The sequence below is a fragment of the Prinia subflava genome, chromosome 14, assembly GCF_021018805.1.
Source record: "Prinia subflava isolate CZ2003 ecotype Zambia chromosome 14, Cam_Psub_1.2, whole genome shotgun sequence".
NCBI lineage: Eukaryota > Metazoa > Chordata > Aves > Passeriformes > Cisticolidae > Prinia > Prinia subflava.
In genome coordinates, this window is record NC_086260.1 from 4,285,882 (window position 1) to 4,357,970 (window position 72,089).

The following is a 72,089-nucleotide window of genomic DNA, read 5'->3' on the forward strand; positions in this document are numbered from 1 at the left end:
GAATTCTGGAAGCACTGCTGCACAATCCCATGTTTTGGTGGGAAAAAAACAGTAGCATTAAAAAGGAAAACAACAGGTTACATTGCTGTGCTGCAGAACAGAACCTGGGGAAGGGCATGGATTATAAACCAAACACAAGTCAGCAATTTAATGCTGTCATGAAAGAGACAAACCTCACTCTGGGAGGTGTAGACAGGAGGAAAGCTTGTAAAACATGCCAGTAACCTCAGTGCTCTGTCCCACGTGGGCAAGGCCTTGGGAGGAACGTGGCCCCTTCTGGAGACCTCGTCACAGGAAGGTGACACTCCAGCAAAAGCCATGACCACAGGCTGAAGAACGGGATCTAAATGTAAGTACTGATAAAAACTGAGGGGACATGTGACATTCCTTCACCTGCTGTGAGGGTTGTTGCAAAGGGATGGGAAACTCAGCTTTGCATGAGCATTTTAGAAAGGATAAGAGTTATGGGTTAAATCTACAGTGAAGGAGAAGTTAGGATAGACATCATGAGAAGTTTATGTATTTGTTACCAGGATTGAAAAGCACTGGACTGCCTGGAAAGGGCATGTGCCTGAGTGTCTTCACAGGTCTTCAAGGACAGCTTGTCTGAGCATTGGCAAGACAATCCTGCATTGAGCTACACAAGGAGAAGACAGTGAAAACATTCAGCTGGCATTGTTGCAATAATCCAAGATATCCAGCTCCTAGACAGCAGTAAAGAACTGTTTCAATGCAGACATTACCTTCTGCATTGTTACACCTGTACACTCCTGTAAAAATCCTGTAACTCTGGTTGGCTACACTTCTATGAGATCGTCACATTCCTGTCTCACCTATACCACTACATACTGTGATACAGCAGCAATTATTCAGGTTATTTTCTATCTCATCATAACAACTCTGTCCCAGTTTTTACTGTAATGCCCAAGAAACTTTCAATTATTTGTCCAAAAGTCTCCTGTAGCAGGGATGGATCCCTCCAGGTCAAGGGACACAAGGGGCCTGTTCCAGCTGCCTTTCCAAATGCACCAAACTGAGCCTATAAAATGTCAAATCACCCTGTAATACACTATACACCCATGTTTTGAAAACCTTTTGAATTTAAGATCCTGTCCACCCAAATGACAGGGCAAAGCAGAAGGATCTTTAAAGACAGCACACACAGAGGTCATGGAGAACGTGGCCCATGATGGGCAAAACACCACAGAGCATGGGAGGATTTCCTGCTACAGGCCAGGACTTACAGAGGCACATAGTAGTGTGTTACATACCTTTCATTTTACTACAAGCTTAGTTACTACTTGTATGGCACATAGCTTGTATGTTACTACAAACTCATTGTCAACTCTGAATTTTGACTGGTAGGAGAGACAATGGCCCAGGCCACCACTGCATTCAGAGACCCAGCTTGGATGGGGCTTTCATGGCTCCAGGGCTACTGACAGGGTCCCTCTGCCTTCCTCGTCCCAGCACCACACTCATCCTCAAATCCATTTCACACTGGAGCTTCATCCTCTTTTCCCAGCACTGTCCCAGTTGTCACTTTTTCACACAGACACAGACAACAAAAGATGTGCACACTGTCTCTTTTTCTTACTGCTTGGTGGAAATATGAACCATTCTTAATTTCACTTGTTTGGGCTTTCTCCATGGTATTGGTGACCTCTATACTAACCTGCCTTTGCAACCCTTTTCAAGGTTTTATTCCATCCTCCAGCCTAAACACATTCCCAGACTTTCACTGACCTACAGTGGCACTGAGCAGAAAAGTGAAATAATGCCCAGTATCTCCTGTTGCAGGACACAGAATTATTGAAAAGTTATCTGGAGTGTCTACAAGGCAGAGTGATGAGGAGTAAAATCCTGTCTTTGTACTGCTCTGGGTCTCTGCAGCATATAGATCATTTGTCAGTGCCAGTTTGAGGTAGTCTCTCTAAACAGCCTGTTTTGCATTTGAAGCACTCACAGGACATGATGGTTCGGCTAAAAAACCATGCATTTTACATGAAATCACCAGGATAATTTGGCTGTATATCGTGTTCCCACAACTTAATATTCTACCTACAGATGCATGATCAAGAAGAGATTCCTTAACTTTGACAGGGCACATCACATTATACTCACTTTATTATTGGAAATGATCACCCCAGGGTGCAAAAGGGAGCAAAGACATAGTTCCATCATACCTTTTTTTTTTTTTTAATAAACCACATTTACTGCAGTGTGGGGTATTCCAAAGCTACAGAGCGCCACTTGCCAGTGGACAAGGGGCTATATTTTACCTGGATTGTGCAAGAAAGAAGTAAGTCCTTAATTTAATGCTGAACTGTGTAAAATTCACGCTGGAAAATTCAACTTTTAGGCACACAGTTCATATCCTCCAGTAAAAAGTAATTTCAGGTAGTGAAATTAAATATTTTAAATGCTGTACTCATAGATGTAACCAAAAACTCTCCTTGCTATGGCTGCACATCCTCCCTTGTACTCAGGACAGGATCCAGTACTGGATCCCCGACCTTAACATTAAGGAAACTTAAACAGTTTTGATGAACCAACAATGAGATTTTTTCCCTCTGCTTTGATGGTTATTACAACCAATTGAAGTTTCCTTTTCTCCAACTCTGCGAAGACTTGACTGCAGTCCCAGTTGAGCAGACCAGAAAAATATACTCTTGAATCTCAACAAGCATTTGATACAGTACATTTATCTGGGAACTGATTGATACCACATCTATTTTGGCATTATGATTTTTATTTTTAATCTTGCATTTAAATACCCTATTTCACAACCTGGAAGGAAAGTGAACATGGGATGGCCCATAGATATTTAGTAGCTATAAAATAAAATCTATAAAATGAAAGTGAAATGAATTATCAAACCATAAACTAAAGTTCGGTGTTTAAAATGGGCCAGGGCTTTAAAAATTCAATTACAGCTTTAACAGAAACAAGTTTACTCAATATTTTAATAACCTTCTCTCCTAATGTTTTTTCTTTGCAAAGCCTGGCATTACTGAGGATGTATGGCAAGGTTGCCTTTCCTCTAACTACTTTAAGATTGATTAGGAAACAGAAATATTGATGCATTTATCCAAAATAACTTAATTAAATGAAGCAAAAAATAGTGCACAGGAAAATGTCTCAGTAGAAAACTGGAGCTGATCAAGATTATTAAAGGTTATATTTAATATTCCTGGACTGACAACATTAAGACCACTAATTGAATATCAGTAATGGAGAATACAAAGAGTAAGAAAGTTATTTAATGTTTTCTTAACTCACTAGTGGGTTATTTCATGTTCAGTAACTTCTGCAAGTTTACAAGCTACCAACACTCAGGGGTCCTGCAGGGCATGTCAGGACAGCAGGTGAAGAGAACATCCCAGAGCACAAATCTGCATTACCTTTGTTGAAGCTCAAATACAAAGGTATAAAACCCGATGGAGAGGCAGGTCTGTGTTTTCTCGGTGTTGTCAAACTGGTACTGTCATGTTTTGGGGGATACATTCAGCAATGGGCTCTCTCCAAGCCCCACTGGCTGTTCCTGGAGGCTGAGCCCAGGCTCAATCCTGGCTCCTGCTGGCTTCAAAGAGAGTTGAAATGACAAAACCTCTGTAGGACAAGACCTCAGGGGCTGTTATCCCAAGCCACAGCAGTTTTCAGGTCTGTGGTTTTTGAAGGGTTTTCTTATCTGTTTTACTTTCTTTGGGAAAGGCATTAGGATTTTGACAAAACCTCTAGAAAAACAGTGAGGATGTGCCAGATGAACTGGAGAACTCTCACTCTAGTTTAGTTTGGAAACCACCCATATCTTCATTTTAAACAGTGGCTTCTGAAAAGTAGAGTAGCACCAGATCCAAGTTACAATCAGAGAGGTTCAGACTGCTCAGTGTGGAGCCCAGATGATTTTATTAGGACCCACCAGAAACTCCACAGCCTGACAAATCCAGCTGAAGAACCAGAGCCACTGATCAATTTAAAACACTGCAGATGCAGCGTGGAAAAATAGGTGTTTCTAGGAGAATAAAGACCTGCAGTTGAAAAGACATGATTCTCAAAGCTGCATCCAAAAAGAATGGAAAAAAGGACCTTAAAATACTACCCCTAGAGTTTCCTCCCCTGTGGTTGCAATTGTTTCTGAAGTACCCTGCTTAAAATAGGTTTTCAAACCATGCAAGACTAATCATTGCAATTTGGAGAGGTAAGTAGGCACTTAGCATGCAGTTCACAATTAGCTAAAGATGGTAGAAGAATCTCAGTCAGGTTGGCACAGGAGATTAAAAAAAAAAAGAAAGAAAACATTTTTTTCTAGCAAGAATGACATGTGATAGGAGAATAGAGGAAGATAATTGTCATAACAAAGAGAATATGTTATTATTTATTGGCCACACTTAAGCACTGGAATCCTGGATTATAGTATCTGGTGACAAATGCTGCTTGAAATTTTGTAAATATCACTTAAAAAGTATGATAAATGAGTAATTCTGCACCTACTCCACAACCAACCCTTTCAAAATTCAGTTCTGGGAAGCAGAGTGACTTTTTTTGTCCTATATGAAAAGATTAAATGCCTGAGCACCCTAAAATCTTGTTCTCTTTAGGCTTCACCTTACTACTATTACCATGAGAGCAATGTTGCTGGTGACTAAGGCAAAAGAATTTTTAAAACCAGATAACAAACTGAACTTTTTAGTGCCTCCAAGGTGTGGCACAGCCCACCCAGGGGGTCCCCTGCCCCCTTGTGCTGCTGTCCAGCCCACCCAGCCTTGTGCTGTTCCCAGCAGGGACCACTCAGCCCAGGGGCACTGGAGGGAAGGGCTGAGCTGCCCTTCACCCTCCTGAATGGGATGGGTCACAGCACTCAGCTCCCCACGGGCTGAGACCCTTTCTCTGCCAAAGTGACAGCTGTAAATAGATATTTAGTGTCTAATTTCTATATCCTTCAGTATCTTATATTTAGCCAAAACCATGACACATTTATCTGATTTGTTGCTATTAATTTCCTGATTCTCTTTCTATTTTCTTCCTCCTCTCACAGATTCACTGGGTTATGAACTGCAGTAATAACATATCCAAACCAAATTTTTCCTATTTGAAAAGCTTCTAATATTTATTTATTTTTTCATCACTCCACCAGTACTGGGATGCTGATTGCCCTCTTCCTTCCCTACCCTCCCCAGCTCTAGAAGTGCATGCAAACAACAACGTGGGGGGGGTGGGGAAGAAAAATCCCCAAAACCCTCAGCAGTTAAGTTGGCTGGTGCTGGCAGCAAGACAAATCTGGCACCACACAGCAGGCAGGCAGAGAGTGCAGTGCTCATCCTTTCTGTTTGCAGAGTGTGGGGATGCTGGACACCAACACCCGGCGAGGGATCCGGCCAAAAGCTGCTCTCCTCGGAGCCTGAACCCCGCTGCTCTCTGCCCCGGGTGGGAGACACAGGTAAAAACAGAGAATTGCTTGAGCTGCCTGCGTTCAGTGGCAATAGAGAGCAGCCAGGAGGAGAAGCCCAGGCTGCCTAATCTCATTCCTAGCAGCAAGCCACAGTGCAGGGGCTGTGCACGCAATGCCCTCAGGTACCGGCACTTGGTAGGGATTCTTTGCATTACAGCAAATAAATTGGTGCAAGAGGCAGTAAAGGTTTTTCTTTTTTTTTTTTTTTTTTAAGGGGGTACAGTTTGTTCAAGTTACCTTTATAAATATTTATTACTATTTATATAATTATAGCTCTCTGAGAGCAGGCTTTACAGCAACTTTGAGCCACAATAAACAGGCAGCCTGGATGCCTCCTCCTCAGGCTGACCGTCCCTATTCTATGTGTTATATGTTTATCTATTACCACCATGCTTCGAGCTTATAATTTATTTCATAATGTAATTTATAGTTACATTAAAAAAGCATCCCTCTGCAAACAGCAGCCATGTAATATTGATAAAGCATTTAGGGACAGAACATAAATTCAACGGCTCAGATATTATGCAGTATCAATAATCTGCAGGGAAAAAAGTGTCTGTGTAAGTATGCACAATTTATTATGGCAGGAACCTAAACAGAGAACATCTTTCTCTGTCAAACTTTCTTTAAGAGAACTTGACATCCCTGAATTCTTTTCCCTCCCACAGATGTCAGAGGACAAGACAGACAAGGTAAAAATCAAAGCAGCTGAAAGTTTTGAACATGACAAGCAAAATATTTCTTGGCTGAAAAAAGGTAAGTTGCTTTGAGTTATTAGTTACTGGTTTGTGTTCAGACATTTCTTTTTTTCTCAGAAAAAAAAAATTGGATTGAATATGGCCTGAAATTTCTACCATAAAAATTCTTTCCTTGACTTTTGTGCAATATGCTCATACAATTTCTTTTGGTACAGAAAGGCCTAAATTACCAAATTGTAAAGCAACCTGAAAATCATTTTTCTAATGTCCTTGAATTCCTGGGAAAGTTTTATTTGACCTGAACTACAAGAATGGATGATGATCTTACTTCTGATTAAAAACTTTTAGTAACTAAAACTATTACTGAATTGGATTAATATTATTAACTATTATTAATAATTATTCTCTCAAACCTGAGTAAAGATCAAGCCTGAATCTTTGGATTTGGCAGTGTTTTATCTTTGAATAAAGTAACATCAGTTGTCAGCGCTTTGGATGTAGAGAAACACAGACCCTCAAATGTAGAGAGGTCATAAAAGACAATTATGGGGACCTTTTAGGTTTAAAAGGCTGAAAAAGAAAGGATGTTAAGTAAGTAATTTGCAACAAATACCAGTATTTCAAATACTACATTCAATTTGTTAAGCTACTTTTTTCAAAAAAAAAGAAAAAATTGGAAAGATTTCCCTGTTGTTTGTAACCATAAAGAAGGAAGGTTTTTAGGATATATTTCTTGCTGAAAAAAAAATGATTTGCCAAGTTAGAACACAGCCTATTACATCTTTATGCAAATTTATTGGTCATAGAAGAATCCCCTTTATTATTTTTATTACAGACAAGTAGGATTTGAATTAAACAGAAGTTCCAAGAGTAGGCTTTCAAGACGCACAAGATTGAAATTACATGTCCATGGCTGGGTGCTAATTACGGTTTTTAATGAGAACAGTTGTATTCTAATCCTAAAAAAAATAACTTGGGAAGACTCAACAAGTGACCTCATGTTTTGAAAGCACCAACTATGGGGGTATTGAGCAAAAAGCACATTTATAGCCACTGCTATGTCATCTATAAGATGTGCATCACTATTTTAAGCTCGCACCATTAGTTGTACGTTAGATCTTTTATTTGCAAAGGAGTTTGCAGCAAAGCAGGCCTGAATTAATGTCCCTGCCTCGCATCCTTCCACATGGATGCAGCATTTGCACAAAATGGAAAGCCCTGGAGCAGGGGGAGCAGACCTGGCCTGGCTGGACACCCAAAGTCCTCTGCTTGCACGGGCTCAGTTCACTCAGCCACAACTCAGCAAGCAGAAACTTTGTAGTTGGAGTGTCCCAGAGAGGGATGAAGCTGAGTGAGCAAACACCAAACAGCCAACTGGACTGAGTGTTTATTCCATCACTAGAGAGTAGAACACGAGAGATTTGCAACTTTACACAGGGATATAAAAGTCCAGAGGACTTTAGCATGTCTCTGAGCAGGGTAAGACTGATGGCAGGGCCCTCAGAGTCCCATCTTGTTATTTGGCCTCTGGTCCAGACCTGCAGCAGGAGCCAGGTACATCCCTCAGAGCTGCAGGCTACCTGAGCTCATTTCGCTTAGGGACCCTTCACAAGGGATTATTTCTCCCGTTCCAAAGGAGACCCCATGCAGAATTTCAGGATGATTAGCAATGTTTAAATTGTTCTTTGCTTGGAGGAGCTACAGCCTCTCAGAAAGAGCCAAGGGCTGACTATTGGCTCTTCTTTCCAAAGTGCCACAGAGCAGAATTGGGCCTTGAAGATCTTCTACAGCAGCTGAGTCAATAACTGAATGTGTCTCATGAGGGAAGCAAATTTTCCTTGAAATAAGAATATGGAAATTATTTTGTCTTAAATTGAAGTTTGTTTTTTTTTAAAAAAAAATGTTGTTGTTTCTGTGCTTTAAGCACTTCTGTGGTATGCACTGGGATTTTAGAATATGGTGAAACAAATTGTCTGGAGCAGAAGCTTAACTTCTATGTTTAAATGTTTTAAAAATACCTCATGTATAGATTTCAGGCATTCCAATAAACAAAGAATTGTGGAGAACAGACTTGTACTGTTTCCATCAGGCACAGTAAGAAGACTATATGTTCTTTTAGCATCCAGTGTTAAAGAAAAGTTATTTTTATTCATGGCTTTGTATTGATTATTTGTTCCTTCTAAAAGAAACAATCATGAACCACATAGTATCAGAAATAAACAACTAGGCTGTGGTTTTAGTGCCTTTCCTAGACTTCAGTTTTTCCTAATGCTTTGCAAAGTAAAAGCTCGTGGACTGGTTGTACGGTGGGTCAGCAGCAAAATAAGGTATCTATAAATTTTTGTTTTCTTTCAGCATTAGAAACTTTAATCAGGGCAGGAGGGGGTTGATCTGGCTGCCAATTATTTATCTCCTACTTTTCTTGGAAGAAGATAATTTACTTCTGTCTAGAACCCTCTAAGAGCAGAAATCAAAGCCTCATTCTGAGGGAGAACTTCCCAAAGCGGAAGAGAAACCAAAACAGCCTTGTCAAAAGTATTACAGAAAAACAGCAGTCTGGGCATCTAGGGTTGTATCTGATCAGCAGGAAGAGAACAAACAGTTGAGATCATGGCTCTCTCTAAATAAGTCATTTTTACTCACTGATGTGCCCTCTCACCCCTGCCACGGGTGCACAAGGAAACTGATGGCAGTTAAAGATGACACAGGACAAAAATGTTGCACAAGTCAGCACAGTCTGGGACAGACACATGTACATAATCATGGCCTTGGTCTGTATTTTTTTAAAAGGACAATGACAAAAAAATTCTTTTTTGCTTGTAGTACAAGCCTTTTTCTGGTGAAGGGTCCTCTACAGCACCTGCAGAATGTAGAACTATAATGAAATAGTAAACAAAATGCAAACAGGGGAGAAGAGTGTCAAATGTGTTTTCTAGGTTAGCTTACACTTAAAAAAGTCCCAAAAAATCTCTGTCTCTTAAGGCTTTTAGCACTGGGGTCTAGATGTGGATAACATAAAAGACTCCCAGGGCTGAAAGTAAGAACAAGGATGGTGAAATGTTTACAGTCCTATTCCAAGATGTCTCAGGATAAGGAATGTATACAACCAGCAATGTTTCCTGATAGTATGGAATAATCTCCAGGACTATTTATTTCTAAAGATCACACAACAGATGAGAAACCCTGCACTTGGGGGGTATGCATCAGACCATCACATGCAAATCAACCAGAATCTGTATGAATGAGCATGGGGAAAAGGCAGTTCTGCTTGTCTGACCTCAACACTGACATGAACCAACCCAAGGAAAGCCTGGGACATAGCAGCAAAACCAGACAATGACCCCTGTTTTGTGTAGGAGTGGAGACAGTTATTGGTGCTTGCTTCCTCCCATGGGAAGAAGATGGGGGCTGCTGGAAATGGGAGTTAGTTTTGGATGGAGATGTAGAGATCCCCATGTCACCCCTTACAAAACATCAGGGCAGAGTGACACGGGTTCATCTGCCATGAAAAACTGGAGCAGGAATCCTCAGTGCATGTGCTATCCCCATTTATGCACATTTTGCCCTGACATGCACAAAATAACATAAAGGACAGTGCCTAGAATGTGACATGTAAAAATACAGAACAGCCAATATAACTTGAAGATAATATTCGAGAAATGTCCCCTGCAGGGCCTTGCATCCCCACTTGCTTCATGCACTCATGAGATGGAGAGTGAGTGACAGGAAAAGTGGGAAGTGTTTTGAAATTAAAAAAAAAAAGAAAGAAAGAAAGAAAGAAAAAGGGATATTTAAATTAGATGTTAGGAAGAAATTCTTCCCTGAGAGAATGAGAGGCCCTGGCACAGGTTTCCCAGAGCAGCTGTGGCTGCCCCATCCCTGGAAGTATCCAAGGCTAGGCTGGACAGGGCTTGGAGCAGCCTGGGACAGTGAAATGTGTCCCTGCCCATGGCAGAGGATGGAACTGGATGACCTTAAGAGGTCCCTTCCAACCCAAACCATCCCATGACTCTGTGATTCGATGAGGAACAAGCAGATCATCACACCCCAAACAAGAATCCTGTAAGATCTGGCAGCTACACAAGAGATGCCCTTAGAGAGGCAGCACTCAAGGATGAGCAGCACTCCAGGAGCTGACTCTGGGATGGTCCCACCTTGCCCAGCACAGCCACAGCCCTGCCCCTTCCACATGGACCAGTGGCTCCTTCCACCGTGGCAGTGATTTAGTGCCAGATTAGCAGCCATCTGGTGGGAAAGGAGGGAGGTCAAAGCAGAGCTAAGCCCACACCAGCCTCAGCATGTGGCTTTTGGAGCTCCTTAGAAACAAATCTCTTCGTATCCCTCAGTGATTGCAGCCATATGGATAGGTGGGAGCAGGCGGGAGCTTATCTGATGGACATAAAGCTATAAAAGGTGACACTGATTTTGCACAGGGACCACAGTTCACTATTTCTGTATCCCTTGCAAATGCAAGGGGAAAAAAAAAGTTTGAGGGCCTCACACTGCCCTCCCATGGTTTCATCCCAAACTGGCCACGGCAGCCCAGGAACGCAGATCCAAGTCACACAGAAATGAAATTTCATTTCAGGATATTTTCACACAAAGCCCTCCTGTTTTATGCTGCCCAGCTGTGTACACAAATGCCCTCCATATATAACTTCCAGTGAAAAGTTAATGAAATGGCTTCCTTGCTCTCTTGCCAAAAATATAACTGAAAGTCTAATCTCAAGACTTTCTCCAAAATAGCCCCTTTTTGCACTAAAATTCTCATAAATCAGAAACATTTTTGTCTAAAATAAGCCTGTTTTCATTGTCTTGCAAATAGTAAAAAGTCTAGCCCCAATTTCTTTAATCCACTGCTCCAGCCAGCAGATTTTCACTGTAGGGTAAAATTCAGCCCAGTACTGAGGGTCAGTGCAAGGTCAGCACTTAAACCATAAAATAGGGCTTAAGTGGTAAATAGAGCCTCTGTTCAGGATTATATTTCACCCCTTAAAAGGACTACAGTTCATATGAAAAGAGAGATTTACCCATATTGTAGACCTGGCTGTAGTGACATTATTGAAATAATAACTTACTCCAGTATTAATCCCATTGGGTGAGACTGGGCCACATTTCTTTGTGACACATCCCAACACAGGAGCAGACTATCCCTGACTTTGCCAAAACTTCCCACAGCCTGGTCCTGGGATAAGAGGAAAACCTAAAATTTCCCATAGCCTGGTCCTGGGATACGAGGAAAACCTTCCTATATGGCAGCACTCAAAAATGCCTTTTTCCAAGAACACTCCTCTCCCATTTACCCAGGGGCTTGAAGAGATTTTTACAAACATTAATAAAGTGAGAAGAACACAATGCCACAAGGCAGGTATTGCAGAAGGAGAATTGTCCTGGAGACATTCAGGGAATCTCCCAGTTCTTACAACCTTTCCAGTTCCATCCCTGGTTTGAGGGGATGGAGTAAAAGTACAAGGCTTGTACTTTTCCTGAGACTATTCTCAGCAGAGTGTTTTGATCTGACTTGCATCCCTTCATTTAGGGAGTTAAATGACATATTTAGAATTTCTTCCTAAAATTTCACAAGCCAGTGAATGCAATTTTATATACAAGCTTGGACTCTTGTTTCCTGAATTTTGCTGACTTGGGTCCAGAAGCTTTTTTCACTCTCTTCTTTCAGCCTGAATTAAGTCATTGCATTGAAAAGCTTTACAGAAGACTGATAGCAAAGAAAGACTTCTCAGTTCCATGAAACAGAAAATGCCAAATGCTTCTCAGATGAATGTTCTAATCCAAGCAGACTGTTTCCAGATAAGAACACCACACACACACACAAAAAAAGAGAGCATTTAAAAACTGATGACAAGGATCCCAGGGGGCTCAAATTCCTGGAAGATGCCTTGTCAGCTTCAGGACTATGACCAAATGAATTAATGAAGACAACCCTTCCTTTAAGTTGTAAACCAGCAGATTTAAAGACTCTTCCAATGGAGAAGGAGTATATGAAATCTGCAATGGTCCCAGCTCACCACTCCTAATTACAATGTTATAAACTGAGGGGTCATTGACCTTTGAGCTGGAAGATCCCTGAAGATGTAAGACCTTGGATGTACAGTAAAGACAGGGATACTTCTCTGGGTGATACTGTTAAAGGTTTAAAGTCATGCTCCTGTGTGTGGATATCTGTTATAAAACATACGTGGATGTTTATTTAGGTTTGATTGCCTGAAGTAAATTTGTTCTACAAAGGAAAAGTTTATTTCATTCAACTGCCAGTGCTGGGGAAGAGCTGAATGTAACGTTTCATTCACTGCTGGAAGTTTTCCAGACCAATTCTCTTCTTCGCTATACTTGGGCAAAATATTCAGAATTTTGCCCATCATCGTGTCAATAGAACAAAACACGAAATAACACTACAGACACTCTTTAGTTGTTGAGTATCTCGGCAACATAAACATTGAAGCAGAACTCACATGTCCAAGGGCCTCCATAGCACTTCCTACTTAAGATGGCAAACTGGTGCATGGAAAATCTTAGCCTAAGGGTCAGTGTCAAAGAGATGAATAATTCCATTAAAGAAACAGAGCTGCACTGGCTTGCAAAAAAATCTGATTTGTCCCAGTATGTTTAAGAATAGATACCACTAATCATCTCATGGCATCACTGCAGCAGGAGGAACAAAGCCATGGCTCTTTTTACCACCTCAGTTCATAGAGAGAAGGGTCAAATGCCAAACTGGTCTGCTAGATCTGAGGCAGTGCAAACCCATCACAACAAAAACTATGCAGGCCTGATTTACTTTGAGTTAGAGGGCAGAATAATCATGGGTTATTCCCAGCCAGTCTTCAGGAAGTGTTTTATAGGCCTGGGAGATTACACACTGGTATGTGGAGCCAAACTGACAGTCACAGTCACACAGAGGTGTAGCAAAATCCTTGTTATTGGAGCAGTTCAATGAAATATTCAGATTAAATATAATTAGGTTATGAAAAAAAATAGACTTAGCCTCATCTAAGTGAAGATTTCCAATCATTCTGTAAAATACAACTTCCTCCAAGTGCTCAAGACAAAGTGCTGTGCAGATGGGCTAAATACTGGGCAGGCTGGTGGTCTATTGCTTTTCAAAGATATTACAGGAAAAAAGATCAGAAGTGAAATTAGTTTAAACATTTCTTGTTAGCTGAGATTCAACAGAATTATTTTCCATCTATTTTTTAAATAAGCATTTAGAACTAAATCCAAATGGAAAGGGACATTAAAAGTGACTGCTCTAAATGACCTGTAATAAAATCCTGGACACAAACTCCTTCTCAGAACAGCTTGGTGATCAGATCTGGGACTTCAAATCTGGGCTCAGAGAGCATGAACATATGAGGGTGCTCAGATTCACTCCTTCCAGAAGAACATTCTCATTCCCAGCTTTCAGATACTCTGTGTGATATCATAGTTTGAAGATTCCCAAGTGGCTCTGCTGAGTGACCCCTTCAAGCTCATCGTTCCAGAGAGGGAAGGGCAGGAGGTGGGCTCTAACTCCTGTCAGGGGGAGTATTCAGCTACCAGTAAAAAGCAGAAAATCTTTGAGATTCAACACCCCATCCAACTTTTAATTCCTTGTTTTCTCACCTATCCCTTCACCTTATTGGTCCCTGTTGCCTGACCTCTGTGTGCACTGTATAGAAGGTTGAACCTGGGATCTGCTGCTTGCTGGGCAGAAGGGCACATGCAAAAATGAGGGGCTGAAGCTCTCAGTGTCAGCTCAGTTCCTTAATAACTCCTACTACTCCTACGATTCATCTCTTTGAAGAGAATTGCACAAGGCCTCTTTACCCCCTAAGTGATATTTCAGTGTTGCAGAGATCTTTGTTATCCCCCTAAACTAAATTAATTTTTATTTTATAGGAGTCAAACAGTCTCTCAGGGTCTCTTGATTATATAGTCTCGTTCTAATTTCAGTCTTTAATCTGAATAAACACATTAGAAAAACACAGACACAATTAACTTAATCATAAATTCAGATGGATTGTTTATTATCTGTCTACTTAATGTGCTTATGATTGCAGCAGTTAAACATGATAATGTTGTCTTCTCTCACATATAAATGAATATACACAGCACAGAAACATGCCCAGGAAGAAAAACTTCTCCCTGAATACATCAGTGGGCTCCAGATATAGAGAAGTAGATGCACCACTCACTGCTGTGCTCTACAGAAAAACAAACATTGCCATGATATTGTTGAGACATGAGAGAACTGATTACTGACAGATTCTGTTCTTCTTGCTGAGATAAGTCTACAAACAGCTTCAAATGAAAGAAGATGCTACTGCAGCAGAGATGTAGCTAGGAACACTCTTTGCTTATATCACTGCACCTGCAATTTAAAGTAAATGTGGATTTTGGAAAAAAAAGACCACTCGAGCTCTTCAGAGTAAGATACAGGCCAAATTAGTATCTCCCTACTGAAGAAAGCTCAGACATCAGATTTAGAGAACTTCCTGCTTTATGATCTTCATAAATATAATTGTCTTAAATAGAAGTTAAATCCTTTTGGCACCAAAAATTGTGTTTAGTTACATGCCCATGGCAACTAAAACTTGTGCCAAAATGCTTTCATGTATCCCCAAATGCTTGGATGACAGAATTTAAGTGAAATATGATTCTTCCCGTTCCTACAGCTTATTAATATAATAATATAATTATTTCAAGCATGCATCCAAGTTAAGTTGGTGATTATTACTCAGACTTCTCTGTCACTAGACTAGTTTTGTAATAACCACACAGTATACCACGATAAAGTTCTATTTGCCCTCAGAATATTCACTTTTTAACTAAATTTAAAACCACTGCACTTTTCTCCCCCAAACAAGAACCACTGAAAAGTATCCACTATGAAAGTTCACGGGCAAAGGGGAAGAAGAGGGAGGATAAAAGAATGGAAACTCAAAAGTCAACTCAAGTCTCTTCAGTTTCACTTTCTCAATCGTTTCTCTCATCTATAAATACTAAAACCCCAAATCTCCTTATTAAGAGAAAAAGAAATTGTAGGTTAATTTTGAAGCTCTGAAGTCCATGCTTATATTCCAGGACTGGGTAAAACAATATAAGAGATGAGATTAGGGGAAGAAAGCCAAAAGAATCATAGGAAAAAGCAATTATGGCACCTGGTAGTCATTCTGGCTAGATGACGTGGTGACCAAATTTATTGTCAGCAGATATTTTAAGTGCTTACTATTTAAAAAAATACTATTACTATTATAAAACAAGGCATATAAAATTTAGCACAAAGTATTTGAACTATATCCAGTTCAGTCCCAGCTAAGCAATCTTTTTTCTTTTCCTAGTTTATTTATGATTTAAATAAATAAATAGCCCGTGAGCTTTAGGAAGATATTCACTTCACTCACACTCTTGGTCCCCAACTTTATGATCAGCCCTGTTCCATCAGGAATGGTAAACACTGAGCAAAGAAATTCCAAATAGCAGTGAAAGCTTCCCCAGCTCTGGCTTGGAGGGAATCACCAATTCTTGTAGAAGGATAGTACAGTCCCCATGACTTGAAAATTTTTCATGAAAAATAAATAAAATATAAAAACTCAGCAGTGGTTTTTACAGTATGACACAGCAGTATTACTTGCATTAGGCCAATTTACCACTTATGATAGCAGTAATAGCACTAAAAGCCAATAAAAGCGGTCTGTTCGTTCAGAGATTGGCTTTTATGGCTTATTCTAAATATTATCAAGTGAATCAAAAGCTGTCATTATAGTGTCTAAAAAGCCTTCGTACCTTGTAAGCAAACAGTGTGACTTTGACAAATAATCATTAATATGCCTGTGTGAGACCAGGGCTAAAAGAGAAAGAAAAAGGAAAACCTAATATTTCACTTTACATAAATCATTAAGATCATTACAGTTAAATTTCACACAGAATAAAACAGATTTATATGTAAAATGCCATCGTTTTCCCAGGTTGGGTTTTTTATCTCTGTACATTTTCCTAAAACAAGAACTTGTCAGAACACTGAGAAATGGATGATTTGACTACAATGATGCATCCCCATCAGCTCTGGGAAAACAAATGGAGCACGTGTCTAGGCTGTGTCTTTTGGGCCACATCTAACCTAATCTTCCCTTGACTCTCACCCTGCCTGCCAAAAATTTCTTCATATTCTCCTGCTGATGAACCTTACAGGGGTGGTCTCTCAAGGTCACACCTCCCACGGCCAGACATCCCTGCTGGCTGGCTCCATAATGTCCTCATTTCCTTTTGGATCCCCTTGGGCAGGCATTGCCTGGGCTGACTAGGGACAGGGAGGAAGATGGACGAGGTGGAAACACAGCAGGAGCTTCAGGACACCACATGGGGTGGGACATCTCGGGTGGGACATCTCAGTTGGGAAGGGTGAGCACAGCATCACAAAGGAGTGTAGGTATTGGAAAAGCTGGGCATGGATTGTACAAGAGTTTGAAGATGTAGTCCAGACTTTTCCCAATTAAAGAAAAACTGTTACACACAAAGGAATTAAACTAATAACTATTGTTAATAAAACTACAGTAAAATCCTAGCTGTGCTCACACCACCTGCCCCCTTCTGCTCACAGAATAATTTTTTTGTTCAATGCCAGCAAGAGCATTTGGGAGCCTTGGTTATGTTGAGCATCACATGAGGAGCCTACCCTTAGGTCTGTGGGGCACAGCACCTCCTCAGCCTCCCTTGGGCCCCCAAGTCACCCTCAGTGACCTCTCAGCCACTCTGGCAGACATCCAGGCTGTGGGCACCAGATCGTGGCCAAGAGCCGGGGACAAACTGAGAGCCCTGGGCCACCTCTCAAGTGGCCTTGACTACAAGGCTTGGGCAGCTGGCTCAAGCATTCCTGCCCCCACAGGTAGTGCTGTGCCTCTGGGAGGTTTTTTTGCCCCCTCTATTTACAGTTTTGGGGGCCCCCAGGGATGGCCAGCTGGCACTGGCTGCGTTATGTGATCCACTGCCCAGCTGCACGGAGCACGGGGACAAGCAGGAACATGTGGTGCTGCTCTGCCAGGGGAATTATCCCCCCAGCACGGCCCTTCAACAGCCACGTGTGTTTTGCAGGCAATTTATGAGAGCAGAAAACCAACAGACCTCCCATTTCAAGCTTCTAATTTCATTGGCTGGTTTTTTTTTTCTCCCCATGAAGAACTTTCCAGAAACACTACATTAGAGTGAGTTAGAAAGATCCCAGATAAAAACTGGTACTCAAGGTTTTGCCTAAGGTGTCCTGAGCCATGGTGGGAAGCCTATTAGGATTTACTACCTGCTTGTGTTTATACAAGAAGGGGTGTATTATATTCTTTAAATCTACACCAAGTAGAGCTGCTTCACTTAAAAAAAACTACCCATTGAATAATGGGTATTATCATTTCAACAAAAAAAAGTAAAAAAAGAAACCAGGTAAGAGCTGCTTATCTACTTAGAGTCATAGAATGTTTTGGGACTGAAGTGACCTTAAAAAGACTGTCTTGTTCCCACCACCCTGCCATGTGCACAACCTTACAAGGATAAAAGGACTTGATCCATCTGAACCTCATCCTTCAGGCAGAGTCCAGCAACTACCAAAGTCTCTCCCAGACCCAAAACACAAATTAAACATCTGCTTTTCTATGCCCAGGCTTAGGTGGTTGAACAGAGGGTCAACCATGAAGACCTAGAGAACAGAAGCTGCTCATTGAAATTAATAATGTCAATGTTCCTCTCCCAGCATTTTGCAGTGCTGATTTCAGTCTCCAGCATTCCCATAAAATGGGAGAAAAAGATTTTGCCACTCAAAGATTTGAGTGGTTTTTTCTGTTTGTTTTTCAGGCCATGGGTCTCTAGTGCATGTACTCATCACACAGTTTTCCTGCATTATTTTTCCCAATACATCAATCCCCCCACACTTTAGCCCCACCTTCCTTTCTGTCACACTCAAGTTCTCTGTTACTGCTGAAGAAAATCAGAGCACAGGACACTGCAGGTTGCTGTGCAACCCCAAACTACCCATGCACATGCTGACAAAATGAAAACATCCGATACAATCCTTTAGGCCAAGATTTCAAGAGCAAAGTCACCAAAATTACTCATGGGCCTGAAGTTAGGCTTGTGCTTAGGCCTGTTGCTGAATCTGCTTCTGATAGAAGATGAAGAATGCCTTGGTTTTGATTAGAGGCCACATCTTGGCTATAGTGTTGCCCTGTGTCTAATTGTTGGGTTAGTCAAGAAACTCTATCCTTCCACTTGAGACCACCTGGAGAAACACATTCCCCACCCACCCCCCTAAACTTCTCCCAGGAGCCCAAAACTTGGCATTAATATAATACATATTTTCCATTTTCCCTCCACTAATGAGATGCATTGATATTTTTACCTGCTTGTACTGTATTTTTGTTAATGGGAAATGTTTCAAACACCGTGGGGTAATGGGATATGGGATTATATATTTATTAATCTCCAGAGCACTGTGTAGACCATACCAATAAGTTACAAGCAAACTGGCAGCACAGGGTTTGTGTTCTGGCAGGGAAACTCTCCCAAGCCTTGCCTGTTAGGCTGCATTTGGCTCTGCTTTAAAACTTTATGCTGACCTGGAGCTGCTTGGGTCAACTGTGATGCAAACAGGCTGCACTGACCCCTCTGCTCTGTGTCACAGCTCTCTGACCTGGAGGCCAAGGAGATGCACTCTGAGCAGCTGATCATTATGGGCTGTAACATAATATAGAACACCCTTGCTATATGCAGAGGAAACAGTAAGAAAAAGTTAGTTGTGGTGTGCTTCCATTGACAGAAAAAAAAAAGGTCCTTCCACCCTTGGAGGTTGTGTTAGTATGCAGCGATGTCTAAATCCATCTGAATGTGAGTTTACACCAAATGCTGCAGTCAAATACGCCCTCCACCTTCTCTCCTGCCCCAGTAGGTCAGCCTGGAGTTCTCAGTTTGGTGGCTTTTTACAGAATTAAAGACATTTTTTGCACGACTGAAAGACTGTCACTTGAAGGTGAAGCCTGATTCACCTCCCAACGGAAAATTAGGGAAACTTTGATGGATTTGCCCTCTAATATTCAAGTTTGTGTGCATCAAAAAAAGGAAATAAAAACTAATGAAAAGAGACATTTCCTCTAGGATCAAAGCTGAATTCTTCCAAGAATGGATTCCCAGACTTTACTCAGAAAAAAACCCAGTTGTGAGGTCAAATGATTGACAAAGCCCAGCTCTGCTCAGGCACCTTGTTTTCCCTTATGAGGTAAAAAAACCCAAAAAACCAAAAAAACAAAAAAACCTGACAAATTTTTACTTTTCATTGAGGGTCTCAAATAATTTTCAGCACTTAACCACTAAAGCAGCCTATTTGCTCCATGAAGGTGATTAATAGGAGTGGAGGTGAAGCAATTACTTGGAAGTGTGATTGCTTTAGGTATATGTAATACTTAGATATTCTAAATATCCAGCTTTATGGGTAGCTGAGACCCTTGGCTGCAGTTTCCAGTGCCCAGCACCTCTTAATGAAGATGAACCCTGAAGATGAACTCTGCATATAGCCAAGAAATAAACAGAAATAATTTTAGCACCCAAAATTAATAGCTGTAGATGAGGTAAAAATCACAAAGGACTGACATTGACTTTAATGAGAGAAATGAGCCCTTAATAAAAATGCCAGTACTGAATTGTTAGAATCTGGCTTTCCCTGATTCTCACTCATTTTCTGTTATTTGTTTTATCACTTTTGGGGGGGAAAAAAAAAAGAAAAAAAAAAAAAAAAAAAAAAAGTGGCTACACATAATTTTTGTGCCTGTGATAACCTTGTTTGTTCAACACCAGCCTGTTCAAAATATTGTATTTCATTTTATCAGCTCTGAACTGAAGCCACAGAACTGTTTTGAAACTACACTTTTGTTCCAGAATATAAACATTTTTGAGGCAGATGCTCACAGCTTTGTACACAAATTTTAAGATGTTTACTCCAGGACTGGTCACTCTGATCTCCTCCTCCCATCAGTGTCCCCACTGGAATGCAGGTTTTGTTAAAAATTAGATCTGAATCCTGTAAGAACCTCCCAACCCTGGATTCCCTTGGACTGCCAGGGAGGAGACAGCAGTCACCATTAGCCAGGCACAACACTGGAGTTGTTGGCATGGCTCTTGCCTTGGAATATATGTAAATTGACACTACAGTTATGTAAGCAGCTGATTTTAAACTGCTTTCTTCATCTACATTGCCCAGAACGTACATTATAAAATCCTTATTTTCACTATGGTGAAGACTGCCTAAACTCCAGCTGGATAAAGACTCTATTTGCTTTGTCTAAACAGTGCAAGTTCTCCCATATTCAATGACTACTGGAATTATTGTGTGATCTTTTCAGCTTCTAATGCATATTAATTTGTAATATACAAAACCCTTCAATAAATAATTGTGCAGACTGAATAAAAAAGCAATTTAAACTTTTTCCCCCCCTAACTGGAGACACTTTTTACAAATAGTTCTTTTAAGTAGTCTTAATAGTATCTCTTTAATATTGCCATTAAAATTCACCAGAGTTCAAGAGCAGAGCAAATTTACATCTGTTAAAATAATGGAATTGACACTGATATTACATCATTGCTATTTTAAATAATCATTCTTCATAATTCTAACCTACTTGCTTTAAGTTGCAAATAAAGGGCTTGTTCCTACTTTCATCAGTCGATGGCAAAACTCCCCTTGGCTTTCAGGGAGCAGCACCTAGATTTAGACACAGGGCTGATGTGTTGGGGTTTGACTGCACTCACTAATGCAGCAAAGAATAAATCCCTCTGAAAGAAAAATTACTGGTGAGGGTTCTGTGAGCTCCAGACAGAGGGGATAATTGTACTGGGCTAGTGTGTTCCCAAAAATCACAGAGCTCCACAGACTACTCTGATTTCCAAGGTAGTTACAGTTCTTTTGCTTATTTTCGCAAGAATGTTTTTTGCCATTTTAGTGCAATTTTGTGGTTTTCCTTCCTTAAAATTTTGGGAGAGATTGTTTGAAAAGAAGCATAATGACAACCCTCACAAATTCACTCTCTCTTGGGAGAACATTAGAACTTTCACTGAAATTACGTAAGTGCTCTATGAACAATTCAAACTGAACCTAAAGGAATTAAAAATATACACCATACACAGCTGGAAGGCCACCTAGAAGGTGAATCAACTCTTTCCCTGATGGCAGCAGAAAATGAAGCAAGGATTTTTAAGAAATATTGAGGATAAATGCTATAGCTGACAGTATTTAAAATTGGAGGAAAAAATAGATTTTTCATTATCCATTTAGCACTCAAATGAACACAGTTTTGTACCTGACTTTACCTGAGCTGCTTTTGTGCTCTTCAGAAAAAATAAATCTGTGTCCACATTGCAGCTCATCATCTGTAAAATCACCATAATTCAGCTGTCTGTGTAGACCTCAAGTTTTCAGGGACAGAAACGTTTCACCTGTCTCTGCACTGAGCACTAAGTGTGACAGATTTCTGGCCATGGCAGAAATCACCAGTCACTCCAGCAACTTTGTGCTAATGCACCACTGAAATATGCTGAACATTTACAGGACAATAACCACCAGCTGAGTCCTAACCATAATTTTGCACTGCAGTAACGGGGCTGTTACATGTTATCTGGGAGCCAGAGAACTTTATTAGCCCTGTCATAAAAGCTAAGGCAGAATCAACCCCTTGTCCTAGCACCACTGACACTGCCTATTATAAATAAGATATCCATCAAGCATGCTTAGATCCTAACTGAAATGGCAATTGCCTTGGGTGTCTTTAAGGGTAATTTGATTTAAAAGAAAACCACACGGGAGAACAAAATGTGACCCTTTACTGGGAAGAAAAGCATAAGTAAGCAGCACCATCAAGACCAGGAGGAAACAAATTATTCCAGAAATATCAAGTTTTGAAGAATCTGCAGTGCTGACTTCTTTACTCCACTTGGAATTCCTTATCCATTATATAACTTTCCATTTTCACAGTGGGACACCCGCCCTTATGCTTATTTGTGGAAAAGCTTGAATGTTAGGGGAATATTTTCCAAGCAAGGATGATCAGGCAATTCTCTGCCCTAGGAAGTGTTTCAGGCACTGTCACCTAATGATGTTTAAGGAGAAATGAGAGGGAAAATACCTAAGGGTTTAGCCCACAGAGATTTTCATGTCATGAAGGCTGGGTCTAGGTGAACTGAGATCCTTTGCATCTGCATGACCTGCAATTCTTTTTGGCATCATTCCCCCATGACAGTGGCCTTAACACAAGATTATGTCTGGTGGAACTCAGCCTTCAGGATAGTCCTGAATCTCACAGCAAACCAGGGAAGAGCAAACTAAATGTTACAAATATGGCTTTTAGAAGAAATTTACTTATTTTGTTGTGTCCAACCACACTAATAGAAGGAAACATATACCTGCCATGCCAGACCAGCTGTTGCCACAATTCTTCACCAGTGGAAGGAGGAATCTTCAAACATGCCTATCCCTATCTAATTAAGCCTATATTATACAGACTATTTTATATTATAAACGTACATTCTAGATTCTTCATTCCAACACTATTCTCTTCCAACACTAAAACCTGCTTATCTGAAGAATTCACGCAGCTGAAAAAACTTTCATTGGAAGAAATATGTTCTCATGTCATCTATTTTTGGCTTTCCATGCTGTGACAACAGAGGCTGGCCTGGTGTTTCTATATCTGAACATTTCTCAGGTAGCAGAAGAGCTGCCGCAGATTGCCTGGCACCTGCTCGAGGATGAGGTGAACAGAAAGCAAAGAAAAAGTATTTTTATTTCATCAAGAACGTTTTGGCCAAGCCATATTTGTAGAAGATAAAAACTGAGGAAAGTGTAAACCGATGGGGAATGTAATCTTTTAATATTTTGGGAGCATGAAACGGTGAAATCAGAGTTCAGAACTAGAGCAGATTTAAGATGCAGAGGAACAAGAGTGGCAGGTGCTGGGGAGAAATATCATATTCAGGATAAGCGTTTTCAAGACCTGGTAGTTATATTTTGGTAGTTCTAATCTTCTTTAGATAAAATAATTTCTGAGAAGACAATATAAAAAATACGGAACACAAATGCCAATAGAATCCTACTGCAAGTAGGAAACATCAGGAACAAGCCTATGGCTGCTGAGCTAGGAAAAAAGAATCCAATGTACTTAGATACATTGTCTTTTGCTAATATACTTCTTGAAGATCTGACTTTTTTTAATAGAGCAGCTATTAAGAGAAACTAATTATGATTTTATTTTTAAGGGCCTGGATTTACTCTTACATGTATCATTCCAGCTCAGGAGAAAGACCATTCAAGCAAATGAGATGAGGTTGGTGTAAACGAGTTTAAATGATCACACAAAGGCCTCAGGATATTTATGGATAGCATGAGTCATTCCTGTTCTGGTTGGATGATTGCATCAGTGGGGAATTAGTCTATCATCATGCAGGGGCTGAGCCTCCTTTCTCTTACCTCACCATACATCAGGTAACACTGAGTGAAATTAGTATTTCAGTAGTCTAAAACCTACAAGTTGGTAGAACTGAACCCACAGCCCCAATTCCACACAGTAGTTGTGCACTGACTCTAAAGAAGCTGCCCCATCTAAATCAGGAGATCATCTGGTCTTTCTTCTTCAGTCTGTTTACCTGGAGTAACTTATCAACGTTTAGTAAGACCTGTTTTTCATTTAAAATGTGAAGTAACTGTGGTCAAAGAACACTATTTTTCTAGCCACACATTCCAAAAGGTAGTTTTCCTTCCATCAGTCTCCAGCAACACATCTACAAAGGAGACATTCAATAGGTAACACAAGCTGAACTACTCAGACTCCTTTTTACACTATATGCAGATCTGTGAGACATCTTCAGCAATCCAAGTCTTGGAGTGTTTGGCAAAGATTTCTGAGTAAAAGTAAAACAACTATGCCAGAACCAACAGGATTTTTGCCATTTTAGGCACACACCAGGTTTGGTGGTGCTAGAACAACATGTGATCCATCCATCTTATCTCTAAGAACAAGCAATGCCAGCTATTGGAGAAGCAGGCTCACGAAGTGTTGTGGTGGGCTGCTGTGATTATCTAGAATAGATTATAAGAGGAAGAAATGGCTGGAACATCTCCAGCAACTGTTGGAGCTCCCAAGAAGTTTTTTCCTCACAGTAATGACTTTAAGGCTAATTAGAGGCAGAAAACCAAAATGACAAGTTCCCCAGACACCAGGTGTTTACAGGAAAAGTCTCTTCCCCAGCCAGACACCATCCCTGCTCTCAGCGCTTTCCATGAGCCCGACCAGACAGGAGGTGTTTTACCTCCCCAGTATGTCTGTGCACTTCTCACTTTGGAGAATTGGGAAGGCTTAAAATCACCTTCAGGGTGGAGAAAACCAAGTGTGGATGTTGCTTGGATCCATCTGAGCAAGCTCATGAACTGAGGTTTTTGTGCTGTAGGCAGCCAGAGCATCGTGTCTTGCTGCTCCCCTGTCCCTGCCCAACCAGAAATCCACCTCAAACATGAACTTGGAGAACACTGGATTTAAATAATTCCCAGTGCAGTTTTACTTCCTACCATTCCACCTTTTTCTCAAGGTTTTTAAGCACCAAGCACTGCAAGTATCGTGGTTTCATACTCATGTTGTATTTTGCTGGTAGTGTTTGTCTGCATTAAGTGGTGTTTTTTCTCTTTTCCCACAAATAAGAGATGTCTGCACCACAACAGAACCTTTGGGCAGCTCTATTCATATCTAAAGCCCGTGGATTTTTGGGAGGGGAAAAAAAAAGAAGATTATGTATTTATTCAGAAATTAAATGAGATTAATAATTTTGAAAGCAATTTATAAATAGCAATCAGCCACTGCAATGAAGGTCAAAAGAAAAAGGACACATTAGCAATTGAATCTCTTCCCTTCCTTTAAACTTTTAATGCTGTATACCTGTTAATAATGGGAAATATTCTTCTTCAAGAGTAGCATTTTCAAAAATTGGTAGGATCCTTTTGCTAATTCTAATCTTCTTTTAAAAAAAACAATTTGCTAAAAAGGATTATAAAAAAGCATGAAAATGAAATGCCAATGGAAACGTACAGCCTATACAATAAATAGTTAATGTATTTTCTAAATGAATGATTTAAAACAGCTATTAAAGTAAAGAGAATGAGCTTATGTTTCTAGTAATGACTTCTCTGCCTCAGAATGAAATCTGTAAATCCCTGATTGCAATTTCACATCCCAAAAGAACAAGCAGTCCTGGGACCAATGCTCATTGCCTTTATCATTAATACTAGCACACTACATATGTGATATTTATATGACTGGTTTGAATATTTAGATTTATAATTGTGTATGCTTTATATTTTAAATCCCACACAACCATTCTGTCACAAAAATAAAGCTTTCCTTCAACAAGGCTTTTTTGCACGTACATGCATACATGTATACACAGACTTTCAGTATAACTACAATTTTATTCATAAGAGTGCATAATGATTCAGGCTGTGATTGTTAATAAAAATGCATTTCTAACCATCAAATTTGAGTCTATTATTCTAAGTTAATTGCATTTGCCCTAAAGAGACTTGCGACTGGCTGTCAGCCTATTTGTGTCAGTTCCATTTTATTCATCAGTCAATCTTGTCTCCTCTTTTTTCACATCCCATATATTGATCAAATAGATTTGTTAGCATGCCTCTGCAGCTTTAAAAAAGTTTTTGTTATTTGTCAGGTTTATTTGATTACTATATTAGTGGAGTGTTATCTTAATTGTTATTTCAATAGAAAATAAATGCCCTTTGATAGTCCCACAAGATTCCCATTAAATATAATCCATATAACAAGTTAGTGGATGAAGTGAATGTGGTAAGAAAATAAACACATTAAGCCTATTTTAAAAGGTAGTATTAATCTGCAGCTGTATTGTACTTGATCCAAAAGCCAGAAATAGAAATAAGTACAGTGTAAAACAATTTTGATAAACATCAGTGCCGTATCATTGCATATTATGCTATGTATAAAATACCTTAACAAAAAGATGTGCGATATAAAATAAACTGAGGTCATATCTGGAAGAATGGGGTTTGTGGTTATGTGTGAAATTGAACTGTATTAAATATGGCTTTTGACACTAAAATTAGGCTAGAGAAGCAGTAAGCAAAGGGAGGTGGAAATGCTGTTATATGGGGCAAATTTTTGGTAGGGAGAGAAAAAAAGGAAACCAGCTCTCAGGAAAGTATTGCAGCAAAAACTAAGCATATATGCAGGTAGGTTCCCCCTCCACAAATGTATGATACACTATTTAGTGAAATAAAGAAAAGTTTAGCTAGATTAATATTTTGAAATAGCATCTTGTGCACGTCAGTCACTCAGTTTTGGTAATGAAGTCACAATACCAAAATTTTTACCTCAATCTTATCAAAGGGGAAGGTGATGCAACCAGTTTTCCCTTATGAATATCTCAGAAACCTGTCCCTCATATCTTCATTATCAGCAAGGTTACATAAACCTGGCTCCTTGCCTAACCTTAAATCTGGGATCTGCCCAGCTGGTACCTGAACTTACATAGTGTCAGAAATACCATCTCATTTTGAAAGAGGTGAGAAGTCCATATGTTTTAAGATAGCTGCTCAGGATATAGGAACATTGATTTAATAAAAATTTTAGGAAACAAAATTTACTGCTTTACCTGTATTGAAGTACATTGACTGAACCCATTACTTCCTGAAACTGAGATGAAGAACCTTGTGAAAAGCTAAGTTTCTCTCATTTCTTTTGGCAGAATTAGTCAATCATCTGACTTCAGAGAAGTTTGGGTTCTGATCTGGATAATTATCTGTAGCCGACTGCAGGAGGAAGGGATGAAAGTAGGGACAAAACCAGACTTTCAAAAAAGTGATTTTTTCCTGGCCTAATCTCTTCAGTCAAGATGAGATGACTTGCAGCAGGATGGGCTTGTTTTTCATTGATTTCTGTAGGAATTTAGGCAAGAGTGAACAACCATCCTACCCATCAGGTAGAGCTGGAATGTTGAACACCACCCTAAGGGGGACCCCTCTCATTAGAGCAGGAGCATTTTTAAGTGCCTATACCTGGCTGGGGATGCTTGAAAAATCCAATTCCCGGGCTGTTTTTCATCTGGAACCCCTTTATCAGTATTTCATAGTAAACTACCATGCTAAATCTTCAGATGCCCTAAAAAATCCCTCAAATTTGCAGTCGTCCCAGAGCTGTTAGCAACACTCCTGTGATTCAGAAGCACACAGTGTGATGATAATTTCAAGCTAAACTGTTATGACCAGCTAGTATGGAATATAAACAGGAACAGATGAGAAGAATACAGCCTCAACATTTGAGACAACAAAGAAAGAGTGAAATGATTGCTACATAAAAGACATTTCAAAGACCTCCCAGAAAAGCAGGCATAAAAATCCCCAATAAAAAGGCTCAGCAAGAAAACTGTCACACCCCCTAATCCTCAGCAGACTCTAACAAGATGTTCGTATGAGCCAGAGATTGTCTCCTTCCCCAGAAGACAAAAGGCACAGAAATCAATACTGTCTAGCATAGGATTAGGAGGAAAGAGATAGATAAAAAGGATTCCTTAACCTTACAATTAGAAACCCCAGCTCTCCAGCCAAAAAGATAATCAGAAACAGACTGCAAACCTGTGTCACAATAATTGCTGCATCTTTTACTCTTTGAAAACTGATATTTTCAGAAGATTTTTTTTATAATTTATTGCCACCCCAAGAAAGGTTTTGATGGCCACTTAGCTACAGACAACTGCTGCGACCGAACCACAATTCAGCACACATGGCAATAGAATTATTTCCCAGTCTTTATGTTTTAACCACCTCCAACCAAGCAGAAATTATATTACCAATGCTTGTACCAACCTCCCAGTAAATTGTACCACTAAAAGCAAAATGATATGTAATGCACTACTTCTAACAAATGATCAGCTTACTGTGCCCTGAACCAAACACTTCCACAGATTCTTCATGCCAAACCTGGCATAAGCATGTGCTCTGATTAAAAAGGAAACAACTTAGTTGTTATAACAAGCGTCTTTAGCTTTACTTGGTATTACTAATGCTTTTAAACAGAAGGCAGGGTACTGGCAAGAGTGAAAAACAGACTTGAAGGGGGAGGAAACCTGCAGGCTGGAAAGAAGCTGCAGTCTCTGAAGTCCGACCCTCCTGCTGTAGATAACGAGTGACCATAAGCTGTGAGAGCTGGAGAAGTTTGCTGCATAGAAATTTTAGACCCTTCCTAAAGCTCAGCAAGGCAGCCACAAGATATTGGCAATGACTTTTAAAAGTCTATATTGGCTTACAGCAATGGCTTCAGCACCAGATCATATATGCATAGGTACTGTATGCTCCCACTTTACAGGGGGTTAAATAGCACAAGCTCCTGTTGATGGACGGTCAGAATTTAAGCAGTCAGTACATCCACAGTTACAAGACTTTCCTGGTCTTCTTGGTGCCACAAGGAGAGGAAAAGTCAAAAAATTTCTTTTTTCTCCAAGAGCAAAACACTTGCAAATGTTAATTCCATGCTCCTCTGATCCTACTGTCTACTGAACCTTAAATTTCCTGCCTTAAGCTAACTTTCCAGAGTCTTGTTCAGTGCAAGTTAGACACTACCTCAGAGCTGCCTCATGTTCTGTGGCACATGAAATAACCCCTGTAAGTAAACTACTTGAAACCACTTAGAAAGAGGTTGGCAGAGATGCAACTTAAACCATTGTCATTTGTCATGGAAAGACAAACAAATCACCCTTCCCAGAAGAATCGTGACTCAAAATAAACACATGGAAAAAGGCACGAATTTCTGTTCCCTTTTTAGCAAGCTCAAAGACAGCATAAAGCTTGTCTTACACATTCTTGGAGAATAAAAGGGAGAAATTATATCTACATATTTCTAAGTAAATTTTCTGGACCTCAGTCCAGATGGGACTGAGTAATTCCCCCAGTCCAGCCCCAAAGGCTGCAGCCAGCAGTGTACCAGACAGAGCAACCCAGGCTGTGAATCAAGCAGGGTGGGAGCAGAGGGCAGTGTGGTCTGCACAGTGGCAGAAGCAAATTAATCCCTTCTCAGACACACAGCTCCCCAGAGACTCCATGTCCTGCTTGTGGCAAAGTGTCACTCATCAAGCCTTTGCCTGCAAGCACACTTGTCCTCAAGCCACAGGAAGCTTCACTGCTGAAAGCTATGCTGGAATTGGGGCTGGGAACAGGACCACAGCACCCTGCCTGTTATCTGAAAGTTATTTCCAGATAGCATTTTCCTCACTTTATAACAAAGCAAGCTACTGGTTAGCACTACTAGAAGCACAACTTGAGACACAATTTGTATTCAGATCAAGATTTACCAAAGAAACTGCAAAACATTATTTTAGTGACCTCTGTGTGGCACAAAATCCCACATCCATCGGGATCACAGTGCCACCTAACTATTCTGTCATTTAGATAACAATAACATCTTCCCCTCCAAACAGAGGAGAAAGGCACAGTGCTACAGACATCACCAAGTTTTCAGCTTTGCCATTTAGAGATGTTGAGATTCTCAGAGGCCACCATGGTGAAAGGCAGTGCAAAAGTCTAAAATACCTAAAAAGGTAGGAAGCATTGCTAAGCAGAAACGAAGAAATAAAGATGGGTGAACTAAGCTTGAACTTTCAAGATAGCCTAAACTTTTAGTTCAGAAATTTAGGCTTGGGTTATGTTTAGCAACTTATTCCTCTACCTTCAAAAGTCCAGCATCTTTATCTGTACCATTGGTAGCAGCAGGGATGTGAGGAAGCATACAGTTCATTACCAGTGGTTGACTCAGTTGTGATCATTTTAATGAAGGTTTTGCATAAGTAAGATTGTAATTTTGGGGTAGGAATCACATACAACCCTTGATATGGTTTGCCCTGCAGCCAAAAACTTCCATCACCTTTAATGGGCATTAGGATGGTCCCTCATGGATCGAGGCAGACTCATTTCACTGGTCAGGTGCATAAAGAAAACAGACATGGGCTACCAAAAAAAGACAGCAAAAGACAAACTTAACTCACTCAGAAACTCAGGGTTCAATGCTGCATCAGTGAATCAGGATCCTCAAGCAGTCTTTGCCTTTTTGGGTAACACAAACTGTGTCGACTGTATGAAAATTGCTGTGCTCCCTGGATAAACAGAATTATGGAATCACTTTGCTTGGAAAACACCTCCAAGATCACCTCAGTGAGAGGCCACAGGACATTAACTAAAGGGAAGGGGTATCTCCCAACTTCTATTGGGAGTTATTTTTAACATACTTGTAAACTTAATTAGGTCACATAGCTTGATTTTTCTCTTTCCTCTGATAGAAATACAACTTTGAGGTGTTCACAAAACACCCACGTGGGATAACAAAGGCACATCACCAGCTGAGGAGCTTTTCCTCCTTAGTGAAACTTTTTTTCCCCATTATTTTCTCAAACTAGGCAGACCCTTGGAAACTTAAGTAAACCCTTCACCTTCTCAGCTCCTTCTCCCGACAACACATAAGGCATCACATCTGAAGTAGCACCTTCCCTGAAAGAAATTAGCTCAATAAGTCTAATTCCATTGAGGGATGGAATCAACACTTTTTCCTTAACATTTTTCATCTCCTTCAGTCTTCAGCCTATCTTTACACTGAGTTTATTTTTTGTGTTAATGATGCTAAAAAAACACTTGGAAGTGTCCCCAAAAGAGTAGAATAAGCACAAAAGTGCTGTGCAGGGGTCTAAGCCTAAAAGCTTTAGAGCATGAGAACAAACTCTTAACCTCACCACCATTTTCTTATGAAAATTGAGTAAGGACCCCAAAAGGGTCTGCTCAGGAGCCATGAAAAAACTGCTTATTCCCATTTGAATGATCTCAGTTGATTACTGTGGTAGCAGGCAACCCTTAAGCTGCCTCCTTTCCAGGGCTACTAATTCTGGACATTACCTGGACAACAGCCACAATGTTGTTTGCCTTCTTTCCTCTGTTTATATACTAAAGGAGAAGAAAGGCCTGTGGCCCTCTCCCCTTCCAGCTGAGGATGTTTTCCTAACTGAGGCATCTCACACCATCTGAAATCCTTTAGAATGGGGAGATATGCCAATTTATCTGCTTTCTACCCAGCCACTCCAGAAGTGGGTAATGCTTATCTGCTCCAATTACTTCTGAACATAGCATTTGGAGTGTCCCAGCTGGAGCCAACCCAAGAGACCTTTCAGATTCTGGCAGTGGCCCTCAGCAGTGCTCACCATGGCCATTAATTGGGGTGTTGCTGATTAAAGGATGAGTACACCAGGCTGGGCAGCACCCACAGGCTGGGCTCTTCCAGTAGCAATGAGCTGGCTGTGTTAGAAATCCCATCACCCAAAAATTTTAGAAAGCACCATGGCCTCATTAGGAATGGGCACCCAAGACCCCTTTGTTGCAGTCAGGAAACCTGCACCAAATGGATTCAGTACCTCGTGAGGGCCTACAAGAAAGCTGGGAGGGGGCTTTTGAGTAAGGCATGAAGTGATAGATAAGGGGGAATATTTTAAATCTGAAGAAGAGTAGGTTTAGAGTCACTATTAGGAAGAAATGTTTTACTGTGAAGACAGCACGATGCTGGCACTGGTTACCCAGAGAAATCGTGGATGCCCCATCTCTGGAAATGTTCAAGACTGGGCTGGATGGAGCACTGAGAAACCTCATCTGGTGGAAGGTGTCCCTGACCATGGCTGGGGGCTTGGAATTGTATGATCTTTAATGTTTCCTCCAACCCAAACCATTCTGTGATTCTATTTGTACTGGAAACACACATGCTGCAAACTTTCTCTGCTCCTCAGAGGACACTGATGGGGCTTTGGTAGGCAAGGTCAAGATGTTTGCCTGCTCTGATAAAGCATGAGGAGGTAAATCACCCTGTGCAACTCAAGCCATTCAGACGGTACCTTTGGCATCTCCCCCCCCACTCCTGCTTTTGTTCTGTCAGTCTGAAGAGAACAGCTCGTGTGATGTAATTTAGAATGGAGCTTTTTTAAAGCTTTCACTCAGGAAAAGCTTCAGGAGCTCTGGGGGTATAGCTTAGCTCGGAGAAATAGAAAGAAAGCAAGTTTGCATTGACAGCTTGATCCCAGAGAGAGGTGGCTGCCTGCTTGTCTAACAGGTCCTCTGGGTCTGGATGAGGCAGAGACAGAGGAGCAGTCATATTAAGTGAACGCGCGCTGCCAATGTTAAAGGAACAATTACCATTATTCTGCATAGTTCACTGTTTGCTACTGCTATTTCCTTCAATAAAACCTCTTTTCACTTGCCAATTGGAGCTTGTCATGTAACAATATTTCTTATGCACAATACACATACTAAAATGCCCCTGTGTTTTTAATACATTTATAGTTGTTAACAATAGCAGTATAGCGACAGGAAAACCTGTGCTTGCTTTGAATACAGAGCAGACAGAAAAAGGAACAAACCAGTGGCCCTGCTCTGAAGGATTAATGGGGGTTGGATTTTGCCTAATCTGCGTTAAAATAGTGACACTTCTTCCATTTCTTTGACACCAGCTTCTTCCTCTCAGGGCATGGGCTGTGACCTCCTTGCTTGGAAGGGGTTGTACACCTGAGCCTTGTGCAAAACTTCAGTGATGATTTTGATGTCAGGGAGTGCTGAGGAGAGCATTGGGCTCTCATCTGCCTCTGTGCCTGGGCAGCCCTGAGGGGGATGGACAAGAGGTGGCACTCCTGTGGCCTTGGCAAGCCTAGCCTGCTGAAGGTTGCCCAAGAACCCTTCAATCCTTGTATGTGGTGCACAGACAGGCGGGAGCTGTGCTACCGTCCAGCAACACCTGAAACTCTGGTGTTCACTGCCCACATCAGACTAACAAAACTCCTTGTGAATGCAGCTCCTGGTGAAGCAGGACAAACAGACAGCTTTGAGGAGACTGGCGCTTCCCCAGGGCTGTGGAGCTCTACAGCTCTCCTCCAAGAGTTCACACAATGTAGGCATTGTGCTACTACTGCACTTGCCAGCATCACACAGCCAGGTGGAAATGACCACAGTGAAGGTGCCAGGGTGAGAAGAAATTACGTGTTTGCACTTCTGAGCAGGCTGAACCTCATATTTCATGCACCCAAAGGAACAAGCAGCTGTTCGGAAACCTTTGTAGCACAATCATGAAGGAAACTTTCTTCTGCCATGAGATCCGTGTTTTCTAAGAACACTATTTTCTTCAGAGCAACTTAATGTACACAGGAAAAGACATCTTGAGTGTTCCTGAGTCTCCTACACTATCCAGGAATAGTGATAGACTGCGAGTTTAAACACATTCTTCCACTGCACAGCGAGAGAAGTGTGTTTAATGCTGTGAGCAGAACACTTACCATGTTTGCCTTTGCCAGATTCGGCAAGACTACACCGTTTTAAGAGTACTTATTACACACATAAGTAACAGGGGATGTCATCTGTCTGCCCCCAGAATAGATGTTCTGCATCTTCTGTGCAGGGGGAAATAGGGATTTGTGAAAAGATGCACAGCATGATACATCTTCTGCTTGAGATATTGCTGATTGCTTTGTCTGTGGCTTTTTTCTGAGGAAAAGAGCGAAGAAACCCAGAGAAGGCCACCAAGTTGGAGGCTGGTTTGGAGCCTGATCTGAGCTCCCTGGAATTGCTTCCTTTGACATCTGGTGATACAGGATCGAGCCCTTGCAAAGATAAATAAGTAGTTTTCCAGCATGTCCAGCACAGCCTGTTCTGCAACACCTGGGGAGGTGCTCAGGTAGCAATTAGATTAATACTGTTTATTACAGTGTGCAAGTCCAGCTCCCAGTGCTGTTCCAGCATGCCATGCAGGCAAGAGAGAAACAAATGGGAGTGTTTGCTAGGAAAATCTCACAGAAGACATAAGACTCTCACAGATTTCACTCACCACTGGGTTCAAATCAAAGAAAAAATTTTATACCTTTTTAGAAGACTTGGAGGGTTGCAGTTATATATGATCATGTGTCAATTTACCACCAGCAGAGCTCTAAGGACTATCTGTGTGAAATGCTGCATCTTCTGTGATTTGCAGCTCTATTTCACAGTGTTTAAAATGTTTGGATTTATTTTAAGGATATATATATGGGTTTGATGGTGTTAATATATGTGGGTTTGTTGGTGTTTCCCCCGACCAAATGAAAATGCTGACAGTCTTGGAGCTGCTTTGGCATTAATGCTGTGCAAGGATATCTCTGTGACCATAACTGTGTGTAATGCCTGCTCTGGGAATAAACTCTTGGCACATAACTTTGGTGTCATTCAGAAAGAGGCACAGTTGTCAAGGACCGTAGGACAGGAAAGGAAGACACTGTGCTCTCTTTTCATTGGAAAGTTCACAAATTCTGCCTAGAGATCCCTCTGATATTTTCACTTTTCAATACATAATGCTTACCAAAAATAAAACTGAGAATTTTAAGTGCTTTCCAAATTTAATGACACAGAGTTTTACATGGAAAAAAATCTTTTGTAATTAACTCAGCATTTTCTGGTTTATATTACCCATAAATTTCCTCAGCTAAAGAGTGAGCAATTACACAAGGATGTCCATGGGTGAGACCTACCTTTAGTTACTGTGCCAGCATATTAAATAAAGCCCCGTTTACTTCTCCCTCCTCAGCTCAGGTTAGGGTTTTGTTTCTGCAACTTGATCATATTGGCAGACAACCTTAACCTCATTGTCGGGTGACTCATTAACCATGAGAGGAAGGAAGAATTAATGCAGCAGTGACATCGAGGCATCAACAACAACAATAACAATTGTAAAGTTTGTTTTGTCTCTGCTTTGAAAACAACAAGGACAATTCAGATAAGACAATACATCAAACCCTCCAGTTTCACTCTGTGCAGTGAGGAATACAGAGAATTTGAGAGGTTTGAGTTAGTGCTGCAAAACAAGAAGAAGCTGTCCATGAGCACTGGGATGGATCTGCCCCAGCACCCACTGAGGGGTGTGCAGGCAGAGGGTGGGCTCAGGGGCTCTGTGTGGTGCTGTGCATCCCAAATCCCAGCCTGGGGAAGAGGACAGCAACTGGCACAGTCATATGATGACTGGTGTGACCTACTGACATTAATAAAAACAAACATTGCTGAGCCCTCCACTTGGAGGGGGGACAGGGCTGTGTGTTTTCAGTTCAGGTTCAGTTTGTGACTTACTTGTTCTGAGTTTTTTAATTATCCCTTTTAGCAAACGTCAGCAAAGTGCAGTTTTAAACAAAAAGAAAGAAACAAAATCATTTGAGAAGCAGACTTTAGCTTCATTTACAACATCTCTTAGAGCTGTTTCATATAATGGGGCCACTATACATCTACAAGGTCCTCCCCATCCCTGGAGTGTTCAAGGCCAGGTTCCACAGGGCTTGGAGCAACCTGGTCTTGTGGAAAGTGTCCCTGCCCATGGTGGGTGGTTGGAACTAGATGGTCTTTCAGTCCCTTCCAACCCAAATCCTTCTATAATTCAATAAGACAAAAAGATCCAGTCTGGGGATTAGATACAACTTCAGGTGTAGCCACTCCATCTCAGTGACTCCCAGAGGGGCTGATCTCTTTCAGGACCTGCTGGAACAACAACAGAGCGCCAGGATGCTCTGATCATGAAATTCAAAACAGGGAAAAATTAAAAAAAAAAATTACCTAACAGCAAGAAGCATGTGAAATACCACGAGATCCTGCTGCCCCCTCGACTAACCCCAATTCCTGTAGGAGATTTATCTCATGGAAGCCATTTCAAAAAGTCCTGACCACCAGGACAGAAATACTGACCTAAAGAAAAATGTGATCGGGAAAGAAAACAGTGGCTGAAGGGGAATTTGGGAGAGCCACTTCACAAACAAGTCCTGAGGGCTCTGATAAGGCTCTCCTGAAAGGTGCACAGCTGTATCCCACATCCAGCCCCAGGGGTTTCAGGGATTGCCTTGCCTGTTGACCGGCTGATGTTGTGTTTCTGCTGTGGTTAACACTTGATAGCAAAGCTGTGAGGTTCCTGGGAAAATTCAGTGATTTATCTTGGTGCTTATCAGCCGAGGGCTCCTGAGGACCTCCCAGCAGGCTGTGACAGGGAGCTCTGGGCAGGCCCTGCAAACCAGCCAGTGAATTCACACTGTGAATTTTGCAGTTGTGGTCATTTAGAGCATGAATTATGTCCAGCCTTTAACACAGATGATGATGTCTGATGCAACAGGGACTTTGGACTTAGCACATAAAAACCTTTTCATAAATTGCCCAGTTCCCTTTCTTGCAAAGTCGTTACAACTCCAAGGTGTAAGAGAACAGCACAAAAATTCGCACTGATCCCTTCAATTCTTTTTTAAGCACCCTTAAATCCAGCTTTTTTTTTCCTGCTATACATCTTACTTTTTATAGTTAAAAGTAATTTTAAAGCAAAAAAGAACATAAACAATATACACTGACTCTTGACACTCCATTGCTTTTTTAAACTAGAATAATAAAAATTTGCAAATGAACAAAAGAGTGGGAGGAAGATATCTGATTTACAATGTTTTTGAGATAAAGAACACTATAAAAAAAGATCAATGTGAATAATAAAGCATTGTTAACTGAGTCATGACATTTCTATTCTCAGTGAAGATTTGAACAGTAGAGCTCTGCAAATGAGCACCTTGTGCCATTTTCAAAGTGGGAGGAAGACATATAATTATAATTTTTAAAGTGAACAGAATTAAAAAAAAAATCTCTGTGAAAAAGTTTATTGAAAAACATATCGACATATCAATATGACATAAATTACTTTAATTTTATTAAACTGGGAGGGGGGAAAACCTCTTTTTGAAGACTGGCTGCAGAAAGCATTCCTTGAAAAGAATTTTCTTTATTAAAAACTCTTTGCTAAGATGAAACAGCATTGAATGTCAGCACTACCGTATATTTATTCTGTAACTCTTCCAACAGCCGAGATCCATAAAAGAAACATATTTTCAAAACAGTTTTAACCTCCATTGTCTTGATCATTCGTATTAACATTTTTCATGTCACCTATTGAAATCCCTTAAAGGAACCTTTTATTCAGTCAAAATTAATGAAGCCGTTTTCTCAAACAGCCTCCAAAAAGTAAAAACGACGTAATGTTGTGCATTTTATTTGACATACGTTTTCTGCCATTTCACTTATTTGTGTGATGAGAGCAATACTTCATATTTATGCTATCAAATCTGCAGAGAAAAGTGATTTTGAGAGAGAAGAAAACCAACTCTGCTCTTGCTGTGTGTGCAATTTAAATCCACAGTGAAAATACAGCATTGATCAGATTACTCCAATTGAGTCATTTAGTGCTTTGGCATTCCTGAAGTTAGGGCCCAGCTGTGAAATCATAGTTGGGGCCAAACATTGCTGTTAGGTGAGTGCACATGGCTCCCATTTTCTTCAAAGGGAATGACACACATGGCCAATATTTAGCTTTCACCTCTTCCATTCTTTAGCTAGAAAAGCCAGAACCAGTGGAGTATATGCAGGCAATTTAACAGAATTAAGAATACAATCAAGATTTTCCAGGACTTACTGGTGATTTGGGATATATAATTCAATACACATCAAAACGCAGATGCTCAGCGTATTCTGAAAGTCAGGCCATCTCAAATGTCTTGCTTTAAGCAGGTAAAATCATAAATTACTCTGAGTATTTTGGCCATTGGACCCTAACAAACTGGGTGTAGTACACCTCTTCAAAATTACAAACTCCAATTTCTGGCTTGGCTGGGATGCCTGGGAGAATTATGACATCCCAACTCCTTTTTGTTCCTGTGTTGGCACACAGTTCTTTTCTGTCATTACCACTGTGGGACTTGAACACAGTGCAGGTGCCCTTCTGCAGCAGGTGACCCCTAGGGAAAATCCAGATCCCAGTTCTGCAGGTCTCCTGGGATGCACTGAGCTGCTGGGATGGCCCACAAAACCTCACAGGGTAGAGTGCCACGGAGAGAAAAAAGGATGCATCCCCAAAATCTGACTGCCCCATGCTGCATGCAGATCTTCATTTCAACTCAAGGTCAAGTGGAAAACTTTTCTACCATCCTTGCTGACTCTCCTCTTCACTTTCTCCTGACTCCATCTGTTCCTCACCCATCTCCTTCGTTCCGCACTCGCCTCCCTCTTCTTCCTGTGTCCATCTGTTCCCTCCTTCCTCGACACAAGTTGGGGAAGGGAAGTAAATTCAGTCATTCACTGAACAGATTTCAAGATGAACCCCCTCCCTCTCCAGTTCTAACTTCATTCATCATGGTAAAAATTATAATGAATAGAAATGTTGAAGGTGAAAATTTATTAGGGATTGTGTTGCTTTCTTATATGAAAAGCAGTTAAAGCGGCATATAAACATTGGCTTCATTCATTTTTTCTTAATATATGGTATAATTAGTGAGAAATATTAGTGGAAGTGCTTGCTATGCAGTCCATCAACACATGCCTGTCAGAGCTTAGGATCTGGGCCAAAAGTTTTTGCCAGTCCTGTGATAGATTTACAATAAGCCTATAGAAGGCTTTACAGTTAGCTGGGTCACTAATTCATGAAGTTGAAACGTATGCAATGAGGTCAAAAATTCACTATTGATAAAACACCCCCTCCCGGGATTGCACCATTAGCTTTGTTACTGCAACAGCAAAATAAAGCAAACCCAAAGCTCCTGTGAATTACCAGTCCATCATCGTAAATCAGCAGCGAAGCACTTGCACGAGTTCATGATGTCATCCGAAGCCCGGGATATATTTATAGCCTTGTGTACTATTTCCTGTTTCCTTACGACAAAAATAAACAGTCTCCAAATCCCCTGCATCCTTCTGCCTGAGCTCAGCAAACTGTGAGGGGCACGAACCTCTGAGAGCCCCTGTGATATATTTTTGTCTAGAGCAGCTCCCTTCCGATGGGCCACGGCGCCCGCGCTCCCTCCATCCTCTCCCATGTGGGCAACAGCAGTTCCCATCGAGTTTTATTCCATCTGCTGCACTCTCTGCTGGGATAGTCCCACATCCCCTTCTACTTTGCCTTCCTGACACCTGGAGAGAGAAGAAAAGAAGGTTTAAGCCTCCAAGCCTTACTCATGGAGTGAACAGCTGGTGGCGCATCTGAGGTGGAGGAGCCCAGCGTTGCTCCGTGTGGGGACCTGGGCTTGCCACCACGGGGACCTTGGGCATCTTGTCCACCAAGACTGCCACGCCATGAAGGTTGGAGTTTGGGGTTAAATTTCCTCTCTCCTCCTTTGCTGATGATTTGGGATCCTCATCTAAGGTTTCTGGGGTGTTTGGGCATGGATGATGCCTCACACTGATTCACCTCAGACCTCCCAGCTCTCAAATTTCCTGTACCTACCTGAATTGCTGTGTTTGCTGGTGATCCTCTTCACCTCTTCTTGGGTGACACTTTCTCTCTTGGCAGTTTGTTTGACTGTTTGCTTCCTTTCCTGAACTGAGACAGAGGCTAACACAAACAGCACCATGCCATGTAACCTCCCCCTGCCAGGAAGTGCACTTCACCAAGTGTTTGACCTCAAAGAAACAACCCCTGAAGTCAATGACTGTCACTAAGTGGCTGAGGGTGATAGATGTACCAAACCACATTTATTTGACATTTATCCCTCTTCAATTTTTTCTTCTCTCCACCAAGACCACCGCACCAGCTCCCTGCCTCTACTGGCCCTCCCTGGGGTGACACCGAGCACTGAGGACCATCCAGGTAAGCTGCTGGCCCCATGCTTGCAGAGATACTCCCTCCCTGGCAGACTGTTGTATCCCTTAAACCATCAAGAAAAAGTGTTTTGTTTTTCTTTGGCTTTTGCCTGTTTGAAGCACTGCTGTCAAACCCTGAGGTCTGGGTTTCATCGTCCAAAGAGTCCTTTCAAACCAAGTGAGCTCAGATCAAGCCTTCATCCGTTCAAGTTTTCATCCATCAGGTCTGATGTAGCTCTGCCTGTGTCACCTCAGGGCTGAAGGGACATGGCACACAGCTCTTCCAGTGATGAGCATGTGATACATTAAACAGACAGGCAGCGACAGCAGGGCACGGGATAAGGAATGGCAGGGAGAGCAGGGCCTTCCCTTGGTGCTTTCCCTGCACTGATACACCAGCGTGCCTCAGGGGAAAATTAAAAAGTTACAGGTCCTAAACTGCTAGAGTTTTCCACACAGTTTAGCATTAACCCTTGGGACTCCTTGCTGCAGGGGTGTGAGGCAAAGGGCCACTGCCAGGGTGGATTTGGAACAAAAGAATTGAGTAGATTTGCCAGCAATTGAGTAGAGCCAGAGGCTCCCTTGTCCTTTGCTTGTGAGATGTGGCTGAGCCCTAGGAGGGTCAGATTCTCCTTCTTCAGTGGAGTCTCCTCCCAAATAAGAGCTCCAAGAGCTGCTTTGGGTTATCTGCATTGCTGCAGTCCCTGTTTAGCAGAACAGAGCACCTCTTAAACCCTCTGTCCCTTACCAAAACTAGACTTAGAGCCCTTCTAGGCCTCTATACTAAATCTAATTTCAGAAGCATGCAGGGAAACTGCAGACTTCTCTTCTCCAGGACTGCAAGATGCTGGTTTGTGCCCAAAGCCAACGAAGAGAAATAGAGGTCAGAGGACATGCTGCAAATGCCAGCCTTAGTGTCACTGCTCCTCCCTGTAAACCTGAGGGATCTGGGGCTGACATCAGTGGAAAGTAAGTGATTTACTTTGTGCTTTCATGAATTTAGGCACTGTAGTCAGCCATCTGAATCACCCAACTCCAAAAAGAAAAAGAAAAAAGAAATTCCGTGTGAGTATTGAGACTACCTTTAATACAAACATGGGTGAACAATCCCAGGCTGCTACTGCACCAGCCAAGGCAAGTCCCAGCTTCCCTGTGTGAGGAAGAAAGTTGCTACTTCATACTATTTAAAAATGGCACATTGTGGGGGTGTACCTTTAGCAGCCTCTGCCTAACAGTCTAACACTGAATAATCTGAGATTCCTTCATCATGATGCACTTATTTTTTCCTTTAAGTTCACTTCAGTGGTTGATTTCTATATGTTAAAAACACAGACATATGTGAACATTTGAAACTGAACACAGGCTCTTAAAAGAGTCACAAAGTTTGACCCTTTTCCCATCTCTAATTGTAATTTAGGGTTTTTTTGTATTCTCATTTAACAGTAATCATAAATAGTATCAATGGTATGTAATATATTTTTAAAGCCTATTTGGCTACATATATTTGTTCCAAACTCTCAACCTACTGCTGTTCCATCCAGCAACAAACTATAATAGGAAAAAAAAAAAGTGTTAACCACCTTTTTATTTCTGCTGGTCTAGCACAATCTTTATTTCTTCAGACACTTTGTGCAAACATTAAATTGATAAAAGACATAATGTAGATGGACCCACAGCTGAACTGAAGGTAATTGCATAAAAATGAAATGGAGACCTATAATTGTACACTGCTTTAGCCTCTCCTGCAGTGTTTTCTGGAAGCAAGGATCTCGCTTGTCATAGCAAGTTGCTTGTTACAGTGATTGCATGAAGACTTGATCTAGCTGTACAAGACAAGTATAACATTACTGAAAGGGAGCTTTTCAAACTAAGAGTCTGACACTAAAATGTACTGTATTTTCCAAGATGTAGTATGCTTTAACAAACAGAAGAGTCCCTGAGTGACAGCTTTTGTTACCCTTTTGTTTGATGGTGCTGTATTGAAAAATTCAGGTTATGTCTATGCCTTTCTATTTCTGGTTTTGATTTCTCTTCAACAGCACTTCAAGAATAAAAATTGACTCAAAGTATGAATAGTAGAAGTCGGTGGATACAGTAAATGTTAGTCTGGCATTTACTGATTACTTCTGTCAGACTTTTTTTTCAGTCTCATGTCTTGAATGCTTAAATGCATTCTGTGGGCCATTGTATTGTTGCAGAACTGGGGAACTCAACAGATATATCATGAATTAAAACATATTTAGTTTAGATTTTTGGGCAGATTTTGAAAGTGGAAAATAATAGTTATTCTTGCCTAAGCCTTTTGATCTGATCCATGTGTATCCAAAGGCTCAGCCTGGGTGTAGCTCCCAGTATGAGCAAACAGGACTCATTTGTAATATTTGCACCTGAATAACAGGTAGGGCTGATGACTTTTGGACTCACAAAATCATTGTTATCCAATAACCCAATGCATAAGCAGGACATTGCTTCCTCCTGAGCTCTGCTGTTTTGATCAGCCCAACCTTTGCTGGAGATGGTTTGTTATTGAATGAAAGTGCAGACAAACTTGTGGAATGTCATTGATTCATAAACACTGGAAAAAGATCATGATTATACACATCAGGACATCCAAAATACGTGAGTTTTCACATTCTGGACTGAAGAGGCTGACCAAGAAGTCAGAGAAGGAAAAGAAAAAAGCTGTATTTGCTTACTCTGAGGGGGAAACTCAACAAGTCATCACAGATGGGCAAACCCTGACATACATGGCCCCAGATGCTGATTTCCTATGACCAAGGGTACGACCCCAGGGGAGAACTGCTGTGCTTTGCACTGCTGGGTCACCCCCAGCCACTGCCTCTCCTGCCCTTCCCATCTTGCCTGTGGCCTTCCTTCACCATAATGCTCACAAAACCTGACATTTATAGGTTTCTGAGTCTCCTCTCTGTGCCACTGCTCTCTTACTGCCTCCACTCCATCGTTTGCTCCCTGCCCAAGGCCAACCTGTAAACTCTCCAGGACAGGAAAATCCACATTTCCATCACAGTAGACTTTGTTGTCATTATGACTTCAAAATCAAAAAAATGCCTCTGCCAACACATAATTTTAAAGCAGTGATTTAAAATGAAATTATAGCTTGGTTTTTATGCTTATCCCAAGATCTTACTCTACTAACTTCTACCCAGCTTTTCTGCTTCTACGTATTTAATGAGGTAAAAGTGATCTAAAGTGGCATGAAAAGCAACTACGAGCAGAAATTTAAGTGAATTGCTCACTCATTCTGTTGGTAAATGGAGTCTTAGAAATCATAGAAAACATAGCTTGGAAGGGACTCTAAAATCACTTTGTTTGGCCTCTGTCAGAAACTCACAGTAAGTGCAGGTTGCTGGGGTCCACACCCAGCTGAGCTCTTCACACAACCTCAGCCTTGCTGTGGTCTGTTCTGGTGCTTGACACATCCCATGATGAGGAATTCATTCCCTGGGCAGTTCCAGTTGCCTTTCCTGCAGCTTCTGACAGTGCACTCTCCTCGTTTTCTGTCTGTGCACTGCTGGGAGGAGTTGGGATCTGGATTTTCCATTACGCTGGCACTGGAGGGGAACAAAGCATCCAGCACTGTTCTTTGCCTTCTCCAGGCCAACCAAAGCCAGCTGCCCCAGCCTCTGCTCCCTGTGTGAGGGAGCTTCCAGACCCCTCATTTCTTTAGGGGCCTTCACTGGACTTGGACTAGATACCACTTATCTCTCAAATCCTTGCTTCCCCCCAGTTATGGTTCCCTTGGTTTTTCACTTACCCTGCAATCCATCCAGTCCAGCCACATTTCCTCCTCTCAGCTGTAAGGGGGAACATCTGCAGTCTCATCAAGGTTTTGTTCTCTATCAGCCTTTCCTTGGCTTTTCTTTAACATGTGTCAGCAGTCAAAGGTATCTGAAAACCAAGAGATATGCACGGCCTCTCTTCATGCTCCTTGCAGCCAAGTGCAGACAAACCACTTCAGAGCACTTACAGTTCCTCTCTGAAAGTAGCATTTGCAAAACTGAGGTGTTTGTAAAGATTGATTTTCTGTGTATAGCTCAAGAGCAAGCATATCACAAGATTTAAGTGAGATAAAAAGTGAGGCTGTGCTTGATGTGAGGTGCAGGAGTTAATCAGCTGTAGATAAGAACTGATAAGGTTTTATCATCCCCACCATGGAGAGAATGACTGTGTTTCTTGGCCACTTGATCACTTCAGAGAGAGAGCCAAACCATATATCAACCCCTGTTTATCTGTGCCTGAGAAGTTCTTCAAGAATAAATTGAACTCAGAACTCTTTTTAACCTTTCCCCTAGTTGGGGCTTAAAATTAAGCTCTCCCTCTGGTTTTTGAGCTGCCTCTCTGGCACGCTGACAGCATGTGAAGTATCCCATCTCCTAGCTGACTTCCAGGCCAACAACGCAAGTGGGGATGAAGTTATGAAATAGGGAATCTGGATGCTAAACAGAGACCATCTGGCTGTCTTTGCTACAAGATTACGAGCCACGGTGAGCTGGCACATCTGCATCCAGGTACTGCCTGCGTGCACATTGTTGGCTGGTAATTTAGGGAAAGAAAGTTGCAGCTGAAAAATAACAAGTTAATTGTTTTTTCCTTCTTTTATGTCGCAAATTGAAGTTGGGATATCAAACTCGAAATAGATGTCAGCCGAGGCAATAGTTCTGTTTTCTTTCCAAACCTGATCCCACCCACTGGAAGTTAATTATTACTTAGCCTCTAAGTCCTCTGGCTTTAAGAAAAAAACCTTAAAAGGCAAGTTCACAAAAACCCTTGCTATGAATAAACTTCTGTAAAAAGACTGAAATCATTAGGTAAGAAGGGTTAGGCCTTGGAAGTAAACAACTGTAGGTTTGAAAATCCTGCATATGTTATTCTTTCAGATCTTTGCCTTGGTATCACAGTCTTCTTTTTTTCCTAATCCCACCAGATAACCAGCTTACAAATGAAAAACACACAGATGAAAAGCCTATGAAAGGTATTGTTATGAGTTCTGTCGCAGAATTCAGCATCACAGACGCTTCATCAAAGGGCACCAAAAATGAGAAGAAATTGTCAGATGCAAGCAGATCATCCATTGCTTCCCTGGAGAAATGCAGAGAATTCACTTACATTGAAGATGATGCATCAGTACATCAGAGAGACAGTGACGGTATGTTTTATAAAACAGATCACATTTGAGCTGATTTCTAAATAATGCCCACTGCAAAAGAGCTATGTATAACCAACTCAAAATTAAATGTTGAACAGGAGGTTCAAGAACATCGCCAAAAGCAATGTTAAGTTGCCCTGCAGACATTTGTGTGATAGATGAGAATTTCTAGAAGATGATCTTAAATTGTCACTGATACTAAAGTCATAGAAGAGGAGCTTAGAGCCTATTGTGCCACAGAGCATTTCTACTTTAGTAATGAGTGTTTGCACAGAGGCACCAGTGTCAGTATCAGATAAATCTATTCCTGGTTATTCCAGTGCATGTTAAAAAAAGGCTCTGTGAAGTATTTTAGAAGTTTCTTTTGAGTGCCTTTTGCAATAATGGATTAGTGTGTTAGATCCAATGGAGCTGGGATCTGTCATGCATATCATTTAACAATTCCTAAATTAAGCATTTCTAAATAGAGATCAATAAAGTGTCCTGTTCTCTAGGAATCATTAACATCTCTATTGTGTCACAGATCCTTACAAAAGGGATGTCTCTGATACATCTATTGAATTACACTTAATTTAAAGGAAGGATCTGAAGTAATTATTTTATTTAGAGGACTTGTCCTCTTGTCCAGACACTCCCTTATTTTTGAATTTGAGGACTATCTCAATCATTACTGGCACACAGGTGTGTACCATGTGATGCAAATAACAGATTTCATTCTCCTTAAAAAAGCTAAACGTGAAGGAAATTAACAACAAAAAAAGCCCCAATCTGTGCTTAATTAATAATGTTAAGGGCTGGATAGAAGCCAAGAAAACCAAAGGAAGACAGATTTGTGGTTGTCACTGCATACTCAGCTCACTCCACTCTGACAACTTACTGCTTATTCCACATACAGGAGGCCAAATCCTGTTTGCTGGTGCTTGGAGAACCTCTGAAGGCAGAGCAGTAGATGAGGAAATTGGTGATTATTTTGTTCCCTGTGCTCAGACAAGAACAAATACAGCACTCACAGGTCTCACCAAGGATGACCAGAGAGGCTTCAGCAAGCTTTGGACCAGGGTTGTTCAGAGCATCATCTGTGTGAGCAGATGCCACCAAACAAGAGCAGGAAAACTTAGAGATGAGGCACGCTAGAAAATTTATTATAAATTCTTCTTTTGTGCTAATTAATCTACTAAAGTAGAGAACGAGAGCTGAGGTCATTGTTCTCACTGAGATAAATGCAGTAATGCCGTTTGGCAAACAGCAGGGAAAACAGAGGGGAAAACAAGAGATTGCATCTCCTTTCATGCAGTTTGTGGCTAATTTATTTTCAAATATATAAATGAATGCATAGGAATGGATGTCTAATTGCTAATATCTATTATTTATATACATTACCCCACTTAAAACAGGACCAAAAAGCCTCACACATGCAGATTTTTTGAAATGTGTTACATCCATTATCACAGTTCATGGTGTGTGCTCTGATGGGAATTTAAAAGCATCTTTACTGCACATCACAGAGTCTGTGCTGAAACATTACTTTATTATTAAAATCTTGTGCTTTTTGTGTGCTCTCTTTCCTGGATGAAGCCCTAAGAATCATATCTATTCTCTCCAGATTACATAAGCACCATTATGGTTAACACATTCAGGAAAAAAAACCTGTTATTAAAAAATAGATCTTTGGAGAGGGAGAAAAAAAAATTGCCAGATCCTTAATTAAGACACAATTTTGAATTCTGTCTCTCACATCAATGTATAGGAAAGAAATTTCATAAACATTAGAGATCTAAAAAAATAGTCTTAATTACAGCAAGGATTACTGGATAAAATGATTGCATTTTCTACAGTGTAAATTTCATACAATTAAATCTAGTGGTGTCACCTTATTAAATGTCTCAATTTTATAATTATTTCAGTTCATTTAGCTAGAAAAAAATATAAGCATGAATTTACTAAGTATCACCAAAATCTAGTCATTCTTATTTGACAGAACCGACTTAGAAGTTAGTTGTGCTTGTCTGAACCCAAATAGATCTTGACACATTTAAATAAGTATTAAAATTGATAACATTGGTGATGATATGCCACTTAGAAAGAAGTTCAGCTATATGCTATTTGTTCTTGCTACCTGCTTTAACTGCTCTTTTTAATAAAGAAGCTGGAATGATTTTTTTTTTTAAAAATTGTTTTTCATCAAGAAAGCTTTCTAAAAAAATAAAAAAAGCATAATTCTGGAAACTTTCTGGCAGTGAACTTAATGTTACGTGAGCTAGAAAATGCCACAACAGAACCAATGCAGTTGAATGAGTTCACAGTTAGTCATCCTAGGGCAAGAAATGTGGTTATAACCATATGCTTTCCTGAAAGAACCAATGAAAAGGCATTCATATTGTTGAAGGCATTTTTCCTTTCCAAAAACAAGAAGGCAGAAAGAAAAAAGAAAAAAAAAAAGGGAAAGGTCTAGGTCTGTGCTCCAACTGGATTCACACAGTTGGAATCTCACACCTGCTGCACCCCAGCAGCCTCCCCAGATGCTGGGGACTGAGGGGTGCAGAATTAATTAATTGATTTTTGGGAGTGCACAAACACAGCACAGAGTTTTAGTCATGGTGACCAAGTTCTCAGGAATATTCACTGGCTCCAGACGCACATCCTACATAATCTATTTTCCAAACTTTTGTCTCCTTTGAAAAATTGACATTTGTGAATGCAAAGGTGAGAACCCTGTTGACAGGACCCTGAGCTGAGACTCGGTCAGCACACTGCCCCCTCTGGATGCTCTTCTCCACACCTGCTCTCCCTCCCTGTGCTGAATAGTTTAAACATTTTTAGTGCAAACTGTTGTGAAAATGAAAATGAACTCCAGTGTCACCTGTGCTGGTGTTGGGGTTTAATCCCAGGCGGCAACTCAGCCCCACACAACCCCTCACTCACTGCCCCAATGCAGAATGGGGCTACCAGAAGAGTAAAAGGAGGAAAACTCATGGGATGAGATAAATAAAGTTTAAGAGGACAGAAAATAATGATAATAATAATAATAATAATAATAATAATAATGTAATAAAATAGAATATACAAAACAAGGGATACACACTGCAATTGCTCACCACTCACCAATGGATGTCCAGTCAGTTATCTGAGCAGAAACCCCTGCTCATTTTCTCTCTAATTTGTACTGATGCCATATGAACTGAAATACTTTTCTAGCCAGCTGGGGTGAGCTGTCCTGGCTGTGTCCCCTCCCAGCTTCTTGTGCCTCTCCAGCTTCCTTGCTGTCTGGGCATGAGAAGATAAAATTTGGTTTAAAGGGCTTGTTCTTCTGGATTTCGCTGCCATGGGATATTTCCATTCAAATTCTTTTCATACAGCTGTTGTTTTTCCAGAGCAAATAAAAAAAAGAAAATAAACTTTTCACTTGTCTCTATGGAAGCAGTTATCATCAATGTATTTTTAGCCCACCCCTCTCACTTCTGTGTAGCTACGCTGGCCTAAACCTGGGTAATCCCAGCTCACACTTGTTCTTACGTCTCCCTGCTTTTCCTTTCTCTTAGATGAATGTGCAACACTTATCCTGGCCTGCTTGTTCTGCCAATTTTGGGACTTTCTAATAATGCTGCCTGATACCTGTGAACATTGGCTGACAGATACCTGTTGTCCATCCAATAGATATTACCAGACCTCCGACGAAGACCACGGCAGCAACGACTGCAACTGTGACTGTGACATTGATTGCAGCCTCTTTGAGTCCTGCCACGAGACTGGGGAGTGCCTGGAACTCGCCATGGAGATTTCAGAAGTCTGCTACCGCTAATGGGAAAATAATTGACAAAATTCCTCAAAACTGCCTGACAGATCACTAAAGAGATTTTTGTCGGGTGTTGGGTTTTTTTTTTAATATTAATCATAACCAGAGGTTTTGCCAATGAGGACTATGTGCATCTTGTTGCTCCCTCCCTGGAGGTCTCTATATCTGTACCGTTCTGGTGGCATGATATCACAAACTGCAGAAACCAATAAAGGACAAAAAAGGGTCTTCTCTGCCATAGATGACAACAGAATTCCTAAGTGCCAACGTGCTCGCTGCTTTATCCCTGTCAATCCAACCTTTAATTGCTTTAAACACCGATTTTCCCATTCATAAACACAGAACAAATTAGGACATTATTTTAGGACTGATATATATATTAGTTCATCTTCCTAATGGGTTCATACCTAAACATGTATTACACATTGTTGGTTATTATAAATAATTTATGATATAGCATCATTTTATAATTAAAAATTTATTTATTCAATCTCTTAAAACACTCTTATATGCACAGTATAGGTAGAAAAAAAATTAAATGAATTAGAAACCATGGTACTGGTAATTACAGCAAATGTCACTAAAAATCTCCAATGAATTTTGTGGAGGAAACATTTTCACAGGGTAGTGTAATTTGACAGTGTATGAATGTGCTGGCCCATGGTTATGTAATAACAGGTTATGCCTATTGTTCATTAGTTATAGGAAAGGACTCCTTTCCTTAAGTGTAATTAGCCTAAATGGGAACTGACTGCACACTTCCAGAGGAGAATTACCCTGTGGATAGCCAGTAACTCCTTTGCTTGATTTTCACTTGTAAGATTTCTGCAAGAAATCAAATATTGCCACCTATTTCAGTGCATCTCCACCTGTGCACAAAAGATTACAAAATGACAGTATCTATCCTGGTTGTACTTTCAAGCTCCCTCTATCTCTTTTCTGATGGCAGGTCTGATTAATAAAAAGGAAATACATGTTGCACGTTTCACATATGACAACAAAAGCATGTAAATTCAGCTGCCTGAGGGTGCAGAACACAGGTATTAAGCACAGTGGAAAATACAGAGTTGTTTGCTCACATTAGGCATTTATAGACTAACATTAAAGTCAGTGTTTGCTTTGTATAAGTACTAACATTTCTCCCCAAACCCCCACTAATCTCAGTGCAAAAGTGCCTGTAGAATCCCAAACAAGGATCCTGGGTAAGATACTGGGATATTAAGCATTTCTAAAATCACTGAAGCCACTTGGTTTTTTATCAGAGTGGTCCTGGTGCACAAATATTTAATGAGGGGGGAAAAATTAATGTGTATTTCCTTTCATTAACCCCTTTCTGTTTTCAAAAAAATCAGAAAGCAAGAAATAGAACCACTAACAACCACTGTCCAGGTGTCTCACAAAGCCTAGTGACCAGAAGACAACAAACCTCAACAATGCAGGGAGCAGCCCAGACCACCTCATTTCTCTGCTCCTTCCAGGACACTGGTGGGGAATAGGAGATTTGTTTATCTTACATTGTCCCATTGGGAGCTGTAGTCCCCCAAAGAACTAAATCATTAGTCCTTCATCACCATGCCAGTCCCAGCCTGCTGTTTGTGTCTGCACCCAAACCCCACAGCACCCAAAAGTCACTGCCCTCCAGGAGGCAATGGTTTGGGCCACCCACGCCAGGATGGGCAATGCTGAGTTTTAATGCTTCTTCACTTTGCATTCTCACACACAACTTTGATCTTAAATCTTACAAAGCTGAGCTAAACTCCCACAGCTACACACCAGGCCACAGAGGCTTGGATCGTTCTATCCTTTCTACCACAGGTTGTCCTTGACAAAGTAGCAGTGGGTATTTATGAATAAAAACACTGACCCGAGGCATTTAGGAGTCAGCTTGTTCTACATACCATTTCCTAGAGAAGCACCAATAAAATACACATTGGCAGTCCTTGCTCTTGATGCCAATCCCCAGAAGGGAAGATTTAATGTGCAATGGCTGGATGGAGCCCAAGAGGGGAAACCAGAGGGTGGCATACCCCAAAATGTTGTCAGTGAGGGAGTCAGAGGTGGGGAACTTGCCTTTGAAACCAGGATGTCTTGTTCAAGTCTGCAAGAAAAAACACATTGACCACATCAGTATAACTCATGGTAAGTGAAGTCTCATTCAGCTGGGGGCTTTTGGTACAAATCGGGACTTTTTCCAACTCTCTTCCTAGGAATTGTTATTCAAAAGATTTTTTTGTGTTGTAATCTGTAGGTTGGCATACTGAGGTCATGTCTGCTATAGGGCACAGGTAAGGCCAGAGACAGAATTACTATTGCCGTGATTAGGCAGGATGTCCCAGCAATATGAATGGAATCACACTGGGATATACTGAGAGCTGCTGTTTAGTGAGTGCTGGTGTTTTAAATAAATGCAACTATATCTCCTTGCCTAAAGTGTACAAGGGCACATTGCTCAGTTTCCTGCTTTAGGAATTAGATTTTTTGAGACCTTTTTGAGCAATGAAACCTTGAAAAACATGTTATTTCATACAACACAGTAGAATCAGCAGCTTATAATAACTTTGTTTTCTGCCGTGAGGTTGTTAATTGCAACATTTTATTTTCATGACACATAGGAACACTTAAACATATTGACACCAGAGAAAGTCAGTCAGACTTTTCCACTAACTATTCCAGAAACTCTTTGAAAAGTCATCCTATTCCCACACTGAACTGACTTCCTAGTGCAGAAAAATACCCATTTATCAGATCTGAACATGGGTAGACATTCCAGTGAAGCCGAAGCAGCGGGAACAATCCGAGGCTGTGTCTGTATTTTTTATTTACTGGGAAGGAAGGTCTGGGTGCTCGAGTAGGAGGCGTTTGGGTGGATGGCTGTTGGGAACATGTTGGACTCAGCTGTGCTCCCGGGGAGATGTCAGTGTGTGAAACCAGCTCCTGAGAACAACAAATAGAAGCTCCCGTTTTGCAAACGGGAACAGCGCTCCGACACGACGCCTCTCCCCGGCACCAGAAATGCACTGACAGATTGCTTGGGGGAAGAGAGAGACAGGGAGAATGAGGGAGAGCTGCATTGCTACCTTCCACAGGAAAGGACCACGGGGTGCTCTCTAAGGATCTCCTCTTGGAAATTACCCAGCAGTCTCATCCTTGAGACAAAAATGAATTTTCACCTCCTTCCACTCTGTTCTCAGAACACAATAGGGATTAGGACGTAAACTTTAGGGGAATTGATGTTTACTAAATGTTGGAAAAGCCTCTGAGGGCTTCCAAAAGTTTAAAGATCAATTATCTCAAAGGATATGAAGTTCTTTGAGTGACCATGAGCCCTTCCATAACGCTGCTCTGGTGCCTTACTCTCCATGAACAATGAGTCCCTTAGATGTGGGGCCGGCAAAAATTATCCCATGTACATTCCCAAATATAGGGATGGAATATAATATAATTACCTCATTCGCCTTTCCTCTGCTTCCTAAAGCACTTTGATCATTCGTATTCTCTTGAGCAATCATTGAGTAGAACAAACAACATTCCTCCAAATGTCCAGAAAATACACAACTCTGCCTTAACTCCAGTGCTGCTTAGGGATTCAGGCTGAGTGCTACAGCTGAGCTCTAGAGGACTTTGGTTCTCAGGAAGAAAGCAAAATACGGGAACAATTAAGATGCTTGTAATTGTAATTCTCCTATTATGCTTGTACAGTATCAAAAAAAGTTCAATAGTGTCAGACTAAGAATGTATGTATCTATAAAATTTTTCATTTAAATATATGAAATGGGTGATTCCATTGCTTTCATCTGTTTGGGTTCTCTTAAATGCAAGGTAAGTTTCCTATTATGCAAGAAAATGAGTTTACCAAGCAGACTGGGATTTCCAGGCACCGCTCCACTATAACTCACTGTAACTGAGCATTAATCATGATTAATAATCTATCATTCCTGTGGTTTAGGAAAATAAAAAGGAGGACTTTATTGAGAAACTGCCCTTTCTCTTAGCATACTTCATATAATTGCACAATGGAACAGTTCTAGGGAATTCATTATTCTGCTGGTAATGATCTAGATTTCCTTAACATTGCACACGAATGGGAATTGTTGCCATCTGATGGATGTTCCATGGCCTGTACAAAATGAGTTGGTGGGTGCAAGCCAATTCATAATGGATGTGTGCCCGTATCACAAAAAACACCATTATAATTGGTACCCTTAGGAAAGATGCCAAGGTCTGAGTGTAAACAGAGCACTCTCTGTCCCAAGAGCTCGCGCTTCCGTGGTCAGAGTTGAAACACAACAGAATGAGCAATGCTGAACTGCATCTGCTGCCTCTGCACAGGGCTTTGCTCTCCTGAGGTAGAACTTGGCATCTTGGACCCTCTGCAAAATAAGAGGAAAGCTCCCTCTGAAGGGCCACACTTGTGCCTCTTCCCCCACCATCACTGAAGTCATCGTGGGGGCTGTGCAGGTATAAAATGGAGTGGGGACAGTCATTGCTACACTCCATAATTTGTTCTCTCTCTGAGTGTATCTAGAAAATCTATATTGTCACTAAATGAGAAGAGTCTGTTCACCAATCCTCGTTTGAAATCTGAGAAATCTTCCCATCAGAAAATGCTGGAAGTCGCTGACTTACCACCTCCTAGTGCTTTCCAGTGGGAGACACAACTTCCCTCTTATTGAAGAGGGACCAGGGACTTCCAACAGAGACATTCACAGGTCATTGGAGTACATTGCTTGTAAAATAAAGAGAGAAGAATGAAGCTATCTCATGGACATTGTATTGATGGCCTGCATGAACAGAGCAGTTTAAGCAGCAAAATAATATTGGAAAAGTCTTCTTCCTTGTTAGGGAATCCTGCAAATCAATCAGTCATTCACATGCCCACTCCACAGTAAATTGAAATGACCATGTTGAAAAGAGGAAAAAACTTATCCAAATGCATGGAAAAATCACCATCAATGTTGTTAAAATGCAGAGTCAATTTATATTGCCAGTTCTGCCATGCTTCCTACAAAGTAAAAAAAATAATGCCAGAGAGCAGTGAGGAAAATATTATTAGATCAACTGTATAAAAAGCATGAATGATTCCATTAGCAAGCACAGCTGAGAAAAGACAGCATTTAAATCAAATCTAAATATGATAAGATTATACAGCCAAAGTGACATGTCCATTATAGAAAACATACAGAAGACACAAAACAAAAGCAAAATTTTGGTTTTATGCTGTAGAACACTTTCCATCTCGCACAGCATTTAAAAACCTGATGGAAGCATCCTGTCAGGTCTGCAATTTTATACTGTATTTGTTTTAGGTGAGTCACAAATGTGCAGATAATTTAGAAGAACACTCTCTGTTCATCTCTCCTGCTGTATATTTGCATCATTCTTCCCTTCAGAGAGTCACTGTGCTGTATCACTTCATACAGTCATCACACAAACCCTTCTAACAGAACAGCAAAGCTGCCCACAGAACCACAATTCCATTTCCTAAAATCTTTTGAGGTACTGTCAGATGGTGTTGCTCCATGTGGAAGGTGAAGCAAAATGTACCAAATTTTGGAGTTAAATGGGACAGCCAATAGTTTAAAATAAAAGGATCAGGTTTTCTAATGTGTTCTCTTTTGGAACAGGAGAGTTCAGCCTCCACTTCATGAGGCTTTTAATCAAAAATACAGATGGAGAAAATCTTTCTTCAAGGAGCATTTTTTGGATACTACTGTGTCTAACAAATTCTTCTGTGTATGGAGAGAGAGTAAAAGAGAGAGAAGTAAAGGATGAAGATGTAGGAAGAGATGGGGCATCTTTGAGTAATGTAATTGAGAGCAGTTGCTCCTCACTTGTGATCTTAACTGCTCTGTGAAGTTTTCTCTTGGCAGGGTAATCCTTGTGATTTCTGCAGCCCCAGAGGCAAATGAGCCATGGGATGAAAGCAGGATGAGCCTTTGCCCCAGGTCTCAAAGATTTCTGTTTCCTCATGTGCTGCCCACTCCTGTCCTTGTTTACATCCAGGTGGTCTCCCTAATAAAAGTTCTATTTGTAAGGGATTTCACTACTGTTCAAAATCAGGAGTGCAGAAGGACACACATCAGTATTCATCTTCTCAAAGATATAATCAAATATTAATCCATTTTAAACCCCTCCATTTTACTATGCATTTCAATTTTTCCTGTAATCTATAACCCGTACACACCATAAAGTCATCACTGAGAGGAGAAGCTGGAAAAATCCAGCTACCTTTCCAAATGGAAATCAGAATATATATTTTTAGCTACATTAAGCCAACTGCATGCAGCTCTGCACACTTATGTAATTCCCACATAAAAATAATCCATAATATTCCAGAGGAACAAATCCAATTCTTAGTCATATAAATTTTCATATAAGTCCATCAAAACCTATTCCAAAAATGTCTCAGTCTTTTTGAGTGCTAGAGTTGGAACAAAAGAGCGAGTCCTTTAAAATGCCTTTGGAGCTTCTAGGGATGTTAAATCTAATTGCCCTTAGCATAGCACCGATCCACAAAGGTTTAAGTCATGGAAAATGTATTTTACCTTTATACAAGGTATACTGTGCAAAGTTTATTGTGGCACAGTAAAGTCGGGTCTAACTTGCTTCGTGCAAATTTCAGACAGGAAGAAATTAACCTTTGATGCTTCACTTTGACTAACCAGGACAGAAAAATGTTGGTTCTCACTGCAGACACACCATGCTTTATTAAATGATATGATGCAGCATGGTATGATATGATAAAATGTCCATTTGTGCACTTGGGTCTATATGTGCATGTAGAAATCTATATTTAAACTCACAGATATTTATAGGAATGTCTCTATGTTCCAAGAAACAAGAAAGGATGGAGAGTAGGCAAAGATTAATTGGGATAGAAACCTTCTTAAGACAAAGCCAGAACCAACACTATTTGTTAACACCCTTAGAAGCTGTATAATCATCCCAGCTGAGGCTGAGGATAAATTTTCCAGTGAAAGGGCTGTTCATGACAGAGAGATCATTTGCTAAAGCAGACCTTGAAGCACCATGGGCATTGGGAAATGCTCATTTCTCTGGAGAGTGGACTTTGGCATAGAAAGAGGAATGATCCAGGCCCTTGCCTGGCAGCCTGGGAAGTCCTGGACACTCAGGTCAACCCTCTGTTCCATTTCACGAAAATATTAAATAACTAGAAGAAAAACCTTCCTTTTTTGTTCCAGAACAAGTTCTTTTTGACAATCCTCGTGCATGAGGTCTTTAATTTTCAAAAATCTATCTGAACAAATATTTTTCCCCAAACTCCAGAATCTCTGGTGCAATAAACCATCCTGGTTTTGCCCACAATGTCTGTCACAACCCCTGCTTATAGGGATAGGAGCAACTAGGTCTGAGCCAGAGAGCTCCTAACTTTACAGACAAAAGAGGCAACACTACAGGACTGCACAGTCTGCCATGAGAAAGCAGAACAAAGGGACCAAGGAGGGATTTTTTTCCCCCTCAGAGAACTTTATTTCTCAGCTAGAAACCTGATCTGCAGCAAGGGGAGCCAAGGGACAAGCCGTGTTTATAGCACAGCCAAGGACGCCCTTCCCTCGGTTCAGTCCCCCAGCGCACTCAACACTCCTAAGCTACATCTGCTCCATAAAGGCCCAAGAAAACTTAGGCAGCCTTAAAAAAAAAAAATTTAAAAAAAAATTTGCAATGGCACGTCTTCTTAACCAGCATCATGGAAAAGTCATGCTGCTCTGCATATAGCCTTCAGGATTGTGTCTGTAACACTTGAAATCCTGCCCAAGTCTGGCTCCGCTCGCGCTAACAGGTACTCTGTGTGCTTCTGCATCTTTTCCTACAAGCAAATGTTGCAACTTTCCCATTGCGACAGCTGTAAGAGGCATTCACTTTACTCTGTTTTTCCTTAACACTCCCGGTTCCTTTTTTATCTGGTTGGGAATACACTCAAGCGCTAATGGCACTCGTTCAGCCATCCAGGGAAGGCGCAGCGTCGCCTTCCCAGCTATTTGTATTTCTTCATTTTGGCAATCTGAACTTTGCCAAGATCCAAACGCCTGATATTTAACTTAGATTCCTCCCTCTTAAGGTCAGAAGGCACCGGTAATATTATCTGGCAACACAAAATTGGCATCTACTTGGAGAATGGAGGTTTTAAATCAATCATTCCTCCCTGTTACTCCTGTAAGTAAGAGGATTCCAGGTGCCAGGTAATTAAGTCACCACTGACAGATGAGACAGGTGATAGACCTGCATCCCTATGCCATCACTGCTGGTTTGGTAACCTCAAGGGACGTGGCTCCTGCTGCACCATGGGGATCTACAGCTGCTGGTGTTTGCTAATTGCTCAGCACAGGCTCCTTCTGCCACTGCCTGGTGGAAAAGCCCCAAGGGGACGAGCAGAAACATAGCTCCTAAGGTTCCAAAGACAGTTTCATGGAAAAGGACCTGCTCTGGGGTTTCAGACCATTAACACTTTCAGCTGTCAGCCCTGTGGGGTAGTTCAAAGCGTAGGGTACAGCATCAGGGCAGCCCTGCTCAGTGGAAAATGGCCCAAACCACCCTGAGAGTCACTTCCAAATCTTTGAATCCATGTGGAGAAAGTGGCTTGAGCGGTGTAAGAGGAAATGGCATTAAAAGCCCCACGAAAGCCTTTGGTAAGGCAAAGCCAGCAGAGCTGCAGGGGAGCTAAAGGAGCGTGGCGACAGCCAAAAAAATTCAGAAACTCCTTCAGCAACCAGGAGAGAGACAAACCACCACCCAGGCGGGTCTGACATCAGGGCTTTGAACAGGAGCCCTCAAAGTTTTTTTACGAGGCTCCTTTCCGTGAGGCAGGGCACAGCAAACACTCCATTTAAGGCTTCCGTGGAGTAGAACCAGAAATATCCAGCCTTGCAAATATCCTCCCCAGCCAAGCGCGGAGCCGAGACATGCAAAATGAGCGCCCGTCAGCTCCGTGCCAGCGCAACAGAAGGCAGAAGTGCTTCAAGGAACTTGTGACAGGTTCTCTGGATGCACCAATTCGAGATGGGCCAATCCCTGCTTGAAATGTGCAAACTCTCACACTCCTTGGCATGACCGCACAGCCAAAATGCACATTTTTGTTAAAGGATTTAAAGAAAACACGACCAAAGGGACAGGAACGCGGGAGAATTTGGCAACGGGGAGCAGATGCTTCCTAGGGAGGAGACAGGACTTAGTTCGAAAAAGGTTTGAGGGAAACTTTATATATAGAAGTTGAATGAAGTTGTTGAAATTTGTTTTATGGGAGAATGTCTAACTTACAGGGAGGAATGTCCCCTAAACAGTCATACCTAGTGGGGATTCACTTTGGGGGAGTGAGGCAACATAAGTGGTGTAAATATCAGGGTTTTGGTTTACCTACAGCAGCACTGCCCCCAGCCATCAGAACCCAGGTTAGCCAGGTTTTGTCATCACTGCTCTTTAGGAACCCCTCTGGAAGCCCAGGGGTGATGTTCCTGGGATGGCTGCACCCAGAGGGTGTGTGGGGCTGGAGTGAGAGACAGAGAGAGAGGGGATTAAAATGCATTTAAGGCACAAACAAAAAGTGCAGACACTCAAGATGAACTCCAAAGTTGCTGGCAAGGAGGAGAGGAAACATGACCAGCAGTCATGAGGAGGGAGGTGGTACAGTCCAGGCTCGTTCCTGGCTAGTGGGATACAGATTTTTGTTGTAATTTGCCTGAGAACTGTAATGGTGCCAAGCACAAAATGGAAAGAAAAGGAAGGACAGGTTGACTAGGGAGGGATAGAGTTTCCTACCTGAGACAAATAGCAGGTTTGAGGAAAAATTTCCCAGGATAGAATAGAAAGTCCTACAAGAGAAAGAAGAGAAAGAGCATCACTATTCCCCTTTACTGCACTTAAAAAGCGTTTGCAACCATAGGCAAGTCTGAAATACTTTATTCCAAAAGGACTCGAGTTACATCTTGAGCTAAGCCTTTACATCCTTCTGTTAAAAAACAAAAAAAAAAAAACCAAAACACATTTGAGGTTGTCTGGGATTCAGCCCTTTTCATACTGGCGTTAATTTTATTTTTCAGGCTGAACAAGATCACTCCTCATTCACATTTTAGGGCCTCCTTATAAAATTAGCCTGGGAAAGCAAGACAATTGGACTGAAAATTTGGACTTGCCTCAGCTTTGGGACACTGTAAAAAAACTTACGTTTCCTTGGAAATACTCCCCATTTGACCAAACTAAACCTGCTCTATTTCCACGAAGTGTCACAAGACCGTACCTCCTTCCAGCGGGACCAGAAAATTTCCTTCCTATAAAGCTGGTTTTAAAGACCAGCTGCACTCTTGAGGCTCCAGCACAGCCTCCAGCACACCCTATGCCAGAAACCAGCCTCTTTACAGACTCACAATGGCTGTAAAATATCTTGTGCAGCGTCGAGTAAAAAAAAACCTAAAAAATGCCAAGGAGCTTTGCCAAACATGTTCTGCTTCCTCACATCTGTGCCAAATGCTTTGCAACCTTTTGGGGATCTTAGACCCTCACGGGTCAGCCCAGATCTGTCCTCTGCAGAGAACAGCTGATTTTGAGTTAGCTGTTACCCTCAGCTCCTGCAAATTGGCATCCTCAGGCTGCAGTGAGGGTTCCTGCTGGTGATTGCCAGGGTGGATGTGGTTCTCCACATCAGCAGGTGAAGCAGAGGATGGACAAACATCCTGAAGGCACAGGGTGGATGGTCCCAGCCACCCCACAGCCAAAGGGTTATCCCTCCCCAGGTCCTGCCCATCCCTCACCTCGTGCAGGTATCTGCAGGACCTGCCCTGGTAAAGAGATCCAGAACAATCAGTTCTGACTTGGGCCTGACTTTTGTCAAAACCTGTCACTCCAGCTCTGTTTCCCTGCTGTTTTGAACCTTCTTACCTACAACACCGAAGCCTCAGATTTGTCAAAACATGCAAAGGTGCCTGCCAGAGGCTGAGCTACTTGTTTTAGTCCCTTTACAAAGCCATTTTAAGGAAAGAAACAACGTGTCAGGGCAATGCCAACAACTGACTGCACCAACAAGGAGAGATTTGACGTACCTTTCTCTGCTGCAGTGACTGTTACAATAAGAGACAGCAGTGCATTAGTGAAAGATTTATGCTTGTATTTCAACAATGGAAAACATGAGCTTTGCTGTATTCTCATTCACACCGAGACAGGCAGCGAGGGCATGTCATGTAACACTATTTCCAGGAAAGATGTTACAATTGAAGAAATGCTGATTTGCTGGTGCAGCAAGACAATTCCTGGAAGCAGGACAGGCTCTTCTGTTATTACCATTGCAGAGGGAGAATTTGACTGTACAGCCTCTCCTCCTGAGCTGTTCAGGAGGGGAGGCTCTCGTGCTCCTGGAGGGTAGGGAGAAAAGGTGAGCCAGGAGGGCTGGGAGAGCTGCCGTGGCCCCCTCTGCTCAGCACCAGCCTCCCTGGCACTCTCAGAGCCCTCCATGCCAGCAGGCACAAGTGCCAGCTAATTGAATTTGCTAATGATACATTCTCTTGAAACCCTTCGCACTGATCCCACCATTTTGCACTTGCAATTAAATTACAGGCATAGGAAAAAAAGAAAAAAAAAAAAAAAGAAGAGGAAAAGAAAAAAAGAAAAAAAAAAAGAGGAAAAAATGCCATGTGGTGTCATTTGACATTTAGATGTCAAAGTAACTGATTGACAGGGGAAAAAAATCAACAGCAAGAGGCCTGTTCCTGCCAAAGCCAGCAGGGAGGTTGCCAGCGGCGTTGGGAAGAGCAGGATTGGGGCCCTTGCAGGCCAAGGGAATGAGGCAAAGCACGGGGTGAGCAGGCATACCTTGTGCCAGGGTATCCTGGCTCTGAGAGATGCAAAAGGAAGCAATCAGCCACCTCCTGGAACATCCTTCCTCATCCCCATCCTTCCTCATCCCCATCCTTCCTCACCCCCTGCCCTCCACACAGGGGGTTGGGACCCTCTGGAGGAGCAGACCCTGGCACTGTCACAGGAGGGTGGCTCTGGGCAGAGCATGGGAAGCTGGGGTTCTCCCACCCACCTTCTCAGAGGTGAAAAATAACCTTACAGTGTTTTTTTTTTTCTATCTGTGTTCAGGATGAAGAAAGGTGGGATTGTTAAAAAAAAAAAAAAAAAAAAAAAATATATATATATATATATATATATATATATATATATATATATTCTGAGCTGACCACTGGGAAAAAAAGCAGAGTTAAACAAATCACTAATTTTGGTAGTGTTGAAACCTTTTTCTTTTTTTTTTTCCTTGAACATTTTTACTGGTTTTAACCTAAAGAAGAAAGGAAAGACCATTTCAAAGCAAAACGAAAAATTTAACAGTCAAAACATGGACAGGTCCCATATTTTAAAAAAGCTTTTTTCACCACAAACCTTTTCAAACTGAAGAAATTCATCAAAATAGGCCCCATCCTGCAAAAAGCCTCAGCAATGTTAAATACAACATTTTTGCAATGGGATTAAAAGTTTAGCACTGAGATACCTGGTGAAGGAGGGAGACCTGCCTTAGGGGCAGTGAGGTGGGAAAAGGACTGCATCCATACCCCAGCAGCCTTCATCAGCAGCTGGACATGGTCCAGGAGTGAAAAAGAGCACTTGGGAAAGGGAAAAGAGGGATTTAAAAAAAGAGGGAATTGCAGGTGCACCTTTCCTCATTCACAGCTCTCACATGGATGTTGGGTGAGTAAATGAGATTTTGGGTCACCTCTGCAGGCAGCCCCAGCTCCACCCACACAGGTGTCTGCTTCTGGAGGGGTGCAAGTTGCTAAAAGAGAGGAAAAAATACAAAATTAATCAGACAAAAATAGAAGCTCTGCCCTCCTCAGGCTCACTTACACAGTGTCCATAGCAAACACAGCACATCAGTGATCCTCCCTGCCTGCAGCAGTGATGTCCCACAGATCCCTTGCACGTGGGTTTTGGTGGGCTCCAACTCCTCCCCCCAGACCAGATCTGGGCAGGCAGAGGGTGCTGACATTTGGGTGTTTTAATGGAATGGACAAGGTATGTACATGGAGTTAAAAATAAAGCTTTGGGGCTTTTTTCCTGCTTTAGATGCAGGTGGGGCTATAAAACCCTGCTAGCATGAGTCAGAGAGCCAGACTTGGCAAAGCTTGGCTTGCCACTTTAAAAACAGAGCACTAATTAAATCAAGTAACAACAAGGAAAAAAAAAATCTCTTTTTTTCCAATAACTAATCCAGCCTGAAATGAATTAAAAATATTTTACCTGGACGCTATTCATGTACAGAATAAAGCAAAAAAACATGCCTGAAAAAAGATTGCTTGGCAAAATCTAATGCAAATTGATCTAGCATGAAGGTGCAGACTCTTTTTTAAGCAGTTCAGATAGATTTAATCCTGAAGCTGAAAGCCTCCTCCTTCTCTAAGGAGAGGCCAGATGAATAGCCCTTGCCTGGGTGTTCTTTGTAGGGGAGAGGGGATGGGACTGTCAGAGTAATTCCAAATCTCCCATTACAATCTGACACCAACGGGCAAAAATCTTTATCTACCAGTGAATAGTTTACACTCCAATACTGCAGTGAGGGGGTTCAATAGGGTGAGGTTATGGCAGAAGTTGAGAGTTTGGGCTGGTTCTGTATCCCCTGTGTAGAGGTCAGCCTTCTCTTCTGCCTCAGAATTGTCCCTGATATGGAGATGCTGAACAGGTCCTTGCAGTACATCACAAAGTTGTAACCAACCTGGAAGGTTTTAGTAACCATTACAATGATTTTTTTCACTAAGTGTTCCAGATTTACACAAACTTCAAGAAAATTAGATCCATTTTGAGCCCACATCAATGCAGAAAAACATTCATTCTTCCAGTACTTCACAGTTCCTTGGCACTATCCTTACAGATTTTTTTTTCCAGGGTTGTTTTTTTTTCCCTAATAGTATGCTGTTTATAAAAAAAAAAGAAAAAAGAAAAAAGAAAAAACCTTCAGAAATGTCAGTATCAGTGAGACACAGAAAATTAGTGCGAAAAACACTCAGTAAAAATACTGGGATGTGACAGGAAGTAATCTATTTTTAAAACCAGCTAATTCCTCCTGAGCACACCGCACTCGCAGAATTAGTTAGCAACAGCCAGGCTTCACACAGGAGCCATGGGCCAAAGCTCTGCAGTTGTGCAGGACATCTGATCAGCCCATCATGGGATGCATTTTAAAATTACTTGGGGCAAAACCCTGTGCAAATTCAGCTCAGAGCACACCACAGCCGTGCCATTAACTCCAACAGAAACCTGCTCACCTGAATAAAACTGAGAAGGCTTGCCAGGGAATTTCTCTCAGTGCAGTGAGCAGTAATAGGTACAAAGCACACAGCCTGCAGTTATTCACTCTGGAAATTTATTTTTATTGGGAGCTATTTACTGAGGTAGCTGCAGCTGCACATTTGTGGATGCTCGGGCCGTGGAGTGAGATCCTGGGGGCCACCAGGTCACACTGGCACCTCTCCCTGGGGTTTGCTGCTGCAGGCTGTGGTCTTGTTCTCTGTGTGGGCTTTCAATTGCACCCAAATCTGCCAGAAACCTCAGGGATAAACCTGGCTGCCAAGGAAAGTCCACTCAGCTGGGTGGAGGGCACGCCATGGACGGCATCACCCACGCAGCCTAAGCATCAATCCCATTAATGGTCATTAAAATTCCCAGCTGGCTGGAGGGAAAACAGAATTGGTTGGCATGCAGGGGAGTTAAGGGGGAGGAGGCACCACTCCCATGTTTCTGCAAGTCAAACCTGGTTTGGGTATGGGCCACCAAAGCAGGGGGACCCACAGCCACAGCAGCTCAGTCTTGTCCCCTCGCTGTCCCAAGCATCTCATGTGAACCTGGATCCCAAATATTTCCACAAGGAAAAGAAAACCCAAGGACCATACCTGAAATTACATAGGAAAAGTAGTGTTACCTGAGGCTTTCCAAGCCTCATCCTCAAGTCTTTTCACTGAAGGCTTCTTTGGGTTTTTTTCCAAGTGCTCATTTAACTTACATTTAATAAGATAGGCACGTCACATTTTGTTTATAGAAGTTTACTCTTCAAGTCAGTAGGGAAAATAAAAATCTATCGACTGTGGGTTTTAAACAATAAGAACACAGTTTTTTTTTTTTATTAGCACTTCATTTCAGCGCAGACAGAAACATCTCTGACTATCACTGTTGTTTACTGTTAAAGGCACAGCTCCTACTGCCTTTCCACACATAGAATATTCCCATGGCAATCAATGGAAGTTTAGCATAAAGAGCAAAATATACTCCATCATGTTGTCTCTCTATATAGTAAATGTTAATTTCTTGCCAACTACAAACTTGAAAATTTCTTGCTGTACATTGCAACACAAACCTATTCTCAGTGTGTAATTTAGATTTTCAGGATGTGTACATTCCCAGAGGAGAGTCATTTGTGTGTGTGTGTGTGTGTGTGTGAGCACATGTACAGAGGAAATGAAATGTTAATGATTTCTCCATCTCCGTTTCTCTACTTTTTAGCTTTTCCTAGGAGTTTTCTTCTGCCCTTCAGAGTGCTAATTGTGCCTGTAAAAGTCCAGGAAATTTGTGTCATAAATAGTTTCTGCTTATTATAGCCAATGAAACACATACTGAGGCAAATATATGGGACTGAATCACAAGTTATTTCACTGAAGTCAGTGGGGTTACTCTGCATTTTGATTTTGATTTGGCAAAGCATGTGCTCTAAAGTTGGTCTTGGAGACTGGAATAAAATTAAGCACATGCATACATTCTTGTCTGGGGCTTTTTTTAAAAATTGATTCCATACAGGGAGCAGAATTTAGCTAAATATATTGAATATAGCTTCCTTCTGATTTTCATCTCTATAGATAATAGCTTGTATTAGGAAAAGTGTGTCATAAATATCATACTTTTGCCAGAGAGTGGGCAAATAGGAAATAGTGATGCTGCTTTTGAACCAGTAGTAGTGCTGATTTTGATGGCCAGGTTACTGTCATCTGGCCATTAATTTTTCTGGTATGTTGGAAAATAACTTACTTTTCTGTGTTAACTAATTAATTTTTTATTCAGGAACAACACCAAATTCCTTGGATTCTCAGGAGTTCAGAAGTATTACTGTTTCTTTGCCTGTTCCCCAGTTTTCAGGGTGTGTCACTCTCTCTGGTGGGTCTATTCAGCTCTTAAAAGTAAGCTGCTTTTTTTTTTCATGTGGTACAGAGCTGTGTGCATGTGTGTTTTTAAACAAGGGCACCTGCATGAAAAATGCCTATCCTCATTAGATCCATTTTCTCAATTAAATTCAAGTTTCTATGTCCAAAAGGCATAAATCTGGGTATCGATTTAGCCATAAAATAATGAAACTCCCAGCAGTCTTCTAAACCCATTTTACTTGGATGAGCGTATAAGCTTTTAAAATATCGAGTTATTCCAGTATTTAATACACATAACTGCTTCCAGAGGTCTGGAGGCAATAAGGCATATCTTCCCCACTCCATTTGAAGTGCTGCAGTGAGAGCCAGCCAGTCCCTCACTACTGGTTTTAAGGCTTTTGACAATTTTACTCAGTGTGAGTTTGATACTTTCTCAACAGGGGCTATATCCCCTGAAGCCAAAATCAATAACCTATCAAATCAAATCTCTATAAAATACCAATGGGCTCTTGGTGGTTTGCTCCCATTAATACAATTCAGCTTAACCCTACACTTTCAAAACAGGCTGATTCTACTTTTTCTGGCCTCTTCCAAGAAGTTAACTGCATCAGCAACAGGCACTCCCAAAAATTTCTTTCTGGGGAACAAATAATGATGTGTTCCTTGTAAAGTAAAGAATTAAAACCAATTCCACTCACTTGTATTCAGGGATAACTCTGGGTTTCCTTTTTTTCCAAATTGGACAGAACTTTGCTCTTCCAGTGCCTCCTTCACCTGGTTCAAAGGACATCCACACCTGAGCAAGTGTAACCTTTGTGGGGATAACAGGAGCATTTAAGTTCCTTGTAGTTCCATTTCAGGTTAAACTGGATTTCACTGTGCACAGATAAATGTTGCTAAACAAGCTGTAAAGGTACATTGGCCTTCTGCTCAGCTCTATCTATGTTCAGGGCAGCTTGAAAATTTAGCAAGTATAGTAGATTGAAGGAAATCTTTTAAAATGTGGCTTTGTTTTATTTGCATCTTTTCCACTCCTCACACACAGGTTGAGGTTGCTGCTTGATAAAGCAAAATCTCACAGAGATGAGCATTTTATGAGCAAAGAAATCTCTTCTACTGCAAGGTGTAGCAATGCAAGGAGTAACTTACCTTGCTAAATGAAAGCAAATTCCCATGCAGTGTTTTTCCCCAGCTGACAGAGTTCAGCAAACAAACCTGCCCTGCGTAATATAACAAATATTCTTCCAATAACTAGGAGCAGCATTTCAAATTCAGTGGGGCTGGAAGGTGTTTACTCTGTTGATGAAAGTTGTGGTTCCCTTGTTTTCCTCACCTTTAGCACCACAAGCTTGGTTCCCTGCCACGTTATTCCAGGGTTTGCACTGATACACAACTGGGGCAAAGCACCTGTACTGGAGGTTTTCAAGGAATTTGAAAAGCACTAAACTCTGAAGTTTCACTGAAATTGCACACACCAAAAACTGAAGTAACATAGTGATGAATTAACCTCCAAAGACAAGTGTTTTGATTATTAATGAACATTAAATACTCTTATTCCTAGAAGTTCCTTGTATACCACCTTGGGTCCTGCTCAGCAGCAGGATTGGCTTCTAAATATAATCTTGAGGTCAGCATGTAAAAACTGTAAAGTGTGGCCACATTTCAAATGTGGTTGTATATCATAAATCAAAATTAATGCCAACAACTTTCATTCAAATTAGTGTCTTTTGGCTCTGCCTCTCTTCTCTCTGAGGAATGCTTTTCACATAAATATAGCAAGGTGGTTGATAATTTTTTTTTTCTCTGAATGGCATTTACATAGTTCCCTTACAGAGAACATCACAGGAACTTATTTATGTGTTGATCTCTTGTTTCCTCCAAAAAACCAGTTCCCTAATTCAGCATTATTAAATGGGTTCCTATATTCTTGACTCTGTTCTGCAGAATTAATAAACACGTTTTCTTTTTATGTTAACAATAAAAGAAGTTAAGAGTGGTTGTTCAGATCTACTGATATTATCTGGAGTATTTCCTCCCACTATTAATTCCATCTCTGCAGCTAGCAAGGACGATGGCCAGATTTGGAGGGCTGAACAGCTGCCAAGCAGGACCACAACCTTTGTTTCATGCCACCTCTTGTTTTGACCCCTGCTTTCTGGTCACTGGAGAGATGATTGACTGAGTGCACAGCAAAGTCCATTTTTAGTGCGGTGGACTGGAGCACGGCATGACAAACTGTGATGTCTGAGTTTTGTGTTACACCATCTGGCCTGCCACTTCCAGAGCCTCACATCAGAGGCCTGATGATGTATGTTTAAGCCTGGCACTATCATTTATCTCGTATCTTGTGTTTAAACAGATGCAAGCTGAATATAACAGGAAAGGAGACCTTGGTGCAGGAGTCGCTGAAGAAAGCGATGCTGTTGAGCTGTCTACAGGCTCCAAGATTAAGTGTAAAATCTGACAGGGAGGATATGTATTAAAAAATATGTGTTGACAGAATGATTTAGCTAATATTTTAAAGGGAAAACATCAACTGAATTTCCATATCACTTATAATGTTAGTGGAAAAGGTACTACAAAGCAGGCTATCCCCTTCTGTCACCAGCATCTTATTCGCAACTTTATTTTACAGATCAAGAATGTTTTAATAAAAGGAAGCTCTGGGGCCTGATTTTAAGCTGTTGTACATCAACCCAGCTACACTGATAGCACCAGAGTAGCCACATTAATGAAGTGACACAATTTACAGCAGCTGAGGATCTGTTCCCTAGTTCTGATACAAGATTTTACACACAGTCATAACTGGCTGCACTGACAGGAATAAAAGACCTCAATGATCAAAATGAGCCCTTAAAATGCTGTGGGTGGGAGGGCATGGTCTGACCCAGGCGTGTTCATCAGCCCAGGAAGAGGAGATGAAAGGGGAAGGGTCTCCCCTGTGCCATGAGGCCACGTGGTGGTGATGGGTGTAGGGTTCCTGCTGTCCCAATTGGGCTCATCTATTTTTAACTTCATCCTGCATTGAAACTACAGAATCACAGAATGGTTGGGGTTGGGAGCGACCCTAAAGACCATCTCATTCCACTCCCCTACCATGGGCAGGGGCAGCTTTCACTATCCCAGCTTGCTCCAAGCCCCATCCAACCTGGCCTTGGGCACTCCCAGGAATGGGGCAGCCACAGCTGCTCTGGGCACCCTGTGCCAGAGCCTCACCACAAAACACTTCTCCTGGATCTGGCTTACATGAATCAGCAAACCCTGTGGAGGAAAGACATTTCACACCAGCTTTGGGTTCAGCCTCTGAAGCCTACACAAAGTTCAACAAGCTCTAGAAATTCAACTAATGTCACCACTTAAATAAGCAGCCCAAGTCTGCACTCCTAATCCTAAGAATGAGGAAGGCACAACCAGATAGGGGTGCAGCCCATCTTAAAATATGAAACATTGAGGGATGAAAACCTCAATTCTCTAATTGAGAGTTTTCTGGCAAGAAAAGTGCTGAGCAACTATGTTGTGTCTTGGACACCCATGTCCCAACATCCAAAAGAGAAAATATCTCAGGGCAAGCAAGCCAACTGATGCAGGCAGATTGGAACTCTGGGGGAGAAACTGGAAACAAGAAGGGGAAGAAAACAAGATGAACTGAATAGAAGGAGTAGGTAATTGAGATGTGAACAGCTTGGGAAGACTGAACTATGCAAAACCTGGATATTCCTCTTATTCCCCAACACTGCTATAAGTGACAACAGCACTTCTATGATGTCCATGGCACACCCTGGTGCTGAAACTGGGCAAGGAGCAGCCCCAGAGCCAGGGGAAGGAGGCAGCAGCCCTGAGTGACACACACCCTGCAGCAGCTCCTGAGCAGACAATTTTCAGCCCTTATTAAAACGTTAGCACTTTATTTTGTGAATGGAGCAGTACTTTCATTGCATGCACAATTAGCCTTTTCGTATTAGCAACTTCCTAGCAACTCTGTTTCTTAAAATAGGGACTTACAGTGCAAGCTTTTATCTTATATAATCCCTTAGAAAAAGATAGCTCAGACACCTTTTGGGGGTTTTATACATCAAACCTTCAGCTTGAGACCTGTCTTTATCAAAGGAACTAGCAGCTCTATCTAGGGTTTATGTTCTTTAGAGGAATTCCAAATTGCCTGTTTTTTATAGACTACCTACATAACAACCTCCTACAGTATTTAAATTTTTGTAATTTTCTACTCCTAATGTGATCTTCACATTTAAATGCACACAGATTATTTAACATTTATCTATTTAATATCATAGTTATGCCTTTCTTTAAATGCCTGTTATTCAACAACTTATTAATAGCGAGCTGGGTTTTTTTTAACAGGAGCCATTTAAATTTAGTTAGTTTATGGTGATTTCTTGTATCTTTTCAGCCAGGAGAAAAGCCTTAATAGCCTAGAAGACTATATTTATAAAACATATTTGTCTATTTAGCCCCATATATATCATCATTATGAGAGGACTGAAGTATTTTTCCTGACTTTTCTCTATACAGATATTACATGGTGGTGCATTAATAAATGTGTCTCCTCTGAAACAGACTTGCTGGCTATCACCAATCCATACAGAGTGCTTTGGCATTAAAAAAGTCCCTCACAGAGTGTTTAAGCTGTCCTCACTAAAGGTCACAGCCAGGGACAAAAATCACAGCAAAGCAGTGCTCACCTTGGCTGTGACACTGGGATGGAGTGAAGCAGTCCCTGAGCCATCAGCTGCCAGATGTGACCCCACCCATGGTGGAACAGAGCACCCTAAGGCCTGAGCTGTGCATGGGAGTGAGGGGGCTCAGAGAAACATCACCTTGTTTGGGTATCTAGCATCTCCTGGGCACGAAAAGATAAGGGAGGAGAAGCAGCGTGCACCCCACTCACCCCTGCAACTTTCTGACTCCTGTAGACTTCATCTTGGTGCACAGGTGGGCTGTGGTCTGGAGAAAAGCCTTGGATGGGCTGTCTGGGATGAGCAGAAAAGCTCACAGGGTGTCAAAGATGCCCTGGGCTACTGCTCAGCATGAGTGAAATGTCCTGGTTCTACAGCTCATGAGAGGAAGGGAGGAGGGCTGGGGGAGAAATGGTATCAGCTGCAGTGGTGTTTGCAGAAATGACCTGCACAGGACCATCTGTGGCAGCTCCAGCTGACAGTGTCACTGCCTTCACCCACACTGCTGACCCCAGAGCATCCCCAGGCAGGAGGGAGGTGACTCCCTCACTTCTCATGGGTGTCTGAACAGCCTCTGGAGCAGGCTAAACAGGAGGAAATCAAGGGTTTCACAAGGATGGGAACAGCCCAGCTCCCTGCATTCCCACCAGATGATTGTGAGAAAAGCTTGGCTGTGGAGGTGGCTGTGAGTGCAGGCAGGGCCTTGGATCAGGAGCACCTCACCCACCTCTTTGGGTTGTCCTCCTCCCTGCAGGACCTGATCTGCTTGCAGGTCACCAGCTCCTGGCCTCTCCCCTGCTGTGGGTGCCTAACAGAGAACTTCAAGGAGTCCTTTTTCTCCTTTTTATTTATCCACTGAGCATACTTTGCAAGGGCTAATTTATATTTGAGCAGCAGTGTGTATGAAGGTCCACACAAGGCAGCTCAGCCACCAGAAAAGTTAATATGTGCTTTGCATTTGCTGTCTCTAATTACAGCAGGGAAGCAGGGGAGGTGCAGCCATGGCTCTGCACGAGCCCCTTTGCCTATTGGAGAGCTAATTAAACATGTCTCCTGTATATAAAATATATCATCTCCAGATAACAGCATACTGTTAAATTCTTCATCTTATTAAAAGCTTGCATTAATGCTTTTCCAACATAAATTTTAACTGTGGACAGGTACTATTTGAGGAGCCTGACAATAGGACTGACCTAGATTAGGCTGACAGTGCCAAAAGATATATCACCTCTAGCTGTCTGGGGGAGAAGAAGGATGAGGAATACATTCCCCATTATTGCCTAATGCTGATGTGCCAGCATTATCTCCAGAAACTCAGTGCTGCTTCTCCTTCTGCTCCCTTGGTGGGGTAGGTGGCTCTACCATGCTGAGGAATGATATTCTCTGCTTCCTGTCTCTTATTTCCCACCTTATAACTCAGCTGCTGGGAAATTTAATGGGGCGTTGGGTAATGATTTTAAAGCCATTGATAAGTCCCTCAGTAGTTTACAGAATTATGGGAGAAGTCAGATGATTCCAGGTGGTTGGGTTTGTGCAGGGAGCTCTTGCAGGCATTTGGGCCAGGGCTGTCTGTAGAGGGGCAGAAAGAAGCTTTTCTGTACCAGCACTCAAGCCTTCACCAAAAAATTCTTCTCTAAGGTTGCTTGGGCTCTAGTCAAGGGGCAGTGATGGCAGGTTTAGAGACCTCAGGGTGTTTTACCACATTGGGAACATTTTTTTTTCTTTTAGCATATGTGCACAGAGCTGAGCAGAGATCTTTTCAAGGCATCCTTGTAAAAAAAGGAGACAGCAAGTGGGCTTATAAAAAACCCTTTACTGTCACACAACTCCTAATGCAGAAAACAAGACTGCTGAAGAGCAGCAATATTTCTCACATGCATTACTGAATATTCAAGAGATATGAAAATAGCTTTAAGAGTCTAAGAAAATAGAAATTCCAAATATTAATAGGAACTCTGCCATTGATTTTAGCACAGAGCTTGCACTGACACTGTGAGATAGCTCTGTGTTAGACACTTGATTGACACAGTGATGGCTCATTCAAAGTGTATGCAAAGTCAGTGCAACTGTATTAGGCTTTTCTCTTGACTTTGGATTTTTTAACTTTTACCACTGACATCCCAAGGGCCATTGTATTGACAGAATAATATTTCTTTTGCAAAGCTGCTGTATTCCCACTTTCCATTTTGGGAAGGGGGAAGGGAAGACTTTTCACTGCTGTCCTCCTGTGTGAAGAGCTCAAGATGCAATGAATGAGGCGCAGCTGCAGAATCTTCAGCCCATGAAATTCTTTTTGGAATAATTGGTGGGTTGCACTTGCAAAAATTCAGTGAAACCCAGTGTGAGCTCCCTCTAGGAACCAGCACCTCTGAAGGTGAGAGTTTACACGTACTGTGCTGTGTGGACAATAAGGACAAGGCTCAGTTTTGGAGCCACAACTCTTTAAGAG

The 72,089-nt window shown here is 41.5% G+C and overlaps 1 protein-coding gene across 2 annotated transcripts; it reads left to right on the plus strand.

Annotated features, from left to right (window-relative positions):
- Positions 1–5,082: 5,082 nt before the first annotated feature.
- MDFIC2 (MyoD family inhibitor domain containing 2) lies at positions 5,083–48,996 on the plus strand. Of its 2 annotated transcripts, XM_063411936.1 has the most exons (4): positions 5,083–6,208; positions 39,801–39,869; positions 44,808–45,029; positions 48,569–48,996. In XM_063411936.1, the coding sequence occupies exons 1-4, from the start codon at positions 6,019–6,021 to the stop codon at positions 48,826–48,828; spliced, it is 741 nt and encodes a 246-aa protein (XP_063268006.1). In that variant the 5' UTR covers positions 5,083–6,018; the 3' UTR covers positions 48,829–48,996. The 2 variants fall into 2 exon arrangements, with proteins under 2 accessions (XP_063268006.1, XP_063268007.1); XM_063411937.1 differs by lacking the exon at positions 39,801–39,869 and having other exon boundaries at positions 5,083–6,212; positions 44,761–45,029.
- The last annotated feature ends 23,093 nt before the right edge of the window (positions 48,997–72,089 follow it).

What these genes read in the sequence shown, in the direction of transcription:
- MDFIC2 (XM_063411936.1), top strand. Translation starts at nt 6,019, where the DNA reads ATGCACAATTTATTATGGCAGGAACCTAAACAGAGAACATCTTTCTCT. An exon ending in TATTTCTTGGCTGAAAAAAG is followed by an intron (nt 6,209 to 39,800) that starts GTAAGTTGCTTT and finishes CTCTCCACCAAG; the next exon opens with ACCACCGCACCAGCTCCCTG. An exon ending in GAGCACTGAGGACCATCCAG is followed by an intron (nt 39,870 to 44,807) that starts GTAAGCTGCTGG and finishes TAATCCCACCAG; the next exon opens with ATAACCAGCTTACAAATGAA.